Genomic DNA, 72089 nt, shown 5'->3' on the forward strand with positions numbered 1-72089 from the left:
AGTGACAGTGAACAGCAGGGTTAAGAGAAGAATGGTTCTGTGGCAACTATTGCTGCTTTCCAATACGCTGGGCTGGGAATTACTGAGTAACCCTGCATGAATCCCCCAGGTGGGAAGGATTGTCCCTGGCAAATGCACCACTCGTGTTCAACTCCTCGTGCAACAACACCAGAGCTCCTTTCCCTTCACCTCTACAGAAAATTCTTCAGTGGCATCAGCCTCGCTGTGCAGCTGACAGGCTGGTGGCACCCCTCTATACGAAGCCAGTAGCAGCCTGGGGCTCCGGCAGACTGCCTTTGTTTTTTTCTCCTTGTGCTTTAGCACTGACTGTGATGGGTGAGAGAGTGCCCCCAAACTGTCAATGGAGTAAATACTTCCCACTCCTGCTCCAAAAATCTGTTTTCTCTTACTTTTATGTGCAGTCTTTGATCTCTGTGTCTTGTTAGGAACCAGCTAATTCCAGTGATGGTATTAGGTCAGCTAAGTATTTATTCCTCCTTACGGATTCATGGTTTACAGAGTATCAACAACACCACCAGTACTGAGATTGGGAAAAAAAAAGGATCTAAATTAATTTCTTAGTTTTGTTTCAGAGAGCCAGTATCTGGGAGGAACCTGGTTCCCAGATCCTGTTCACTAACCTCCTTGCAGCTGCTGGAAAGCCTTTACAGCTTTGTTTACCTGCCACCTTGCTGAAGAAACCAATAGATTTCTTATGCTTGCCCAGGATAGGACTCTATTGCTGACTGCTCCCCTTCTCATATACCCATCCCTTGATGACACCCTTCAGAGGATCTTCTGTTAACTCATCCCAGCACTCTGTACCCCTGACATGACCTGCAAGCAGAGGGGACTTACCCTAGAGTAAACAATGCAGACACAGTGTTGGTACAGCTTGGAATTATTTACTTGCAGTATTTTAGATGTGCTGTAATATTAGACACAATAGCTGAGCATCATGCTCTGGTTTTGTGCTTTGGATTGTGAGAACAATATATGGTCTTGACAAACAATATCTGGCTCTGTACAATAAACACACTGGGACACTAAAGGACCAAGTAAGTAAAAAAGCCTCTTCATGCTGAAAGGCCACACATCACTATTTCACTTTGTTACTATTCTTGTGCATTTTGAAAACAGAAGAAAAAATATTGTGTCGAGTGTTACTATTTACTCATCACATTTATCTTTCAGCAAATGAACCAAATACATTTTAATACCTAGTTAAATTCTGAAACACATGAAAAATGCTATCAAAGCTCTGTCCTTTAATTCAACCAAACTTCAAACTGACCTTCAAAAGAGTACAAGAAGCATGGTCCAAGCCACTTAGCTTCCAGCTCGTATTAAGTTATTGTACTCAACTCATCTTAGACTTCAGGAAAATTTGGTCAAACCTTGGGCTATATTTCTAGAGCCCAAATTACAACCTACTTCATTCTGAAAAAAAAATTAGTGGTTTTGAACACTACTTCCAGATAATACTGATGAGAGATGCTAGCAAAATGCAAGGTACTGTTCAACAAGATGTTGAAAGCACAGTAGTATCTAGGAGAATAGTAGAGCCTGAAAATTTTCCCAGCCCTGTTGAAGGGAATTTTCCATTACTTTCTGATGTATTACCTCTCTGCAAAGCAAACATGGTTCCTATCACCATGCAAGGATATTTGGGACAACAACTGAGGGGAAAACTCTGCACTGGAAAAGTGTTACCCTTACAGGGGAGCAGCTCTAACCACTCCCCTTACAACTGGAGAAGGGTGCTGAGAGTAGTAATGAGTCTAAAACATCCCAGAGATATTTTGGTGACTATTGATGACTTGTGCTTATTAATCCTTCTACTCAAGCAGAAATTGCCTAAAATCAAACTAGATAATTTCCCTGGGAAGATCCAGCTTTGAGGGCAGGTCAAGGCAAAGCAAAATACAGCTACAATCTATATTTTAACCAAGGAACTCCTTAATGTAGTCACAGGTTATTTCCTCTGGCCTCTCAGTCCCCTCCTCTGAACAGAGGCCACATCAGGAGACCACCTCTCCCAGGGGAAGCTGGATACAATAGGGGAGCTGCATTTCTCATTCTGTTTTACAAATAGGCATGATGTTTGGGTTTTGTCACTGGATGAGGGACCTCTGTCCTTAAACTCACAAATCTGGCCCTTAGTGAAAAGTATCATTCATTCTGACCAAGTAGACTGCCCCGTGTCTTCCTTTGTTTTTTTTTTTTTCCTTCCTCCCTACAGTCTCTTGGCTTCCAGCTTCTTCATGTTAATGGTTATAGCAGGCATAATAACCAGTCCAACCACAGACTAGCCACTGGGGACTCTAATGGCTGCTTTTGGTCACACATATATCTTAGGAACATTAATTGCCATAACTGGTTTTTTTCCCCTCTTCTCTTATGATGCAATTTATAAGCAGCAGCCTTTAATTTAATACGTAGTGGTGTTTAATGATCCTCCTGTATTTTCAGCTCCAGGAACTGAAAACTGTAGGGCTGCCTGGCTCCATCCTCTGGCCTTATTGCACTTCAGTGATACTTGGACAGCTTGTGTTGCTGAAGCTGCTTGATACAATGGCATTTCCAAATACTTCGCATTTATATTCATGATGTGGTCATATACCAAAACCACTCCCCACTGTTTGTCTGCTAGGGCAGTTTAGCACCTCTGGCCTTTGGGGTGCTGAGACTCAGGGGCACACAAGTATTGCTACACAGGCAGTTCAGAGGGATGAGGGCAGAGCCCTGGACAGACGCTTGAATGTGATGACAAACAGCTCCAATTAGTAGAGTTCAGAAGAGCCGGGCTGGGCATCCCTGCCCCTCCGGTAACACACGTACGCAGCATTCCTCAGCTCCTCACACCCATTATGTGTCCATGTCTGCTGTCAGCCCCGGCGAGTGGTTGCCTCCTTCCAGGGACGCCTGGCAGCCTTTGTTCAGGCTGCACTGACGGCGAAGAATATTCTTTCCAGGCTAAAATGCCAGGCAACAAGAATGATCCAGCTGGGAAAGATGCATGCATTTTCACTCTTTCTCTCTTTCCCATTAAATCCCACTGCAGCAAAGGAGGAAACAATGCCATTCGTTAACACTGATGACACCACTTTGCTCCTAAGACAGATTTGTGGTTAAGATTTTGTTGTAAAAGAGGACATTGTTTTGTCACAGCTAAGTCAGATTCTGAGGAGCTATGCTTTTAAGTGCTATAGGACTGCTATCTATTACAGGGTGTGCCAAAATCACCAGGATACAGGCAGATAATGTTGTTTACAATCAGCAATCAAGATGTTATAAAAGTCTCAGTAAAATAAGCAGGATGCAGAGCTAGAGGAATCTCTTGGCAGCAAGGCAAATATTTGGGCCTTCAGGCTTTCCAGCACCAGCCAAATAGCATCCTACCATGAAGTTATCCTTCTTGTCATTATCTCCAAAAGAATCACAGTGCTGCCAGGAATCTATATGTAGAGTAGGCCAACATTCCAATGAATTTTACACTTAAATGGAAATAATTATTCCAAATTTATAGGTATATCTACAAGCAAATCATGATCACAGCAACTATTAAGAATTCACTATCCACTAGACCCCTGTGTCTAGTTTACACACAGTATCCTACAGCTTTTTGTTAATAAATAAAATCCCATAGAACAAAAAAAGAAGCCATTTTTCTTTTTTGTTTACGTCTCCTCTAGCCAGTAGATCAATATCAGAGATTAAAACATTGGACATAATATTTATTGGCATACTTAGCTTTTCTGTTTGTCTGCTTGGTCAAAGCTGGTTTTATCATCTCCAAAATGATCCTGTAACTCCTGGCTACACCACCCATAAAGGGAATAGTAGTATAAAGATAATAGTTTTCAGTGTGCATCAACATTGTCAATCTCTTCACAGTCACAGCATTACTGAGGATACAAAGGGCCTCTGAAGATCATATTGTCCAAACCCAGCCCTGCTCAAAGTGAGATAAATTAGAGCAGGTTTGTCATCAGATTTTGAGTGTTTCTGAGGATGAGAACTCCCAACAACCTCTCTTGGAAACTTGTTCCAGTATCTGACTATCCTCACAGTGAAATGGGGTTTTCTTCTTTAATTTTTTTCATGTGTTCAAATGGAATTTATTATATTGCAATTTGTGCCTGTGCCTCTTGTCCTGTCACTGGACACCACTGAAAAGAGTTTGGCTCTGTCTTCTTTTGTCCTCTCCTAGATTAGGTATCTATACAGACTGATCTAAACAGTTCCAGCTCTCTCAGCCTCTCCTCTTATAGAAGATGCTCCAATCCCTTAAACATCTTCATAGCCATTTGCTACACTCTTTCCAGAAACTCCATATCTGTTTTGCAATGGGGAGTCCAAAACTAGACACAGCACTCCAGATGTGCCCTCACCAGAGCTGAATAGAGAGGGAGGGTCACCCCCCTTGACCTGCTGGCAATTTTTGTCCTAAGGCAGCACAAGACACTGTTGGCCTTCTTTGCTACAAGACCACACTGCTGGCTCACGTTCAACTTGGTGTCCACCAGGACACCCAGATCCTTTTCTGGAAAGCTGCTTTCCAGGTGGTCAGCCCTCACTTCTTCACTGGTGCATGGAGTTTTTCTTCCCCAGGTACAGGACTTTGCCTTCTCCTTGTTGAATTTCAGGAGGTTCCTGTTAGCCCATTTCTCCAGCCTCTCAGCATCCCTCTGAATGTCAGCAAAACTGCCTCACCTTTCAACCAATATTCCCAGTTTTGTGCCATCTACAAACTTACTGAGGGCATGCTCTGCCCCATTGTTTAGCTCATTTATGAAGACGGTAAACAGTGTCAGTCTCACTACCAGCCTGCGTCACCACTAGTTACTGACTTCCAGCTGAACGTCATTCCCCTGTTCATAACCCTTTGTGCCTGGTGCATCAGCCAGTTTTCAGACACTGGTTCTGGTGTTTTCCCTTTGCCAACAGGATGGCAATCTTCACTTGACAATCTGCTAGACTTATTTGACTGCACCATCAAAATGGGCTGGATGCTAAATAAAGCTTAGCTTAGTATTTTGATTTAAATGGAGGGTCAATCTGACCCAGCAAGTATGAAGTTCTCTGAGATTTTTAGTACTGTGGACTATATGGTTCTGTTTTCAGATTTTTGGGTGCCTTGTCCCCATGGAAGTCCCTTGAAGTAGTAGGACAGACAGTGTGCTTATGGGGTCATGACGTCATCACTGCTGATGCCAGACTTTCAGTCCATCTACATACACAAAAAAAGACAGTAAAAAGTAACATTTAAGCCACATCAAATCTTGAAAGTGCACACAGAAAAAACAAGCCTTGGAGAGTCTGTCTGTTCAGTGAATTCCTTCTGTCTGGAAGTGATGAAATACATGGCAGTTCTTAAGGGTTGTCTTCGAGTAATGCTGGTATGAATATTTGAGTGCAATAGTAACTGTCAAACCAAAACCATCCATCAGCAGCTAAGGTATGAAATGATCCCACTTCTTTTGCCTAGTTTTAGATGTTGCATGAAATATATTTAGAGTATTTGAAACTTTCTAGCTCAGAAAAAAAAACAAACAGGAAAGATGGCAGTAAACAGAAAGATTTGGTCCAAGTTTTTGGAGGTAACGTTGACAATAACTTTTTGTCTGTGTTTAGGGTCTTCCTGGGTGACACCATAGAAAGATAAAAGGATATAGGCATTCTGCTAAAGGGTCCTGAAACACTCATATTTTCAGCAGTTTTCATGAATCCTAAATACAAGGTATTGAACTCTCCAGGAAACAAAAGTAAAGTAAGGTGTTTGACTTCTTGTTTGGCAGTGTTTGCTTCAAAGGCTGCACAGGATGATGGTGTTGACTGTCTCACCCTTTCCTCTTCCTCTGTTCTCTCCCTTAGTTCTGTATCTTTTTCTAGGTATCCCTTTACTGCACCTTGGCTTCACTCTCATACTGATACTTTGTGTCTGCCATGACAGTTAGTTCTGTGATCTTCATTTCTCTCAGTCTTGTAAGGTATTACGAGAAGCAGTGACTGGTACAACAGTTGTGTGTGATTATGGAGCCAGCACTCATCAAGGGACCTGGGGACAGTGCCAGATACCAATGAGTGGCTTACAGTTCCATGGTAACTTTGCTCCCCTCTGCTCTGCTACAGAAACAGGGACCTCACTGAAATGACAGTGGGCAGGCTAATAAAATTCATTCAAATCATCCAGGCAGCCAAACCTCTTGTTTGAGACAACCACTTAATTAGGTGAGAGATTATCCTTTAAATACCTTTTTCAGACAGTTTCTCTGGCCAGGATGGGCAGGAAAATCAGAGAAGGGTGATGTAATGAGAGTCCTGTGCTGAGAAACTTTGAGGAGGGGAAGATGGAAGGTGGAATGCAACTTATTCCCCCAGGCTTGGAGGCCTGGTGTAAATCTTGTCAGTAATCGTGATGAGCCTACATGTGGAGCTGGTGCCACATGGCTATCTGTCTCCTGGGGTTCCTCAGCATCTCTTCCCAGTGGTTCCTCTCTGTACCTGTGACATGTAAGCCCAGACTGCACTTGCCAAGCACATGGCTCTGGCCAGCGCCATCCTGGCTCAGCATTTCCAGCTCTACACTGGAGGCACGCAGGAGCTCATGAGGCACCTCAAACATGATCATCTCATTCCACACTGGGTTGATCTTGTGTTTTGCACGTTTGGTCTGCTTCTTCTTCAGCTTCAAGGACTGATGCCTCAGTGTCACCTTGACAGAAACATCTGTATAGGAAGTTGAAAGAGACACCAAATTAATGAGCATGCAACAAATAGATTACACTAGACTAGAATATGCTGAGTTGGAAGGGATCCATCAAGTCCAACTCCTGCCCCTACGCAGGACACCCCACGAATCACACCATGTGCCTGAAAGCATTGTCCAAAAGCTTCTTGAACTCAGACAGGCTTGGTGCTGTGACCGCTTCCCTGGGGAGCCTGTTCCAGTGCTCAACCTCCCTCTGAGTAAAAAACTTTTTCCTGATATCCAACCTAAACTTCCCCTGACTCAGCTTTGTGCTGTTTCCTCAAGTCCTGTCACTAGTCACCGCAGCAGAGATCAGTACCTGCCCCTCCTCTTCCCCTCACAAGGAAATTGTAGACTGCAATGAAGTCTCTCCTCAGTCTCATCTCCTCTAGGCTGAACAAACCAAATGACCTCAGCTGCTCCTCGTAAGGCCTCCCCTCCATATCCTTCACCATCCTTGTGGCCCTCCTTTGAATGGTCTCCAGGAGCTTAATGATCTTTTTATTTTGTGGTGCCCAAAACTACACCCAAAAATGCAAGAGAATTGACACTGGTGACATCAGTCTGAGAGAAAGCACATAAGAAATATTGATCTTGGGAATAGTTGGTTTTCATTTTTTAGAAATTATTCAAATCTCTTTGGCTTTCTAAGCCAAACTTTTTTTTTTTCTGCTGAACATCACCCTTCCCACTTTCTTTCTAGATTTACGTAATAGCAGAAGCAACAGTCTATTTCCTTGCTATTACACTCACCACTGCCAAGTAGATCTTTCAGCTGCTTGGAATGGAGATTTTTAGCCTTAATGATCACCACCAGAAGGCGGTTAGCTGCTGGCAGGTAGCTAATAGAGAGCAGAACCTCCCCGTGGCCCATGGATGGCTCCTGGAAATGGAGACATAGAAAGGGTTAATTTTTTATACAGTCTTGGCCATAACATTAGGAAAACTAAGTAGTACAAGACTGATGGGTGGAAGGCCATGAACCAACCAAGTTGTCTCTCTGTCTTTGTACAGGAGATCTTTCCAGTTACACTGGATGAGAATAAACCATCCAAACATGCCTGAAAGGCTCCTCCACTCATAAGGCCCCAGTCATGTGAGTTACTGAATTCTTATGTTGCTGGAAAGTAACTGCTTCCTAACATTGACTTTTAGTGGAATATTTAGTCAGAAGAAGATTTGGGTCTGGAATACAATGCAAGTAGTCAGCTACTTCTATTTTGAGAAACCACCTAGCTGCCCTGTATTTATGTCCACTACTTCCATTACTGCTTTTTATAATTCACCTTTTGCTTGAGCTGCTTCATTTCTCAGGAGGCTCTGATGGACACAGCCCCCAGCCCATGCTGCCCAGCAGAAGTGTAGGGCTCCCTGGGAAAGCACAGGTGATGCCCAGGACTGAGTCAGACCAGGAGCTGGAGCTACACCTTCTCTGACACCCTAGTTGGTATGGGAAAAAACCCAGCCAAGACAAAATCCTCCGTGAGCTTGGCACAGTAGTGTACTCTTGCTTCCCACCTGCCTTCTCTCAGGACTCTGAGCAGCTCTCCCTCCTGCCCCTGCAGGAGACTTTCTTTTCCTTTTCCTTTTTTCTTTTCCTTTTCCTTTTTTTCTTTTTCTTTTTCTTTTTTTTTTTTTTTTTTTTCTTTTTTCTTTTTCTTTTTTCTTTTTTCTTTTTCTTTTTTTCTTTTTTCTTTTTTTTTTTCTTTTTCTCTTTCTCTTTTCCCTTTCTTTATTGTCCTCTTAACCTCTGATCTTTTTGCCCTTCCCTCCCACTTGACCTGTACAAGCAGCCCCGGAGGCAGAAGCCTAGAGGCAGCCACACCACCACCACTCTCCTCTGGGAGAGCAGTGCAGCTTCTTCCTCAGGAGCCAGCAGGGAAGGAGAAAAATCCCATGCGGTTGTGTGCAGACCTGACAGCCCATGGCAAAGGATGAAAGTGGAGTAGTTATTTTCTCAGTGAGTAGGAGCTTGTGACAGAAATCTTGGTTTAATGTGAGGTTAATGACCCAGAACAGTCACAGAAAGCCAATGTCAATTCAATGGACTCCCTTTGGACTCCTTAGCATGCTCTATATCCTCTAGGACAGACAGTCCTTCTCTAGGCCATTTCTGTGCTCTACACTCTTGCTACTAAGTGAGCCATAAATATTTCAAATTAAGTTTTCAGACCGATACTCGAAACAGGCAAGGACAGGCCCCTGTATGCTCCCTGTGAGCTGATTGACTCTCCAGAAAACGTGGCTGTCATCGCTGTCTGGTTTGAATGACTAATTTGTCCTGCAAAATCAGGTGGGAGGCCATTAGCAAGGAAACTTGAAATTCAACCCTAAGTCAGCCCAAATAAATCTTTTTTTCATGCACTCAGGTAGCAATGAAGGGCTCATATGCATTTCTCTTACATAAATCCTGTCTTAAATTGATGCAGCCCTTAAATAAAACCATGCATAAAACCAGGGAGAGATTCAGATGCCTGTATGTTCACTACAAAATAATAGGTGTTCATACACAGAGGGACAAACCCAAACGCCACCTCAATAAAAACCCAGAGTTTAAGCAAGTCATAAGCTGCTTTTGTGTATTTGTCCTCACTACATCTCACCCAGGTCCCATTCTATAGCTCTTGGCTAGAGTTTGGTTCCTATAGCTCCAGGCACAGATAGATACAGTGGAGACTGGGAGGGGGTAGGGCTCTGTAGATGTGCACGTATGCATGCGTGTATGCACACCCACAAAATGCACACATTGTACACAGATCACATCTTGTGCTTATGACTTTCTAACTCCTAGTATCCTGATCAAGTTTTTGACCAGCCTGTATCCACATGAAACCAAAACCTGCAATGATTGGTCTCTGCCGGAACTTTGCTTGAAGGTAATTTTCTTTCCCCTTTCTGGGTTTTGTTTTCTTTTGTTTCCGTTTTTCTATTAAATCCATAACCTGCATTTTGTGCTGCAATCTTTCCAATTCATACAACCATCAGAGTTTCAGTCTTCCTTTCTATGCAGTAAAGATAAAAAGCATCAAGGGGTCATCAGTGAATTACGTGCAGGGCACCATGGAATCGAAGGAAGTTGCTATGCAAGGACCCACTATCATCACAATCATTAGCAAAGCAGTGGGAGGGAAGGAAGACAAGATAAGGTTATCAGTCTACAGCATCTATGCTTTGCATTGCTCACAGGACTCCATGAATTCCTGAATGATAATTGCATTACCTGGTTGGCTGTAAGCTCCACTCTGAGCTCCTTCCCTTGGGTGTGGAGGAATTACTGGGAAAGGTACAAATGAAATTTCTGCCCTTCCTGGCATTTCAAGGTAATGAAGCTCAGTAACTTTGTTCCTGGATGAATGCTGTCAAAAATAGCTCCTCTTTTTTTGAACAGCTCTTCCTCACTCCCTCCCTCTGGTTCTCAATGAATGATTCAGGATCTGTATACAGAAGCTATCTGTGCAATGGTTGGCTCTCTCAGGTCCCAGATGACGCAAATTCAGCTTTCACTTCACATCCTCAGCTCAAACTGGGGCACTGTTCAGCAGTACTGTTGGTGCTAACCTTGTGCTGTCAGCCTGGAGAAGAAATGAATGCTGCCCTGTTCCTATGTGTAGTTGTGAAGCTGGACCAAGGCAGAATTCCCAGTATGTCAGGACTCCTTCACGCGCACTGGAGTGGCAACTGACCATTGCTGTGAACAGGGTCTTGGGTATTGCTGAAAAAGCAGATGCTTCAGTATGGAGATCAAGGGGAGGGTTACAGATATTGGACAAATATTCAGCCTTGTGCTTGAAGTTTATTAAACTAATTTAGACCACACATTTGTTTCTGCTGCCTCTGTCTCTGCCAGATGTTTTTTTAGGGTGGACAGTCCTGTTAGTATTCAACTGGTGATCAGATAAATCAGCATTATTGGAAATCAGAAATGCTAACTCTGTACTCTGTGGCCAACTCAGTGGAGAGCCCTCACCCCTGATGGTGACAGATAATAATTTATTTCATGATGCTTAGCGACAGTGTTGGTGTTGTTTTGCATTGCTCACCTCATACCACACCAGAGTACAACAGGTACCTATTTGTTGTGATGTACCAGTAGCAGCAATAGCAGCACCCTGCTGCCATGTTAAGGGTCTTGCTGCTGCTAGAAGAATAGCCCAGTCCATGGCAGGGGAAAGACTTCTGAGGAAATGTGCAAAAAGTTGGTGCTCATGAAGCATCCCCTTTACCTACTTCAAGTACTGTTGGAATACTTCCTTCCATTTTCCCTGTTTATGCTGCTGGGAAGATGTGGATAAGGAAGGAAAGGAAGGTTTTGATGTTTAAGAAACCCAACACAATGCAATGAATGATTGTTGTGGATTGATCCTAGTAAGAATAAATGGTCTTCAGTCCAACATTTTGGTCCCAACAATCTATTTGACTCCTAGCTTAAGGCTCCCTGGAATGCCACCGTACGCCCTACCAATACACTGCTTTGCAGAGTCCCTCCATCGGGCTCTGTAGGCACTCTCTGGTATTTCAGCTCTTGCCACTGTGGTCCTGTATCACAAATTCTCAGAAACTCACACACCTTTTTCTAGACATATCTTCGGAATTACAGATGTCAGTGTCAGATTGTCACGGTGTTGAGGAGGAACTGAGGGAGCTGTGACACATGTTAACTGCTGGGAGCGGTAGATGGAAGGACTGGGTTGATGGGCCTCTGCTTCCGAAATGGTTATCTACAGATGATCACAGAGCACTGTTGAGTGACCTCTGCAGTCCCACATCACCCCTCTAAATCTGCTCCAAACAAATAAAGCCACCCACCCATATGGAGCCATCTAGCAAAAGGGCTTCTCTTGTCCAAACTATTAATCATTAGGGTTTCTGGACTACCAACACAGACTGAGTCCATACCTTCTCTGGACTCTTTAGCCTTTCCCACTGGGCCTTCCCAAAGGATTCCTCCATCTCAGCAAGGTTCAGTTTGAGTTCCCCCACAATGCTGTGTCTGGAGAACTTGTCGCAGTTTCTCAGCGTGAGAGTCAGTGTCCCTTCTGGCATCTCCTCCTCAGTTAATGGAAATCTCAGGACCTCCTCCCAAAGAGTGTGAAGTACCTTCTTCTTCAGCTCTGTCTGAGCCTCAGCAATACCAGACTTGCTCACCAATGTGCCCAGTATGTAGCAATGGCAGCCAGCATCTTGGTCCACAGTCATTCTGCCATGCATAGCTAGAAAAGATTGATAATAAGGACCTCTCACAAAAGACAGCCCTGAAATATCTGTGGCTAAATTGCTTATTTTATGAGAGCCATAAAATAAAACAGCTACATAGACATTGATCCCTGTTCCTGCTTGCATGGGGCAGACTAAGCTGTGGGGTCATGCTGTGGTGTTTTCCTCATGCTACAAAATGTCCCTGTCCTTCTGCCACTGCAGAAGGATGCTGCTAGTGTTTGGGAGAGTAACAGCTGAGTTCAAGGGAACATGGTCTGTTGAAAGATGCAGAACAGCAATGAGATAAGACAGCATGGCACAGAGATTGGCAGCTCTCATTTACTTTTACCTTGGCACACAAAAAGAGCTTCTTACAAAGACTTTAAAAGCAGGAAGATCAGTCACAGACATCAGAAATGGGATAGACCTCCCCCTTGGCACACATCCATCCCTGCAGGCCAGTGGGGGGATAAGTCAGCTCGTTCAACCACTGGTAAATGAATCCGTCTGAAGCCATCCCACAGCCCAAAAGATCTGTGTCAAGAGACGCTCATCCCTAATTTTATATTGCTTTTATGTTGAAAAGCCTAGAGTGAGAATGGCATTTCACACTCTTCAGTTGCATTAGCAGAATTGCACTATCTTCTCCACAGCTAGAGGACCACACCTTTCTCCAAGGGGTTGTGGAGCATCATGACTTTATGGACAAAACTGCTGTCCTTGCTGCAGCCAATCCAAGGACAGCTGCTCCTGAGTTGGCAGGACCACAGGGCATAGGTCAAAGGGCTCTCCTGGCTTCTCAGGGGAACAGAACTAGGGAGCAGACCCTGCCCCTTCCCTGGTGGCAGTAGGGTATCCAGGGAGGAGCATGCACACAGGAGTGCCAGGGTGGCAGCCAGCAGGCGTGGGTGTCCATGCTGGAGGGGAACTGTGTGCTTGCTGTTGGCATCAGGCCCACAGCAGTGGCTGCCATTCAGCACCTTTTCAGTTCTCACTTCAGAAGGTGTGATTTGATTAGGTTTCCACAGAGATCTGCACTGTGCATGAATTATTCAGTCAGCTTATTTTACTTTCCCAGAGGAACTGATGATGCTCCAGCCCTGAGTGGAGAAGCTGTTACAGTTGTCAGTTCCCACTTCAGAGTGTGACACAGAACCTGGCTGCCTGGCCAAGCACAGCCAGAGGGTTCTTTCTCAAAATAAGTCTGGTATCTCCAGCTCAGCCTTTGATTTGACTTGAGGAAGAGGCAGTAGGAAGTGGGTCAGGTTGAAGAATGAAAGGCAGAGAGGAAGGAGATAGTAACCCCCTTCCCCTCCACCCCCAAAGGAAAATATAAAAAGAAGAGGTTGCTTTGTACCATGTCTGGGATTTGAGGAACCCATCATGGTTCCTGAATTCTGCTTTTGAGCTGTGCAAACAATTGTTCCCAAGCCATGCCCTGTACTCTTGCTTCGAGCAGTGACATTGCCAGATACTTCTGTTCCACAAGCCCAGAACCAGTGAAACATCCAGTGGTCCTGAGAACACATGTTGGTTTTAAGGTAGGAGGGGAACTTTCTATAAATGTAATCAATAGGTGTCTTGTACCTTCGGATCAGAAGGTCTCTGCCCCTTACCTTCCAGAAGTGCTACACGCAGCTCGGCTCTTTGTTGATCATACGCAAGGGAGTAGTGCAGCTCAGGGGCCTGGTTACAGCTGGCTGCCCTCTCAGGGTTCAAGTGCTCTGTGACACACACATCCTTTACCACACCTGGAACTGAAATAACCCCTTTAGCAAGCAGGTCTTCACCTTCCCAAGAGAACTAATCCACCTTGTCTTGACTCAGCTTTTCTAAAAGTCTTACTATCCTGCACCTTTTATGCAGGAATATAATTTATTTTCCTTCTTCCTCCATCATCATATCTCATTTTTGCTCTGTTTACTCACACTTTCAGCTCTTTCTACAGCACCTGGACAAGACTTTTGCAGTCTACCACATTGTGCTTTATCATGGTTCTTTTACCTTTTTCTTAGGCCAAGGTGTCTAAATGACACCCATTACTTGTTATATTGTTTAATGTTGTTTTAACTTGCATTGTTTAATTGAATCTTATATTCTCTGTAATGAGAATGTGAGTCTGCTTTTGAGCTGCTATGTAATTCTGCATTAGGTCAGGCCTCTCTAAAAGTTTTTTTAGATTTTAACAAAGTCTTTGTCACGCAAAAGACATCTAATTCCATAGCACCTGATCAAGTTGAAGACAATGAACTTGGGAATCCAGGAGACAGTTTTTCATGTGTGATTTTGGAGCTGAGCATGTATTTCATATTGAAATAAAGCAAGTTGCAAGACTAAAAGAAAAGCCAGAGATTTTTGTCATCAAAAGCTGTAGTCTGACAGGTCAGTTCTGATTCACATGGAAAACAATACTGAGACCAGCACATTTCCTTCTGAAAATCTGAGACACAGTTTAGACCAGTTCATTGTGGCATCAAAAGGAGAATGCAACAATTCTTGCTTAATTTTAGCATCACTTGAGCTACGAAATCAGGCACAGCAGGAAGGAAACTTGCTTGTACCATTAGCAGTGCAGAGAGGCTCTTACACCAACACACTTACATAAAGCCTTAGCCTAAAAGCAGCCATCATTCTTCATTCTCTCACCCTATAATCTTCTTCCTGACACCTAAGGATGTGCCTCAGACAGTCTCTTCCTCCAATGCAGCTGCTTCCCATGGCACTTTCTTTTCCATACTCGTAAGTCTCAGGATGGGGGGTTGAATGTAGCAATCATCCTTCCAGAATGGCAAAAATATAATCTCAAGCAATTAAAAAAACCCCAAAAAGAGTATTCAATAAAAATCATGACAGATGGCATTGGCTCTCTGGCAAATCTTCAGGAAGGTTTTATTAGCATGATAGCCAGAAGAGTCAATTGTCCTGTTAAAAGATAGCTGTGAAGTTAAAAATCAGTATGGAAGCAACCTGGCTATGCTGCCAGATGTATATAATTAACATTGCATTTTCTTTCAGGCTCCAGGAATCTTATGTTTCAGGTTTTGGAGTATAACCCTTTGGGCTGGATGGGAAACAGGAATTCTGTGTGGCAAAAATATTTGAGGTGTCAGCCTTCAGTTTCACTGCACATTACAAAAAGCCAAGACCATCTCACCAAACCAGCGGAAAAAAAGGAGCAGAGAAAATTAGAAGCTTCAACCCCCACTGTCCCTGACAAGGACAGTTGCTGGACAGCTAGCATTTGTCCTGGAGGAGATACTCTGCCCAATTTTTGCCAGATATTTCACACATACTCTGACAACTGCTCTCAGTAAAACTACACTAAATGCACTTTTCTACAGACTGTTTGCTACCAGTGAGCCAGATTCTTCAACACAAAAGATGTTCAGTTAAAAAAAACACATTACAATAAGACACAATACAGCTTTGTTATCTGAATGTTCTGATGAACTCCATGACTACCTTCTATTAAACAAATGTATTGAAGACAGAACTCACAGTACTCGTAAAAGGAGAATGAAAACCATCTAATATTTTCATTTTCACATTTATTTCTCTAAGAAAAATCACATTATGTTCAGAACTATCAAAGATCTACACCCAGAAAAGCAATTGTTAGTCTGAAGACCAAAAGCTCCTACCGTTTTGAGGGAGAACAAACAGCTCTTCATTGACTTGTATCTTCATCCTACTCTCATCCAAACCAGTATGTTTTCCAGTAGCTGGTTCTTCTGTTGTCTTCAGAGAGTACTGTGTGTAGTTAACAATTTCAGGTGAAGTTACTACTGGTTTGGGGCCATAAATGTTGGGAAACTTCAGGAGTGCTCGAGGCTGTACTGGCTCTGCGGTTTTCTTGATGTTGAACTGAAAATTAAAACCTTGTTTATTACTTTGAACTAATTAGACTAATTCTTCCAATTCTCACAGCATTAAATGAACTTGAGACAAAGACAGAAAAAGTGGTGCCTCTGGTCAGTCCTACCATCATTTTTTCTTGGGTTGTAGAAACCACTAACTGTACGTCCAGAGACTTTCTTGCCAAAGCTGATACCCTTCTACTTGGTAAATGTCTTGTCTACATGATGTATGTCTTTTCAGATTTATTTCTCTACTGGTTGCAAAAAAAAAAAAAAAAAAAAAAGTTCTTATAATTTGATTTTTCCTCTGTTTCTGTACCAGTTAATCTTTTCATAAGTCTGTGTTTCCTCTTAGCACAGAAATTAACCGCTGTGATTAATGCATGGTAATTTTTACCTTGATGTTTGAAGTCAAATCCAAGAGCAAGAGGCTACAGCCATCCACAACTTTTAGAATATTTTGAATATGTAGTAAGCATTAGAATGGGAGACAGGTCATATAGTCACTTGGATCAAGTACGACCATGGTATAATAAGAAAAAGGAGAACTGGTTGAACAAATGAGCTCTGCAATGAAATACCAAGAATAGTTGATTAAATGGTCATCTCAGCCTTTTGGACTATCCCCTGGCTTTCTAGACCAGAGCTCCAACTGACCCTCAGACACACATTTCCTCTTTATTACACCAGGATTGAAATTTGGATTTATGCCTGAGTTTGTTCTTAACACTTCAATTCCCTGCTGAATCATGAACATGGGATGAGCAGAAGAACCTGAAAGACAGTGCAATGCTCAGGGAGTCCAAGCAAAGGTTGGCACAAAGGCATTATTGTTCTCCCTAAACAAAGAAAAATATTTTAGTGGAATAGAACAGTCCTCTTTTCCTTGTGTCCCAAGAAAGAATCCAGTCTGCTTACAACTGAAATAATTCCTAATTCATTTATGTTTGGATTCGTCAATGGGGAAGAACAAAAGCTGACTAGCAAATGACCCCAATCCTCACAACAGATTTTATTAATGTTTCCAAAACATGAGAGACAAAAAGCAGAAGTAAAAGAGCCATTTTGATTGATTATTGTGCAGTGGGATTATCTCCAACCTTGCTGCCTGCCAACCTATTTTGTGTCAAGATTGAGAATGAGACAGAAAAGGTTCATAATTGTAATTAAAGTTTTTAATTAGTCTTATTGTTTCCTATTAATAATGAATGTAGATGATGCCCGAAGCACTTGTCTGTGTTGGGACTTCAAGGTCCCAGCTTGTATGCCCAGAGGAAGCATACCTATTTCTCAAGAAACAGAGTCTGAAGAAAGAGAGCAGTCTTGGATGTTGACTAGTCATATTCTGCTTATAGAGATCATAGTACCATGGTTACATACACTTGGCAGTGGTAGAGAATTAATTAGATCAGTGATTCCATCTTCTCAAGGCAGCCAGTACATCAGTGTTTAGGAAGTTTACCGTGTAATATAGCATTTTATCTTGTCTAATTTTAAGGGGTCTGAATGAGAAGCAGGTTAAAAAAAAAAGATGTCACTGTGTGCCATCCTCACCTAGTGTTCAGCTGAGTTTAGATATTACGTAAGTCATATGGTGTGGGCCTGTAAGTGAGATCTCTCTTTCAGAGATGTGAGCCTCATCAATCCTCTAGGATATGTGAAGTTACTCATCCAAACCTTAAATGCAGTTTTCCATTCTTCTAAAATTAAAGCAAACCAACCAAGCAAAATATGTGAGGAATCACTGGATAACAGCTTGAAAAACAGGATGCTTTTGTTGTGCAGAGGCATTATATCTAGCACACATACAGGGCCTGACATGGTGGTCAGTCTCTGCTGTTCTCTATCCTGAAGCTGCTGCATAAGGCTGCTGTCCTGCTAGGCACTGGCCATCACACCAGAGCCCCATGCCTGCATTGCTCTGTGCTGCTAGCACATGAAGCACTTTGAGATCCTTTGGGATGAAAACACCATACAAGTTTGAGGTATTGCTAGTACAATCTTCTCTTGCTGAAAGTCAGGCAGGCTTTAGTCAGGAAATCCATCAGCACACAGCAACTAAGAGCTCCACTGGGTCTAAATATTCCTCTTGTCTGTCTGCTCTGCAGAACTAGAGATGAGAGACATATGCAAGCACAGTGGGACTAGCCCACCCTCTCTTCCAACTGCATCTGCCTCTGTTTATTATTTTGCTGCCAGCTCTTTTCCCAAGTGCTCTCTGCTAATCCAGTTACACAGCAGTGCCCTATGGAAGTTTTCTTTGCAAATCAGCAGCAGTGTCTTAAATAAAAAGATGAACAGGACAGTTCAGACAGTTTTGTAACAATGCATGAAAGCAAATACACCAAAAGTAGCAAGGAGGCTGCAACTGACCCTTCAGCGTCCCTGGCCAGTGTCACTCAAACAAAGCACCAGATATTGTTGCCATTGCTGCATGTGTTTAGGAATCTTCATTCTGCAGGCTTTGCTGAGACTTTGCATATTTACAGCAGTTTTTCATTGTTCTGTAGATGTATCTTTGTGTTTGAACTCTTCCTCCTCACATATGCAGGGCATGTCCACAGGGAGCCTCTGTCTATAGCAAATACAAGCATCGCTGTCATGGGAGACATGCCAAGTGAATAAAATGCAGACTTGCTTCATCTTTCTTTTGTCATCTCTGTTTATCTGAATCAGTTGCCCTGACAGGCTTCAATAATTAAGTATGTCAAACACTGACTAGGACATACTGTGTACTAATGTAGTCAGAAAAAAGTCTCAACAGAACAATTTATCAACATAGACAGAGATGATAAAATTTCATATGCTCCAAACTCAAATTGAGATTCATTCCTTGGAGGTATATAGACTGATTCTGAATCAGTGACAGCATAGGGAAATACATGTTCCTGGCAAGAAAACTGTTTTAATTGGAAAGAATTGCTAAACATACAGAATATGCAAACTAAGAACATTTTGCGCTTTCTGTGACAGAATGTTCACTTGGATGCTATAATTTGTCCAGATTTCTTTAAAAAACTCCAAAGCCAGTAACATTAGAAATAATACTTCAAATTAAAAAGTCTACAATGCTAAAAGAATGCAATCACTCAGGTAGTAGTGATACATTGAGGGCAGGTTGAATAATTTGAACCCTTGTTGGTCAAATACTGGAGTAAGTCATGGCAAAACTTGATGAATGTAAAAATATTGTAAGGACCATGACTGAATAGCTGTTGGGTACTTGAGGCTTAATTGGACAATATGGAGACAATGCTTATTTCAGTCATGTAAACAGGATAACTTGCCAGTGGACAAGGTCCAGGGTGGATTAACACTTTCACAAGATGTTTCCCGAAAGGCGTATAAAAGAAAAGAAGTGCAGTCCAAGGATGGAATTAAAATAAAGATCTGAGATGTTTCTGAGCTAGATTACAACAACAAAAAGTCTCTTGTAGAAAGAGCCTCATGGTAAAGTTATCTGTGGATAGCGTTGCTCCAGAGAACAGCTATAAAAACTGCTGTACAAAGTGATGTGACTGTCAAAGTTACACATTTCTCATTCATGTTAACAGTAAACTTGGAAAATCTCAGCATCATTGTACATTCTTATATACAGACATTGGCAAATCCCCTGTATAGGGTAGAAAAGACAAGAAAGGAGCCTGAAAAGGACATGACTAAGCTATCAAACAGAAGAAATTCATCCTAAGAAAATGCAAACTGGTACTAGGAGTTATTCACCATGATCATGGATGAAGGCTCAGAATTAGCAGCAATCTCTTGAGAAGTCCTAAACTCCACACGGATGTTAATCCATGGTCAACAGAGCCTTCTTTCCTCACTTCCCTTTCCCTCTCCAGCAATCACAAGTTCTGGTAATGCCATTCTTTATATCTGCACCAGTTCTTACAATACAGTTTGTAGATTTGGTCATCTTTCCTCAGAATAAACTGTAACAGGAGCACAAAGATGCCCGGTTTCTTTTCTACTAAAAGCCTAAGATTGGAAGCCAAATAGAGACTGAATATTTAATTACAAACATTACAGAGAAGTTCAATTAGGACTCCTGCTACACACTTTAAGAATACAAAAATAGTAGGCAGCTCAAATAATTGAAGGACAAACAAAGACTTATACAATGGATCACTGGCCTTTGGAATTGGCTATGTGGCATAACACTTGGTTAAATGGCTAAGTGAAAGTGAAAAGATGCAGGCAAATACAGATATCAGGAGCAACAGCCAATAGGTAATACTTTCAGGGACTGACCGTAGCTCATGCTAAAGACCATAGTCAACCAAGGAAATCATCTAACATTTCCATTTGAAGAAGAGATTCCCATCAATAAGTATATTAGAAGTGTCCTATAATTTCCCTTGTTCTCTCTTGCACTGAGCTCAGGAGTAAATCAGAGCATTTGGATTCTAACAAGAATAAAAGAGCACACAGGGATGCCTGACATGTTTCATACTCCACATTGCTCTTACAGTAAGTGAAAAAGAAATTCACAATGTGATGAGATTGTCCAGTCATCACAGTCTAGATTCTCACTTGCTTTTTATTGTAATTTCAATGCCTTGTTTTAACTTCTCACATAATTAATTCCCTCAGTTAGAGGGGCAGAGGGAGGAGGAAGAGGTAAGGTTTTCACAAGAAATCAGCTGTTGACAGGGAACTATCCTGTAAGAACTGTAAGATATTTTGAATAGAGATAAATAGCTGCTATATGAGATCTCAGCAGGAGTCATCTCTTTTTCACAATGCTGCATACCACCTGGTACAGTCCAGTCTTCTCCTCTCAGTAAATTATTTCTCTTGTGATCTATCTTGACAGCTAAACACCATTTCCAGTCCTTCTCCCCCATTTTTGCCATTAGCAGCTTTCTCTTTGGCAATGAGGCAGCTGTCTCCTGCTCCGGTAATTCTGTGTGTTACCCAGCTCATCTCTGTTTTTCCCTCACTCCTCCTCCCACTAGCATGTTGTTACATCCTGAACACAGTAAGCAGATAAACAGGCAGCATAAATCACATGCTGAGTAGCCTAACAGAGAAGAGTTGCATTCCCAACCTCTGCATTTAAGAAAAATAACAGAGTAAATTAGAGACTGTGTCTTACTTGCTGGACTGGTTGAAGCACGCTGGGCTTAGGATTTTCCGTCTCCTCCTCTTGGTCCTTTTCTGAGAGTCCTTTCCCAGGTTGCTTGCATTTGCAGAAGCAGGTGAGACCACAGAGGGCAAGGATGCTAGTTGCAGTCCCTAAGGTAGCCCCCAGGGCTATAACTGGAGCAGACAAAACCATTGTCCTGCGTTGCACAGAACAGAAAGAGCAGAAACCCTGTGACTATCCTACTCCCTGCAAGAGCAGCTCTCCCGCATCCACTCCGATTTTTAGCCTGGCTTCATTCTGCTTGGAAGTCTGAAAGCAATTCTGTTGTGCAGAAAAGAAAAGGGACCAATCTAGAGACACAGATAAATCATCCTACCTTTGCTAGGCAACAAGGCTACCTTTCTATCCTGATGATGGAGGTTCTGCTCCAAGTCACGTTAAGGAAATAGTGATTGTAGTGCCTGCAATCTCCATGTAACTGCAAACAGGCAGTTTTCATTGAAGCCTGTTCTCCAGCTCCACTGGGAAAAGTCTGATGTGTGATAGAGAGGAAAGACGTCAGCAGAAGGGGCTGGCCTTGCTAGCTAACTCACAGAAAGTGCATCCAAATGTTTGATCAGCTCACTAGCAATATTTCTCAGGCCTGGCTTGCTGATATGCTCAAGAGATTGAATTTTTCTGTTTTAAGGCAAAGATAATGACTGCCAAAAGCTGCTGGCCTGAGAAGCTGTGTTATGATAACATTGCATGATACTCTATAGTCAGAGTAAAGCCTGTGTGAAAGTCAGGCAAAACTTTCTCATTCTTCAGAGGCTGGGAGAACAAACACAGCAAGAATTAAGCACTGTCTCATGCCTCACCACCTTCCCATTAAAGCACAGGCTCTGATCCTTTTGGGGCTGCTTTCTGTAGGATCAATGCAGACCAGTACCTCTATTTAAAAAGACAGCAGAAAATCCTACCAAACAAGACACACTAGTGCATATGCTGCTTCCTCTGGAGGGAATGAGAAAGCAAACAACATATGCTAGATATTAGTCATACTGCTTACCACACTGATGTCAGGCAGTGGGCTGGTGAGCACAGGAGAAGAACGTACATGAATAGACCTGAAGGGCTAGATGTCTGTCCCAGTTTTCTCTTAAAATGATGGAGTGGTTATCTTTCGCTGACTAATTTATTTTTGCCTTATTTCTCAGAATGCCCAGTTTGGGGAAGAGGATAGTAAGTGCCATCATTTGATATGTTTTTTGTGACGTGTACAACCCTTTTCTGGGTACTTCACAAGAAGAATCTAGTGGTCAGAAAGGGTTTATAATTCTGGTCGCTATATATCTGGGCCAAGTGGAACTAGTAAGCAAGACCCAAAATATTCCTTATAAGGCTCTGAAAAAAAAATACTCAGTTCTACTGGGAGTTTCTTTGTCTATCTAGTTTGGAATACAGTCGATGCCCATGGATCAGGAAAAAAATGAACTATGTACAGAGAAATGTTTAGAAATTCATTTTTTTGATCTTTCTGGAGCTCAGGTTATCCATAATTTTTCTTGACTTTTTTATTTTTTTGATGTTTCATATCTTAACCATGACAACTCACTCAGCCTTTGTTCCATTATACATAGCATGTTCACCTCCCTGACAGAAAACTTCCCTCAGACATCTGACTCTTACTTTAATTGTTAAAGATTTCTCTGTAACACCGCAGCATCCTAATTGATGCAATGCACATTCCATCATTTTGTCTTCTCCTCACTCTACCACACTTATTAGACACATCTCACCCCACACTTCCAACCCTCCTGACCCCCCCACCATCAAGAACCAAATCACAACAGATTCCTTAAGCAGAGATGATTCCCCAATAAATTGCTGAGCCCATGGACACTGGTCTTTCAGCTCAACCCATGGAAGGAAAACCTTGAGCTTTACCTTCTATCTTTACAAGAACAAAAGATGGGCACACCAGCCTGGACCTCTGGCACATCTCTCGCTGTGCTCAATAGTGGGAAGAACATCATATAGAGGGGATTGAGAAATCTGACCAAAGGATCCTTTTGCTTCTTGCTTTTTGTGGCTCAGGAGATTCCAAAGCCTTGAGCAGCATCCTTGTGATTACCTCTTCTGATCTGAATTTTCCCTGCCATGAGTAGACTGTTCCAACAATTTGCTGACTTAGTTAACAATTACTTCGTTCAGCCCCTAGCTGAACAGGTAACATTGTAATCATGGTTCCATGAGGTCTTATCTTGAATTTGAAGAATGAATCATGTTGTTATGGACTTCTACCACCACTTAAGAGAAGCAGAAGTGAGAAGAGTCTGAAACATGACAAAAAGAATAGGCACACTCTTTAGATGCCTTTGATCTCCTCCACAGGATGGGTTCTTCCTAAAAGTGCTAATGAAATCAACATAGCTAGATCAGAGATCCCTGAGATTTGGAAGCCATATGGAAAACAAGAAGGTTCTGTTAAGGGTAGAATACAGTGAGAGACGTTTGGAGTGGAGAAGGCATTCAGTCCATTCATGAGATGCAATCTTGATGTGTCTTCTACAGGCTGTTCTGAGAATTATATAAAGGCTTCTTACAATATGCTGTAGAAGGAAGGTCACAACAAAATTTCTCTGTAAGACAGTAATTTAATAATATACTCTCCAAGATGTTTTCTATCTGCTTATATATGATGATTAAGTTTTCCTTGCCAGAAATTGTATTTGCTGTGAAATGTTAGATGTATAGAATCATTGTCTGATATTATATTTTAATAATAATAGCCAGGCATCAGCCTTTTGCTGCTATTGCTAAGAAGACAAAACAGCTCTTGCTAGACATTGAATAGTAGTAGTATGTGAGCTTCTACAAATGACAGGCCAAAAAATTCAGAATTTTATGTGTGCACTGATGCCTGTAACTGGTCCATATACATAATTTAACTGTAGCTTTGGCATGTACCACCACGGCATCTATCTGGCATAGTTTCCTACTTAACATATCTTGTTCTAAAAAATTTGGACCATAAATGTGTTTCAAAGTCATCTTTTCTCTTGCTTGTTTTAACACCAAATAATTAAATTTCTTATTATTCTTTAAAGCGGTAGTAGGATAAAATGGGGTCAGGCTAATGACCTTTCTCACTGACCATTCACACTGATACTGTGCAGAATCACATAGCTTTCTTATCTGTCACATCTACCATTAGAAAGAGACTTGCCAAGGTAGAAAGATGAAAGCCTGTTTTTGCAAGCTAGACTTTAGGGGCAGGTTCAGGCCTGAAAACATATTTTGCAGTCACCCTATCCACATATTTTCTCCAGATTCTGATAGAAGACATATAAAAGAATGACAAAAGCATATACATGGTTTTCGACTCCTGATATTTCAGACAGAAATATTCTGTGATGACAAAATATAAGGTACCAGTCAACCTTTGGTGCTTATAGATTTTTTGTTCCTGCTGTGAGCTCTTCTGCTGATATTTTGGGCCTTTCTGACCATTGGCTCTAAGAAAGAGGCTTTCTCTGAATGAAGAGTTGATAGTACAGATCACATGGAGAATTACAAGAGCTTTTGTATCGCCTGGCTGTAGTTCATACTTTACCAGGAAAAAAAGGCCCTTAATGTAATTGCCAATCACTTGAATAAGAAGGTGAGGTATTTGCAATTTTTATTCTGGCAATTGAAGACACAAATTAAAGTTCCAAAATCCATCACTACCAGAAGGAAAAGCTGACATACATCTGAATGAAAGATGGTTGCAGACTACTTTCCCTGACTCAGCCCACTCCATCCAGGGCTGGGATGGAGTGTCATAGGCACTGTTTCTCACTGAGGCTTTTCACCAGGCAGAAGTGTGAGTTAACAGATGGAAATGGGAAAGGAAGTTGTTTTGGCATTTTTTTTGTTTTCCCAGGGAAATCCTTGTGACAGTCAGATTTAGCCTGAAGGTGTAAGCTCATGTTTTCACTTGTATTGACTTGTTATGTGATTCTGTGCTACAGAAATGGGACAGTTTGAACAGGATGGTGGTCTAAAATAACTTTCTGGATCATAGCAAGGTATTTATACCACCCAATTTTGGGCACTGAAATAGCCGGTTATTAAAAGAAGACCACATATGGCTGTCATGCATTTTGTTTAATAAGTAAATGAAGCGTCGTGAAAACAAAAGTGAAGGTAAAAGGCTTGTGCTTGCAATAACTCTATCTAACTCCTTATGCTTTTGCATGCTTGTTGCCTCAGATTGAAAAAGCTTTAAGAAAGGAATTGTCTTCCTCCAAGTGGTGAAGTATTCCTCCACCAGATGGTGAAGTATTACAAACCACTGAAACAGTCCTCTGCAGTGCTATTAAGACAAAGCAGTTGTCTCTACATATTCATAGGCAAAAAGAAAATAAAGAAGGAAGATTTGTGAGAGGAGTGTGGACTTGGTCCCTCCATTACTGTCACTGAAACATACCTATAGATATAAATCAAATAAATGAACTAATTAAGGGAAGAACAAAGAATAATTTTCTAAAAGGAAGATACACAATGATCAGCCTCAAGAAAATGAGCTTCAAGCCATGCTACTTCAGCTGGTGTTAATGGATATAGAACTCCTGAAATCTCCAGACTTCCAGGAGTACCTGCCAGCTGTGTGTAGTCTTTTGCCACACTGCTACCCTTAGGATGATGGTAAAGATTTAGCACACAAAAGGACACAGCTAGTTACATGCATGCACTGTAGGGTTCGTAGTTAACGATTCTGCTCTAGCACACTACACTGTCCTGAGACCAATATCTGAGGAATTCAAGAGATCCATGGAAAAAATATGACTGGCTACTTGTTTCAGGAGGCTGCCGTGCACCCCCTATCACCAGTAAGTACTGTAAACCTGACTGTGGTATGTCTCTTGCTTTCCTAGTGGCAACATTGGATGAATATTTCCAGAGGGTAGGATACTCAGTACTAGGAAATAGGGAGAAGGGACCAAAGAGCAAAAGTGGTCAGGAAGGATAGTGTGATCTACAGGAGGGTAACAGAAAAAACCATTGGGCAAGAATAGGAAGGGTCTGTAACATCAGAACTGGGCATTGGTGTGACTGTTGTAGAAGGATGCTGCACCCTGCTCTGTTCAGCAGAGTGCCAAGGCATTGGGAAAATTGGAGGGAGTTCAGGAAAGCTCCACATGAATGAATAAAAGAGTGGAAGCCAGTGGATCAAAGTGTGATTCGGAAGGTCAGTTTATTATTGAGGAAAAGGCTAAGGGGTGTCTTGGTCAAAAATCCTTAAGTACCCAGTTGTGAAATAAACCTTTGATGATAGAGGTCTTCTTCTGTTGAGCAAACAATGTGTTACCAGGAGCTAATGGCGAGAAGCTGATGCCAGATAAACTCAGAGTAGAAACATGTTGCAGATTTTCAACAATGGGCATAGTTTCAGTGGGAGCAATATCTGAGGGACTGTAGAGGGTTATCCATCATGGGTAGTTTTGAAATCAAGACTAGTGTTGTACATCTTGGTTTTATGGGACTATTTTCATTCAGTTATGAGCTACACTGATGTTGAACCACCAATGACACCTCCAGTATGGTGTCCTCTGTTGTTCCATGTTTACATAGGTCCACTTGAGACGTGAAGAAAGTATTAATGTGTGAGGCAAGTTTTTAAAAAAATCACAGTTTAAGATTAAGAGTATCAAAGGGCCAGCTGCAAAGAGAAAAGCAGCTGTGCCTTAAAACATCACATCACGCCACAAATCCCAGAAGAAAAACTACGTCTGTGCTTTACCAGGTGAACTGCCTTAGTGTGAAGTCTCAACACCTCAGTAATGGAGATTCAGAAAGACCTGGATGAAAGAAAGAAAAAGAAATCACTGCAAATGTAACAGAGTGTTGTTCAGTGATGTGGCAAACAAAAGGTGAAGTGCGAGCCCAATTGGCAGGTGAAGTTAAGCAAAAGATTAAATGCTTTCCTAAATGGTGGAGGGTATCTTACTGAGAGCAGATAACAACTCAGATAGGTATTCTGCTTCTCCATCAAACTCTGCTAATTTACTATGGAAAATCCAGGAAAATAATACTCGTTTTGTGCCTATGTTGATTTCATCTGATAATTGCCTCTTGTGACTGAAGAAGTAGAGCTGATTTCTGTGCAGGTAGTTCCGCTGCAAGTATACGTTTATTTCTAATAGATTTATTTTTTTTTTAATAATCACAGGAGGTGTGAGAAACTTCAAAACCTTCTGAAGTGCCTGACACCAGATTGCACATTGTGTATTTGCGATAAACTGCTGCCTCCTAGAGGTGACAATGTTTTTCTTAAGTTTCTGTTGAGAGATCACTAACATGCTAGAGTTTCAATTTTTTGCAACTCCAAAGGCGTAAAGGATATTTTGCAGAGAAAAGCATTGGGATTTCGTACTTTTAGTTAAAAATATATCTCTAGCTATGTTAAGGCTGCAAGGACAGGAAATTCAAGAATTATTGTTGCCTTAGTTCTATCCACTTCCATGTCAGCCTTGTCTTTAAACCTTTAAGTATAAGATAACAACATTTTATTTCCAAATGAACTGTGAATAGTTTGATAAGATGCTTAACAAAAGGTGAAGTGGGAGCCCAATTGGGCTGATAATGAATCAGGGTTATATACTGAAAGAAGCTGGGTTTTATGTGTGTCCGTCTCCCTCCAGTGAAGGAGTAGATAAAGAAAAATATGATTCCAGATTACTGACTGATATTACAGTTTAAGCAGCTGGAAATAAACATAATAATTACACGAGGTTTTTTTTCTAATTTAGTGTACATTCATCTGGGCATCCTGTGGACTGACTCACACAAGAGCTGAATATTCATTTCAGCGGCAAAATTCCGTGGGAATCATGCTGGAACATATGCAGCACTGTGCAACATTCTGAAAAAAAATAACCTGCAGCAGGTCTTTAGGAGGTACCATTGTGTGAGAAAGCCCAAGAAGGCAAGCAGTCCTTATGAACTTGCAGGAGAGCTTGGAGGCTGTGTCTTCCACCTTGCTGTGTTCCTCATCCCACTGTCTCTCAGACTGCAGATACCACTGTCACTGCAGAAGAAACATTCACAGAAAGATAGGGAAAACTTATAAAAAAGGCTGTTGTGTTTTTCACTGAAGTTCAAGAATCAAACTAGCAACATAGTGGCAAAAGCAGCGTCTGCTTTTGTGTGAGTTAATTGCATTTTTGGAGCAGATGGGCTTTCCCTTAAATGTTATATGCAGCTCTTGCCTCTCCAATCTAAAATAGAATGTCACCAAACAAAGAAAAATCATAGATGAATTAGAAAGGATGACTGAAGGTGTGGAACAGGTTCTGTGAACTACAGCTCCTCAGCCATAAAAAGAGATACTGCAAAGGAAGAAGAAAGAGGTCTTTAAAATCCTGCAAGTACAGGGACCACTGGCTAGGGATCAACTTGCCAAACCCAGTATAAGGACTACAGGGAGGATTCAAGCAGGACTCAAGATCAAAACAAACAAGGGGGAAGTATCCTATATGTTTGCCCTGTTCTGAGGTGCTTTTCTAGGCAGCCACTTTTGGCCCATGCCTGACAGAGGACACAGAGGACACAGAGGACACAGGCCTGTGGTCTAATCCTGGGTGGCTATTCTAGTAAACATCACATGCCATACAAATTGTATTTCCTACATTTTAGGTAAAATCCTGAGAATCAGCGTAGTTTTTTGGAAATGTTATTTTGAGTCACTCATGTAAAGTAACAGTTTGGCAGCAGCTGCTGGTCTCTTATTGTTTACTTCCATGTTTCCTTTGAGTCTCAGTCAAAGTTTTCATGTATTCCCTCCCTCTGTCAAAGCAGCACAGATAGGAAGCCACAGTAAACAGACTGGGAACTGACCTGCTCTGTTTAGTTGCTCACTGTGTTTATTGGGGTCTTTGCTGGGTACCCCAATCAGTAGAAGCTGCAAGTACCTGAGCAGTGGTAGTTCTTAGTGCCTAATGATGAATGACTTTTACTCCTTTTAATATCAAGAACACTTCAGGAACATTTTTTCCTTAAGATGACATTTCTTGATCTTGTATCTTGTTCCTTGACATAGAGACAGAGAACAAAGAGAAGGAAATAACTGGAGATAAGAAAGATTCACAGTTGCTTGTTCTGAACTCGAGAAATTATATTCTGTTCATATTCACCTCTAGCTATTCCTTGTGACCCACAAGATTCTGTCTGGCTTTGGAATATTTTCTATTACACTGATGTACGAATTTTAGCCAGCATTCTGATTAAATGAGTTGGCACATATGACCATGTAGCCAGACATTCCAGTCAAGAGAAAAACACCCTCTACAAAAACAGCCTTTTCAGAAAATAGCCTCCAGCTATCAGGATAGATACCTTCCACTGAGTTTACTGACACTGAGTTAACTGCAAAAAGTGGTATGGGTCCATGCTTTCGGTGTCCCTACTCCTCTACTGTTGTGATCTGCCTGACCTCCATGCCTTCATTTGAAATAACTGAGACTGGGAATTGGTTTTGTTGTCTGCAGAAATATTTGCTATGTTTAGCTTTTCAGATTGAGATCACAGTGAGAACTGACCTCACGCTGGTCAAATTTGACAGGTAATTACTACTCAGAATCAATGTTGTCCAGTGCAAAATAGAGCAATATATCTTTCACACTTTACACTACTGCTAGCGCCTTTATTGACAGCTTTGCAGTCAGGCCTAATCCAAATGATCTTGAGATAGCCACCACCTCCAGGATTTAGGCACTTCTGTAGTGGAAAGCACAGGGGCATTGACTGTATTTGCCCCAGAGGGCTGCACTTGCTTTGTACACAACTTTCAATCTCCAAAGTAGTTGAGGCAGAACCTTCCCCTAACATAAGACTTAAGTTACCCTCCCATGTGTGCTCCTTTCAATAGCTCTAGGGAATTGTTTTCTTCGTTTTCATAACTGCCCAAATTACACTTCAAAGGACTGTCCTCTCACCAGTGGGCTCCATGACTCAAAGTCCTGTGTCCTCACCTGTTTCTGAGACACTCTCAAAGCTCCAGAGTAAATTGTCTTCTAGCTGCAAAACTGCAAAGGGGGTCAGAGACTCATCCCTGGTAAAGTAGGAGGAAACCTAACAGTTAAAGTGAAGAGTAAAACCCTTAGTGCAAATTCCCTTATTTGACTCAGTTGTTTCTACTCTGGTTTCCACAGTCTCTGCATCACTGCTGTGCTTACACTGACCAGCTCACTCTGTCCTCTTCTTCCTGGATACATTTGTGACTTTTGAAACTCCATTATATCCTTCCTCTGCTTTCATAAACCTTTCTCTCCTCTTTCTGTTCTTACTGTTCATTTTGTAGGTCTTCTTCTCTTTCCCTCACTATATGAGAATCCATTATCTATTGAGAGGATAGATGATTCTTCTTCCTCTATACCTTATCTTCACCTAATCTTTTCCTGATCTATTTCCACTGTCATATTTCATAAACAGATTACAGATCCCATACCAACACCTGACTGATCTGTTTTCTTACAATGTGAAATCTCGGGTTGACAACTGATGACTTCTCCCAAGAGACTTCTAATATGGCAATACTAAAACTCATGATGTTCCCATGCAAGTTGCCTTCACCATCTTCTGCCACATCACTAATTACATATAAAAAGCACTTATCACTCAAGCCCATACTTCTTGTATGTCCCTAGCATGACATACAGTTTGCACTTTCTTGGTCACTGTCAGGCTCTTCTTGCTGTCTGTGCAGCCTACCTCCTCTGAAGTACAAATTCCGCTGAAGGTGTTTCATGGCATTATCAGACAAAAATATGTAATAAAGTTTAAATCACACCAAAGCTATATTTTAGGAGAGAAAGAGTTTTTGTTCCAACAACGTTTAAATTTTGCATTTCACCTAAGTTGTGGCAAAAGACATTAATCTTTGTGTCAAAAATTCTGTTCAAAGTTGAGACACACTTGGTACCAGACAGTAGGAGGGAAAGGTCAGCCCCTGTCTCTAGAACAGGAACAGTTGTGTAATCTTCAGTGGTTTCATGACAAGGTGTGTAGGAGAGATGGCTACCTACAACTTTCCCAGTTTGGCTTGCTCTGCACAGATCAGGTCACAGAAATGATCAGGACACAGAAATGATCAGGACACAAAAACCACACTATGATTCAGACTTCACTGGTTTTGGTTTTTTTTATACAATCATGTAGATGGTCTAAGCATCCTGAAAATCTTGGTAAGGTTGTTCCAGACACAGTGGAATGCACAGTGCCTACCAGATCATACTAATGACCCTAAGAGGAAGATCCCAAACCCCCTTCATCTCATGTCACAGCCGGAGAAAAGACAAGGCACAAGATATCAGTCTCTGCAAAATGTGGTACCACATACACACACATTGTAATGCTGTACTCTGCAGCAATGCCCAAGTAGTCTAGGTGAGAAGGAGCTCAGAAGAAATTATAGCTTGATCTTCTAAACCAGGTTTCTGGCATGTCATGAGAAAGGAGAAAAACCTTTTGCCTCTGTTGCCACAAGAAGAGGAACGCTTCCGATCATGACAACGATCTCGATCTCTGGCAAAATCAGAAATTCGGCAGCTAGAGCGATCAGAAGACTAAATGAGGCTGCAGTTACCAGGTGGCAAATATTGCCAGTCCTTTCTCATAATGCATAATTAGCACATGGCAGCCCCTCACCACTGCCTCTGCCCAGTGATGCTGCTGATGGACAGGAGAGGGTGCAGGGCCTGGACCTCAGTTAGGAGTAGGTCTCCCTTCCCTTAGGAAAGGTGAGGGGCACAGAATGCAGATGAGAAGCTACTCACAAGCAGACATTAAAAGGATGGCAGTATCCCATTTTCTCCCCGTTTTTTCTGTCACTCCCTTCAAATCTGTCCAGGTGAGCACATTCAGACATTAGTGGAGGACTGTAAACCCAGACAGTATTCAGCATATGGAGCAGCCTGGTGTTTCCCTTACTTCCCTAGTTTTACTTAACAGAGGGACACACAACCATCGTATATGCTTCAAATGTACTCAGCCCTTCATTCTCAGCTTCTCTTCGTGCTACCAGGAAGAAGAGCTGCAAGTCCTTGACAGCTTCAATGGCACAAGGCAGGAGAAGCGCTGGGAGAGCAGAGGAGAAGTGAGAGAGCCCCTTGAGCACCAGCAGGGACCTGGGCTGGGATAGGCTTGGGGGGGAATGACCCATTCTGATGTGATCTGTGGAGAAATGCACTCAAAGTGTGATAGTGTCTGTCTATCACTCTGGAGAAGTGTTGAAAGAAGTGGAGAAATGAAGAAGTGCTTCTCTTTTCCTAGACTTGGTTTGTTAATCCTAGCAAGTGATTGATAGCAAAGATGTATGTATAAGCAGCAGAAAGTGAAGAATTTAGGTGGAAATACTGCTTAATGTATGACTACTCTAAATTACCCTAGGATAGCAGTCAAACCATGTGCTATAATAACCATATACTGGAGTGTGAAAAAGATGTCGTTGTCTTATAACAGCTTATAATATGGGACAAGTGTCTTCAATGACAGCAAAGAGCATCCCCATTAATTTCAGTTTGTGAGTGCTTTAATCAACTATACCCATATTTGAGCAGGATATGCACGTGGTCCTGCTCCTGTGAGGACCAGTAGGTCAGCAAGTGTGCTGCCCAGTTAGTTACATGACTTTGAAAAAAATGACAGTTTTTCTGGTTAAAGAGGTTCACTTGGTCATTTGATACACAGAGTTTTTTTCTATTTGCATTTTACTTTTCTTTTTAGTTATGTCATCACATAAACCAGCACTTAGTCCTTGTTTCTTTGACAGATCTTAAGATATCAGAATTACAATGGTCCAAGGCTACTGCCATAACTTCTATAATGGCAGGCCACAGAGACTGCCTCTATGGCCCTCATAAATTCTTGGAGAGACGAAATCCACATTCTTTTCTTCTTTTTATGATGGTCCAAAATGAGTATCACGTGGTCCTCTCTCTATTCTAGATCAGAAGAGATTATCAGAATAAAGAAAGTAATAAATACTCCACCCTTCTCTCATTTGCAAAGACTAACCACTTTGAATATACCATATTACACGCTTCTTCAGTTTCCTAAAAAAGATTTACTTATGTAAAGGAGAAATACAAATATCCTCACAAATACTTTTTATGACATTTCTTATCAGAGATACAAGGCAGATACTTGTGTAAAGGATGGAAACAGACATCTAAGTAGAAGCTTTCTCAGAGTGATTGACCTTGATTTGTTGCTGAACTCACGTTATATCATTTACAGATACACAACAGAACCATCCTGTAAAAAAAACCAGAGCTGCGGTTCAAATCTTCCAGTACAAAAAAATGATTTTCCTGCATACAAACCTGTGAACTGAGAGCCAAAGCTGAGTTCACTAAGGAGAATTGAAACTATTAGCAAAGATGAATCTAAAGCCAAAAGGCTAGACTTGAAAGCCCTCACATTAAAGTTTGGCCATGCATGCTTCTATCAGCTAATTAGATAAATCTAAAATAAGTTAAATATGAAAACATTGATAGGCTTTTCACTTCAGTAGAAGATCTCAAGGCAGCCTCTCTAATATATTTCAACTGCACATTTTCTAAGGAGAGGGACGTGTTCACTGAGCAACAGAGGGAACACTGGTACGGGCTTGAGAACTGGTAATTGTAGGTAATATGTCAATGTGCCTTTAATGTGTTCAGTAACTAATGGCATAGTCACTGCAGATGAGCAGAAAAGAAAGGCCCCTATGGAAACCTTTTCCTTAATGTAATCACAGCTGTAAGCTAAGGTTAATGTAGCCACAGCTCCCCTGGGAAACATCACAGATAGACAGGTCATGGTTTGGGTAGCAGCTATCCTCTGTTCCTTGTTAGGTCCACTCTTCAAAGGAGTGGTGAAGGCACCAGACTGGCACCCACCTCCTCCAGCATCCTTCAGGCCCGAGGAAAGCTCTGAAATTCCTGGTGACTTGAAGAAAATCAGTAGTGGCTGGGGCGGGGTGGGGGGGGGAGGGAAGAGGGAAGAGAGGCACAAGGACATGTACGCATTCATCTCCTGTGCAGAAAAGGGAAAAAGTTTTCTTTCCTTTCCATATGGAAGAGCTGGAAGGGTAAATGCATAATGGTGCATTTTTTTGCATGTGCTGCTAGCAGGAGCCGTAGCACAGCACAAAGAAAGAGGAAATCTTGTGCTCCTTGAGGAACAGGCAGCCCTCAAAAACTGAGAGAATATGAAGGGTGGTTTTCCTGTGTGACAGATGACATGGTTAAATCTTGAGTTGCAGTTGTAGATTTTAAAACATTAATTATTTCTTTGTATAAGCTAAACCACAGCAATGAGAGGTGGTTAGCTCAGGCCAAGGCTGCACTGTGCAAACTGCCTCGGGGACTGTTTGATAACATGGAGCAGGGAAGCCTTCGGCCTCCCACCCTTCCTCCCCTACTCACTGGCATCTCTGCTAGCACTCCTCTAGCCTTCCTAGCATCAAACCTGCTCATCCAGTCACCCTCCCTGCCATCCCCAGCTCTGCTGCAGCACCTCTGTCCAACCTGGGGGGTGGCAGACCCTGCTGGTCCAACCTGGATCCTAGGCCCACAGGCCAGACCATGCCCCTCAGTCTGTCTATCTGAAACCCACCAGGTTTTGCTTAGATGCTCACAACAGACCCCTAGCAAAACACACTGCTGGCTGGAACCTACACCGTGTGGGTTATAGTGGTCAAAGCTGTCAGAGATCAAGGGCTGCTTCTTTGGAGGCAAATGCTCTCTTTTACAAAAGGTTTCAGAAATATCAAGCAGATTCTTTTTTTTAATAACTTGAAGTTTATTGTCAGATAATCTTTCCAATGTTAATATTCAGTCACTATTATCTGCCCAGATATCATGTCTCTCAAAACAAGACAGGGACTGTAACAGCTATGCTTTAACTTTTCCTAAAATACCTTTCTGTGGATCCAGATAAAGTCAGAAGTAGCAGGGGAAGGTGTCTAAACTCACCTGCCCAGTAGGCATGAGAGGAGCTACAAATTATCCTCCCAGAAGAGGAAGCAAAGCCACACACTGACCTGGTGAATGGGTGTAATTCACAGCGAGGCTCGCTTTGCACAGGGAACTGGCATTCAGAAAAGCACAGTAAGACTAAAACTGTCTTCTCAAGACTTCAAATTGAAATATTAAAAAATCCTGCCGAGAGGACAGTTGGGAAGCCAGTAAGTGAATAACAACCAAAGATATTGAGACAGGTGGCAGAGACAGCCCCTCTGATGAGGTACAAAGGAAAAAAAAGTCGGTGAAGTTCGGCCAGCTGATGGTATTCAAGAGAGAGAGAGATTGACCAATCACCACTGAAGTCTTTATCAGGCAGATCTGTGTGTAGTAGAGTCAGAGATGTGCTTCTCACTTACAGCACACACAGTCAGTTCCCATGCACTCAGCTGAGAGGCAGACATGAGATGACATTTTGTTTCCCTTAGTTAAACTGCCAAGGAAGCACTTGCAAGGGAAACTTTCATGCCACGGTTTATGTAACCAAAAGCTACCTTTCGATAATGGGACACGCTTGCTCACTGGAGATGAAACCAAGCAGGGGAGCTGGCTGGCATTGCACAACCTGTCACAAGGAGACCTCCACAGTGCTATACCTGCAGCTGGGGCAGCACTGGGTGATGGCATGTCTCCCTTCAGAGGACAGAGAGACCAGAGATAACCCCAGGCACCGCTCAAACAGCTTGCACCTTACCCCATCACATGGATTCCTTTGCAATCAGCATAACATTGTTCTGCGGGCTGGGAACATCATGTAAAACCTTTGATCCATCCTTGCTTCACCTAAGGGCAGCAGACAAATCAGATGGCTTCTCCTGATAAAAGAAAGGAATATGTTGGGGGGTTTTTTCAAGACAATCAGAAGTTCATTACTAGAGTTGTTCAAATTAAAGTTCCAGTTTCATTACTTCCGTTCCCCTTCCTCAGCCCAAATAGTCGTTGGATCATACATCATTATAAATGCTAGTTTAATTGCTAAATTATTCTTTGCTAAAATTGGCCTTGAAATCTGATTTTGAAATTCAAATCAACTTATTTTCAACTTTTATTTTAGAAGTTACAATGGTGTGGCTATTCCAACTTGTTTCTTTACTAGTTTGGGGTTTTTTTCTAACTGCATATTTTTCTTTTTTGAAGAAGAATCCCTTGCAAAAACAGAAATATTTTTCTTCATTGTCCTTCTTCTTCTGATGACAGACTGTTCAAAGTTTCTAGGTTTGGCTCTTTGAATAGAAACGTGACTAATAAATAGTAAGCCAGTGTTCATCATTTAGGTTTGAGTTCTTTTGACAAACACTGTCAGGGCTTGGACAGCTGCTGGAGCTAGTCATTAATATCATGGAGGATGTATCAGTGTTCTGCTAAAGAATCTGCAGACCATGCAGACTCATTGTTACAGGTGGTGTTAACAATGACATGAGAATCCCACAGGAGCCCCTCAAAAATTGAAAGCATAACAGGAAGTGGAATAGGAATCATGTTGATCAACTCTAGGTGTTTTCTGGGAGGTAGGATCCAAAGAAGAAGTGTAAGGAGGGAAATGAAGAACAAGTGAATCTATGGATTCAACAAGTATGGTCTTGGACATTGGAAAATAGCTTCTAACTGCACTCTACCTTGTCTAGAGTTGTCTCTTATAACAAGTCTTAGTCTTCTATATAGGGACTCGAAGTCTAAGCTGGTTACTTGTGAAACCCTCAGAAGCTGTCAGTGCATCAATAATAGTCTCAACCAGCAAAGTGCAGTACTGAATGACATGATTCCACTAAATTATCCACTCCTAATCACTGCACCACCAAAAAAGTACAGACAATTTGATATGAATTGTAATTGTAAAACCAAGAAGGGTTGAATAATTAGACTAAAGGGCAGAAGGTCCTTTAAGCCAGGACAGAGAAAGCTTGTGTGAGGACTGATTTATATCTGAAAAGCATCTGATCATAAGGACACCACAGGAAAGGAAGTGATTTCTATGTGATAAGGACACTTGGAATTAGTGAGAGTGAGACAAAAAGCACTGAGCTGAAAGCATTGCACAGGAGCAGACTTCCTGGCCAGAAGACTGGGTTTCAAAATGAATGAACCCAGAGTGGAAACCAGAATTCCTTTTCCAGATGAAAGTGAGCCAAAATACTCAAATGCTGCACAAAGCAGACATTCCTGAGAAATGATACTGAGCAATTCTATCTAAAATAATATATTCTTGATTCAGATTTGTCATTAACCTCAGACTGTATATATAATTGCATAGTGTTTGTTTGTGTGATGCCAATCCGCAGCAATTTCAGTTGTGTGTTTTGGCCCATATTATTGCTTCAATGGTTGGTTTTGGTAAAGCCAGATGATTTTAAACCTTTAAGATTAGTTAGTATCTTACCATGAATCAATTATGATAGCTATCACATAACTTCCATAAGCTGTTCAACGTAAATATTTCTATTTTCTTAGTTCCTGGAATTATTTTTTCCCCTGTATTTTACAACACAGCAATTAGTAGCAATTAGTGCAATTTCTTTTTGTAATCAGATCTTGAAAGTTTATATTATATTTTGGAAGCTACTTACAATGAAAGACTTCAAAGAGAATAACTGTATTACACATGACTAAATGACACATGACAACAAAATCTGAAAGATTTCTACAGAAGTGTACCTTTTATATATCTGCTCTTTTGATTTTAACTATGTCTACTTTGCAGTGAATTCCCATATGCAACATAAGAGAAAATACATTTTTTTCATTGGTATGTCTGTGTATTATTTTCTTGGTTATGCCTACAGATCTCTGCAAACCACCCTATGCCCTCAGACATGACTCCAAGTTTCTTAGTGGTTATTCACAAGCAGTAGTCTTTTTGCTGAGAGACTCCTTGCAGACTATGACACTGTCCAAGTACTTCTTGACATTTCATTTTTGGTTTTGGACATCTGCTAATCATTGTTCACATCTTCAAAATCTGTGTCGTCCCTACTGTCCACCAGAAAATGGGTTATACTGACAAAAAACTAGGGTTTGACAAAATTTCCCACATGCTTTTCTTCTACACATGCAAAGACAGCTTTTTTTTACTAAGCCCCAGTTTGGTTCCTAAAGGTTCAAAACAATTTCTGTGGCACTTTTTCTAATAGAGGTACCAGCTTTACTCTATGCAGTCTCAATAAATTAGGTGGTGAAAACAGGTCTACTGATAACACCTCCCCCGTGAATTCCACATGTGGGAAAATAATGAAATATTTAATCTAAATATCAGTCACAAACCAAAGCTGGTAAAGTCTTCAGGACTGGCAGCAGCCATGAGTGCCAGAACTCCCCCTCGCTCTGTTTGTACTTTGCCAGCTGCAGCATTTACAGCCGCATTCTTGATCGGAACAGCAACCTCCCCCATCAGCACTAGTTGTTAGTTTACTGAAAACATGGCATGCAGCAATTTATTTGATGAACCTTTTAGTATGTCAACATATTAACATGTCAGGGTAAAATGTGCAGCATCATTTTTGCCAGCCCAGTTCCCTCACTCTTTCCTGAGCACAAGCAGCTAATCAGTCATTCAGGGGGCTGTAGTATTTTCCCAAGAGTGTGCCGCGAAGGTTACCAACCTTCTCAACTTGCTTTTTAAGTTTGTTTTATGCTGTCACTACCTCTGATCCTTGCTTTTGTTCCTGGACTGGTTTTCCCTGAGAATGGTCTGATCTTTCCTTTTCCCCTCCCTAAGCTCTAATGGAAGCAGATTATGTGCAAACCCCATTTTATGGTGTGGTTTTGGTATGGTTTTGACATACCACAGTATCTGGCATCGCGGACTTTTGTTTTGCCCTTGTGTTGAGTGAGAAACTCAGAGAACCATTCTAGCACTGCAGACCAGAGCCACACAACTTTGCTTCAGCTCAAGGAAGATTTTCATCCCTCTGAAACACAAATACAAAACCAAAAAAAGGCACATAACATTGCTTAGTGAGAGCATTTATATGCACAAAGGACACACAAACTGCCTATGTCAGCAGGATTAACATGCTGACAATAGCTGCTTGATCTTTGCTCTTTCATGGTCACAAGGACCATGTGCTACCCTGCTGTTTACTATCCGGTGCCTAGGGCATACCTAAATTCAGCCAGGATGCAGGAACAGAAAGGGAGAAGTAGTATCCCTCTATGCTGCCTCCCTGTGGGGGTGACAAAAATCTATCCCCGGACTTTGTTTGTCCAGACTTTGTTAAAATAGTCAGGAGTGTGTACTGTGAGCTTTCCTCCACTAAAACAAAGAGTAATTCCCTCCAACACAATTCAGATTGCATTTCCACGTAACTCCTACCCTTGACTGGGCATGATTTGGAGATAAATAGATGGAAAGCTGCTTCTGGATTCATTTGCCAACATGGATAACTGCTAGAACATCTTATTCAATACAGAAATAGGGATTAACAGTGTGAGTGGGTTTAAAACTTTCTCTAAGGGTATCTGAGGTACTAGCATGGTCTAGAGAGAGAATCAGTGCATCTTATAATTCAGTTTCCTTCTCCATGCACGAAAAATGTACTCAACACTAAACAAATGTGTATCAGAGACTAGACCACAGCACCATTCCCCAGCTACAGCACCTTCAGCAAATGGTTCACTAAGCAGATCTTTGCTCTGAGAAGAGGTTTCTGTGACAAGAGGCTCAGTGGTTGCTGGTTTGCCTCCTCAAGCATTTCTTGCTCACTGCAGTTCTGCTCGCTGCTTCCTACATCTACTTCTGGACAAGTGCACTCCAGCAAGCAGCAAACCTGTTAATCATTCTCAAAATGAGTAGGTGCTGCTTACACTGCTGCTGTTTTTTCCCCCTCTCTCACTGCTGGTCACAAAGCCCATCAGGGCACCTATAACTGTCAGACTGACAAAAATAATGGAACACAGGAAATGTTCGCGTGTTTCGTCAAGAAACACAGAGGAGGAAACAAAAAAGGGAAGACACAGTCATGAACTCATCAAGTAGCCATGTGTTGTATGTTCCAAAGCAACACTATACTGTCATGGCCTTCTGTCTTTTCAGTGACATAAAGTAAAAAGTCACCTACCCTCTGAAATCCTAACAATACAGTACTCTGGAAAGTTATCCAGGAACAACAGCTTCCTATGTGGTAAGAGTCAAACTGAACACTTCAGGTAGGATCTTCCAAGAGGCAGAGGAAGAACATGGCATCACAAGCATGAGGCTGATCCAGCTCTAGAGAGCAGCATGAATGACAGTGTTAAGACTAGGGATGCTACAGATCACGGTGACAGCAATAGCACAGCACTGGGGGATGCCCAGAGGCTAAACTGGTTTTTGAGGCTGCAAAAGAAGTTTACTTCCTGCCGAGATTCCCATTGGCTGGGGTAGGATTTTTCAGCCCCGGTAGAGCAGGCTCTGCTGGTATATCTAGCAGCAGCACTCCTGAGCAGGCAGAGAGAAGGACGTGCACTGGTGGTCTGTCAGGATTGCAGAATGGATCTGAAGATGTTCCTGGTCTTCACTGCATTTTTGCTTCACACTTCCCTGGGCTTTCCTATTCAGGTGAGAGCAGTTCCATGCAATTGTGCTCTGTCTTCTAGCTGGAAGCAAAGCTGTGAAGACTTGTTTTGATAAATTTCCTGCAAGAAAATATTAGTAATATAATAATATATAAAGGCAATCTAATAATTTGGTTCCTCCCTTTGGCCTGATTTTGATGCTACTGTTGTTGCATTAGTGAGCTATAGAAGAATAATGCCTTTTATCTATTGGTTTTGCAGGAGAAGTATGAAAACAGCACAACAAGTAAGTAGGATTTAGACTGCTATTTTTGTTTGTGTATCACACACTTTGTTTTGAGAGCATGTGAAAGCACTGAGACAGACCTTTTGAATTAGGCCATGTTTCATAATTTGTTATTGAGCTAGGTGCAGATGTGTTTTCCCAAAGATGTGCTTTACACAGTCTTTTGGGTTATGGTTTGTTAGGTTAATTTGTATGCGCTTTCACAGGCTTGAAAATAAAATTTCAATAGGCCTTTTTGTTACCTTTTCATTGAATTGAGTGTTATAATAAGACTGCTATTCATTTGCCTTCTTGCCTACCTTGGTGCAGCAGTAAGAGAAAAGGATGTCAGGCATCAAAGAAAGCTTTGCTTTGCTCTGGGATGGAAAACAAATAATACAGGCTTAGCTTCTGGCAACTTGCAAAATACAAGGAGATAATTGCAGATCTCCAGAGGTCAATGGGAAGGAGCCTGTAGGTAGACTTTAACTACATCAAGAAACTGAGGGTAATGTGTGTGAGAGGAAGACACCTTGGAAAAATTTGCCTGACATAGTCAAAGCAAGTAAGTGACTAAAGAAAACTGACAAATTCTTCTTTTGAACTGTTATTTATGGCATGGAAACAAAGGGATGTTGTAAAATTACTGCTTATTGTATTTAGAAGAGACCAAGGGACATGTTTACTTGAGTTCAAAGTAGTCTGTTGCTGGGACTCAAAGTTGCAGGGTTACTGGGACAAATGTATGCAATGAGTTTTAATTTACCATTGTTACTGGGTTTTGTGCCTTTTGAAACATCTTTCAGTATTTACAGTACAGGGAAAACGTGAGCTGTGTAATTTTGAAAGCGGTATCACACCAGATGTTCATTTCATCAACAAGTTGGCAGATGCCTTCTCTGGTGTTTCATTTGGGTTTTAAAAAGAAGTTGCAGTCTGTATGTGCCTAAGAATCTGGAGCCTAATTTCCACTAACTTTGACTACTCAATTAATCTAATGCCTCTTGGGTGCATAAATTCTGAATCTGGTCAACCCATCTCAGAAATGTTCTTCCCTGCAGAATGTTTATAGATGTCATGGATCTCTCTGAGGCAGTTGGTGGGAATTGACTGAACTTTTCTATAATAAACCACAATCATTACAGTGGGCTTGCTTTACCATGTAACTGAAGTAACAATTTGGAAAAAGAGATTGAAGTCTTTTTGAACACAGATAGGCTTGGAAATAAGAACTATTTACTTGATTGTTCTCTCCATCAGTGTTGAATAGGAGAAAAAAAGCAATTGCTTTACATTTTGACAAGGAAGAGTGCAATATTGACAAACTGGAAGAGATTCGCAGACAGGCTTGCAGCATATCCATCATACTTAAGAACAGGTCAAACAAACTGTGGTCAGTAATAATATAGATAAAACTGTTTCTGCCTTAGGGAAAGCAGACAAATCGATGACCTCTGGAGGTCCTTGCAATTTCTAAACTTTTATGATATTATAACAGTGAAGTTAGAAATTTGCACATCAGGTCAGATTTTCACTTCTACTTTGTATCTAGAAACTGATATTTGGTAAAAATCAAAAAAGACACCTTACGACTCAGAATGGTACATGCTGCTGTCAGGTACATACAGAAGCTGAGATTATTTTCCCATGTTAAATTATAGCCTTCATCTCACGTTGTAACATTACTCTTGGACACTGTGAAACCAGAGGGTATTGTTGAGCTAGTTAGCCTGCATTTGTTGCAAAAAAACCTGGGGATATAGAGGGTTTTTTGTCCCTGGTTTCTTTGGTAATTTTCCACACTGAAGCTTAAAAAATATTTTGTTGATTTTTAGATGGCAAGTGACTAGAATTCTGTCCCTCAGCATGATCTAGTAGGAATTTTCATAGCTTTTTTTCTGAATATCAATTTAATTTCTGTGCCCACGCATCAGTTAGTGCACTCCATTCCCCTCCAAGCAAAGGCCTTCCCATGGCTGAGGAATTCCATAATATTGAACACTGTGAAGTTGTATTCAGAATCTAATTTATCCCTCTTGTTTGTCTTTTTTTTCCTTGCTTTTTGCAGCAACAGAACCTACTGAGGTAAGGGCAGCTAAATCAGCTCTTCTGATCACTTTGGGGTTCTACATCGTGAAAATAAGGTCAAGACTCTTGTATTCCACCTGTATCTCCACCAGTGGAGTAATGTCTTCTCAGATCAACAGTGTGTCAGAATGTATCTGAAACTTATTCCACACTTCAGATTACATTTCCCTTTATGATATCTATATTTGCCAAGATATCAAAGAAGACTATTTACCATGCTGTGGTACTTCTTTACACATGGCACAGTATATAAAAGCTCAAGACTGCACTGATGGAAGACACATTTAATGGGCCTGGACACTGTTGATACTTTATATGTTATATTATTTAATTTAATGTTATATTATAAAGTATGAGATAATACTAATATTTCATTCTTTCAGGTTACTACACAAGAGGATATATATGGTATGTATTACTCCATCTACAAGTACGTATATGAGAGGATATCCTGATTGCTAGCCACTCAGTTACTCCAGAAAATAATACATGCTTAACACAAATTAACCTTAGGGAAGGAATTTTAAATGAATGCACTCACCACAATATTTAATGCAAAGCAAAGTCTCTTGGCTTTGACCAATTGTTTGGCCTTGCTAAAAACATCACCTCTTACTTTTGCTAAAAATAATTCTGTTTAAATAATGTCCTGGTTTAATTCCCTTCCAAAGGTTGTAGAAAGCATAGAGGTCACGTGTTTCTGCTTTTTACTGATGACAAGGCTTGTTGCATAATGCTCAGAGTTGGCTGATCTTGCTTGCAAGGCCTAGGAGTCCTTGATGTTGGGCTTAGCTGGGGACATCAGTATGACTCATGGAATAGGAATGCAGTTCCAATTTCATTGGTTTCAAGAGTTTTTCAAGAGGTCAGCATGTCCAGCAGGAAACACCAGGACTGCTCTCCGTCTGTTTTTGCTTCTGGTGTCTTATGTTGTAGGGTTGAGTGTAAGTCGTGTATGCAGAAGTCAAACTGCAGTCTGAGGCCTTAAAATGTGACGGTTATGGGGAAAAAAAGGGAGAGAGGAAAATAAAAAGAAGGGCTATTGGGACTTGATTAATGCCAAAATAACTACAGCTGGGGTGGTATCAAGATTGTGTCACTGAACAAATATCTACATGAGTGAACACCCTACCAGTCCCTAAATAGGCTATGTAAGTATGTCATGCATCACTGGAAAATCATCAGGTTAAAAGTCAAGATTCATATTTTCCCCAGGAATGAGAAAGTGATACTCTTGTATTTCTGCACAGAATCTCCATTGCCTACAGAGACTGATGTTGAGGAAGAAGTTATTTTTAACAAAATTCTGAAAGTTAACCAAGGTAATGCCACCAAACCCTGTTGATAATGGGTCTGTCTTTGTTGCTTTTTGGGGGTGATATGGGAGGTACAATATCTTACCACAGTCTGTGAGAATATTTTCCCTTCTTACACACCATCACATAAGAGACACCCAGAGACAGGACACTGAGACTACTGCTGAAGCCCTATAGTAACTCAAACCTATAGAGTCAATACTGAAGAGGCTACCAGGTGTACAGGCAACTGATCTATCCAGACAGTTTCTTCAACTGTAGCTTTCAACATCTTTGTCATTCTTTGGACTTCAAGAGTGAACACAGATATTTAGATGCTTTGTTATTTAACTGCCTTTTACTTGAATTCAAGCATCACTTGCATTCAGTCATCATATGGCTTTGTAGTACAGACTCCTGGATGACCTACAGTCAGTTCCATGTTCCCTGCTCCAGACTTGCTGTTCCTTGACCCTTCCAAACTTTTCCTGATCTATCAGCTTGTCTTTCTCACATTTTCCCTTCAGCAGTCATTCAAGTAGCTTTACTACTGTCTGTAAAAATAGACACCAAACATGCCTACACTTTTCTCCTGACTCATTTCTCTTTTTGGTTTGCTCGTCTTCTTGGGTTTCCTTGTAGACACCTCCTGCTTTTGTCCAGTACCCTTCCTGGAGAAGTATTTGATGCCATTCATTCAGTGTCACGTGATGGATGATTAAACAGTACTAAAGTACAACATCCCTCTCACTATTACAACTGCTTTCAGTCATTCCATATCCTGTCTCAACACCATCCAACAGAACTGGATCTTTCCAGTTCTATGTCCTCTTAGCTAAGGACACAACAGCAAAATTAGGGAGGCAGATAACGTCCATCTAACTGAATAACCTGTTTCTCATGCTAGCCAGGAACAGATGCATAGGGAAAAATAGGAAAAGAGGATTAGTAGAGAGTGACAGCTTTCCAAGTGTGCTTAGCAAGCATCCAACAACCTATGGCTCAGATGTTTCCATCCTCTCTCTCTCACCACAGACAGCTCTCAATACTTGCAAGAAGGTGACATAGTTCCACGAAGGAGTCGCAGTGCCATCAACTGTCGCCATTGCAACTGGCCCCAGTCCCGTGATGGGATTGTTCGTGTTCCCTATGTCTTGGATCCTTCTTATGGTGGGTTTAAATTTCAAAAATAAAAAGTGGATTTTATCCAATAAAATTCAGGTAGAAAGCTACTTATAGTGGTGACACAAACAGTTGAATAAATCAGTTCTAAAGATTTACTTGTGCTGTGCAAGCACAGATGAATTTTAAGTTACAAAGACCTGAACCAGAAAAAGATCAAATGTCTTTGAAAAGTTTGCATCTATAATGTTTTGGATCTACTCTATTGGAGACAAGAATGGTCATTCCATCCAATGGTACTTTCCAGAATACTTGCCTTTATAAGGTTCATTCCTATTACAGTGCCGCTTCAATGGCCAGCTCTTCGTTAGTAGAACAGCTTGCCATAGTGGTCTCCAAGTGTCCAATAAGAAGATACATCAACAATCATCACTATAACTAAGAACAAGTGGTTGAAAAAAAAAGGCACCAGAATACATCTGGACAAATATTTGGATAAACAGGATCTTGTACCAGGCTGTTAATATCTTAAATGAAATTAAGTACTAAGCAATACAAAATAAGGAAGAGCCTAGGCTAATATTTCTGTCCCTCATTTACCCTGTTTTTGAGAACATGTGAGATTTTAATGGCACTTGCCATTGTCCCCCTGTGACACCTAAAATTAACCCTTTCTTCTCCAGAGGAGAACCACGTAAAAGGGATTCATGATGCCATGGCAGAATTTGAAGCACTGACTTGTATTAATTTTGTGAAGCGCACGACAGAACGTGATTACCTCAGCATTAAATCTGTCGATGGGTGAGTTGAATGATAAATTAACAAGTTATTTCTACAATGTTTTTCAATTCTTCACTACAGTTATTCTGTGTGACCTTAGAGAGGCCTTTGTTTTATCACAGTGCCAATGTATCCTCCTTGGATACCTCACTAGTGCAAGGGCTCAACAGGTATATCACAAACTCACTGCAGACACTGAAGTAATGCAAATTATGGAAAAGCACCATTAAAGTGGAAAGAATAAGCTCACGTTTTCTATGTGATATAATGCACACTTGAGAACAACATATATAGATTACTTTTTGCACAAGTAAACCCAATTTCAACCTATGAAATAAACAGTTTTCTGAACCTCAGATTTGGCTCTCAAGCTCAGAATTGGAGCCTATGAGAAAATTGTTCAACATCTGTTAGCTTGAAGTGCTATTCACCTTAGCTTCAGCTCTGATATGGTGTTCAGTATTTTGGAAAAAATTGTAATTTCAAGGGAGTTAAAGTCACTGTAAAGTCAGAAGTCAGGAGCCTCTGTGCTAATGAAAATCTTCCAGGAAGATTTAGCAATGATCATACTGTGTTCTTTTCTACACCATGATTGGTTTTGCCTCTGTAGACTGACTATCACAGTGGAGAGGAAGGAATCCTTCCACTCCCACAAGAGGTATGGGAAGCAAGGTTCTCTGTTCTTCCCCTTTGTCTGCCTGACAATAAAAATCCTATAATCTGATGCCTCTCTCAGCTGCTGGTCCAACTATGGGAGAGTAGGAGGTGGACAGACTGTCTCTGTGATGAAAGGAGGATGCTTGTGGAAAGGAGTAATTCAGCATGAACTGGAGCACGCTCTGGGCTTTTTGCATGAACACTCTCGAAGTGACAGAGATAAGCATGTAAAGATCATGTGGGAGTACATCAGTCCACGTAAGTACTTTGAACTCTTCAATGTAGAAAATGGTGTAGATACATCCTATTGCTCCCAGCCTTCCCTTCTTCCCTGATGGGAGAAGGTTGGAAGCATACTCTAAGTACAATATCATATATTGCAGCTGACAGATCAGACTTCAAGAAATTTGAAAACTCCAATAACCTGGGTCTTCCGTATGACTATTCCTCAATAATGCACTATGGCCCGTAAGTAGCAGCATGGCATTCCTGTTGTTGGAGCTCAGATCTTACATGAGAATTAGTTTCTATCATAACTGTCTCCTAACTACCAGTTTCCCCAATTCCGCTTCCGAGAAAAGCAGTAGGAGTCAGTTCATACAAGCCTCTCTGTAGGATTAATTCGATATCTTTTATATCCCTTAGCTTTCCGTTAGGGAGCCCTTAACTGCTGAGCCTGGGAGCAAAGGAGAGCATCTGGACAATAACCCTGCTTACTGCTGGACATCTCAATAAAATCTATTTAAACAGCACTACTGGCCACAGCAACAGCTTATGTACAGTTCTTGTTCTCCCTCCAAAGCATGCCATTGAATCCTGAAAGAATATATGGTACTTAGAGAACATAATTTCTCATGTGTTTTTTTTTCAGATACACATTCACTAATACCACTGGAAAAGCGACGATTGTACCAATTCCTGATGGATCAGTACATATTGGACAGAGGCAGGGGCTGAGCAACTTGGACGTGGCCAAAATCAACAAACTTTACAACTGCAGTAAGTTTCTCAAAGCCACCCTTTGATCTTCAACTCAGATCCGGGCATGTTGCAGAGGCAGCAGTTACTCATCAAAGACTGTGAGACTATTGTCATAAATTCATGGTACCCATTTGGGTTACTCTGGGAGAGAATGCAAAAGTGAAGCTGGAGGCAGATTGTGATTAGTGAGAAAATGGTTTCTACTTCTAAATTAAATAAAACACATTCACTATTGGTGTAAGTGGCTGCTGTGCAACTGACTGCTGGACTAACTGCATACCACATTGCATACTTCAATGGGGTAATTTGGTTTCTTACAGTTCAGCAGACAACTATTGATCCCAAGAGAGCCAGAGATCATTGTTCCTCATGGCAGTTGGTATTTAAGACCTGAGCTAAACCAAAACAGTCGTAGGCTCCTCTGAACTGGAACCATTTCATGTCCGGTTTTCAAATGTTTAAGCTGTCATTCTAAATTTGTATGTTTAAACTCTTTAAATTCAACCTCTGCTAAACTACAGAGCTAATCAATAAAAAAATAGTACTTTTTTCCAAGCACTACTTTACTTTTCTCTTTGATGCATTATGTGAAAATTAGGACAAGATGATTTTTCATTTTAATCAAGATATACTAGTACTCTGAAATGAATGCTGGCAGATTAGACAACCAAGAGCCATCCATTCTGAAAGACTGTACTTGTAAATTAGTGGAAGCTTCTGCAACCCTGGTGCTGAAGCAAACATTTTTTCTCAGGTCGTTGCAGCACTATTCTTGACGGAACTTCTGGGTCACTGAAATCTGCCAACTACCCAAGAAATTATTCAGATAACACCAACTGTGTCTGGCTCATCCGAACCCGATCCAGAAAGGTAATCACAGGTTTATAGTGGTCTTGAAATATGGCTGAATTTCTTTCTCTGTTAAGCACCTCAAGCTTTGTCTGCACAGCAGTTCCCAGATAAGATCTTCTCCATGAGAGAGTCTCTACTTCTTCTTATGTCCTTAAACCAGATATAGGCCAAGACAACTGCAGAGCTGTGATTTTGAAAAACCTCAATACTTTGGGCTTAGGTTTGCAAAATCAAGACAAAATTGTCTGAGCATGGGAGCATTCAGTCATTAGATCTGAAGCCCACAACCTCAGGGAATGAGAGGCAAAGCTGGGTAAGCAGTGCCAGTTCGTGCTTGGCTGCAGCTTACAGTCAGTCTGTTTTAAAGGAGGCTCCATGAAAGAAGTATATATGTATATTAAAGGTCGATTTGCTCTTTCCTTCCAGGTTTCCCTGTACTTTCAAGCCTTTGAGCTGCAGAAAACCAGAGGCTGTCAGGGTGATTATGTTAAAGTTTATGATGGATCCAGCAAGTCTTCTGCAGTTCTAATGGACAAGACCTGTGGATCAAAGATACCAAATTACATAGTTGCTTCTAGTAATCTTATGCTTGTAGAATTCATCACAGATGGTGCTTATACAGCTTCTGGTTTCCAAGCCACCTTTGCTGCTGGTAAGTCTGAGGACAGGAAGAATGGCAAAGAAAAACAGTCTATGTCAAATCAACCTTTCTTTTCACTCAGGAAAAATACTGAGGAACTGCTCTCCACGAGAGCCATCACTTCCTTCCTTGCTTTTGATTTAATGGATCAGTTATATACTGATACTATTTGCTCATTCATGCAGATGGGGCCACACTCAGGATTAAGTGGTGTTAGCCAGGTGATTGACTGTTCCCCTTGCCTCTCAAATATATTCCATTACAAAACGTGTGCCAATATGGGCAATCAGTTTAATGTTACTGCATCACTAGCACAATGGAAATAGAATAAATCATAATGCAGCATTTAAATATAATGTTCCTCTGGAAAAGATGCAGGTTTTAATCACAGAGTTCAGAGACCTACAGTGAAGTCACCCATTCCCCTGGCAAGGAGAGAGGCAGCATTTCTATGATCAGGATCCCTGGAATGTATCCAGCTAAAACATGTTTTCTTCAGTCCCATTTAATTAAGAACTAAGGCCAGAACTATACACTGAAGTTGCCACAGGCTTGTGAGCTAGCATGGAATAAAGAAATGCCTGTTTGTAATTGTAGCCTACTGCAACTGTAGAATGGTGCAGCTTGCAGTAGTACGAAAGAAAGCTCAGCTATATCACACGACCTTGTATTTGCCATGGAATAAAAACAAGCACATAGAATTTGCATAAATCCACTGGAATGCAGTAACTTGACTGTATATCCAAACCAAACTAGCAGTTTTGCATTGTCTTTATGTGGTATCTATTTCTGTCCACTGTAGCTATGGAAGGAAAGAAGAATAAAAAAACTCATTCCACTTTGATGTGTCCACAAACATGAAACAATCTTAGTTGCCAGATAAAATGTGATTTAGCATGCATGTATTTTAGAGATGCTACAGTTTGTTCAGAAAAGCTAAATATTCTCTCATTTTCCTTACAGTGAGTAATCAAAGAAGGTCTAGCATCCACAACTGACTTAATGAAGAACCTATTCTGTGAATATTGAAATTATGTTTCCTACTTTGCTTCTATCCAGGCTTGGATCAGTATGAAATTTAATTCCATTAAGAATCAAAGTTTTCATCTTCTGGAGAAAGTTTATTCCCCAAGCCATATAAATGTACAAATTCTATACATCTTTTATACTCCTCCTTTTGTCTGCACAGTTAAGTTATTACCTCTTTCTATTTAACAATTGAATAAAAAGCTTAATTTAAAAAAAAGTTTCTATTTCTGTTTTCCAGAAGTCACATCCAGTCAAAAGCACTATCCAACACACTACCAGCCCCCCTCATTCAGCCCTAGGGATATCTCTTAAGTATACCACTGACATCATCATGAGTTCAGTTAGTTGGATGAAGAGACCAGCTTCAAACTTTAAAAATTCATTTTGTGGTCTTCACGGTCTTCAGCATGAAAAGGTCTTCCACACAGACTCTTATCCCAGCCTAACATTTAAGCTTCCAAAAATGACATTTCTCTTCACAATTCCATTACATCCTTAAAACGCCAGAAAGATGGACAAGACAAATCTATTCCCAGTAAAGGACTGGTGCTTCCCATTGCAGTTTTCCTTGTATAGTTTTGGTAGACAGAGAACATCTAAGGGTGCTTCTTTAGCCACAAGCCATTTTTGGTCCACAGAGATGATTAAGCTTATCAGAGGATGAGAGGTGGACCAGATAAGGCTCCCAGAGTTCACACATACGTTCAGGGAAGAAATTTTTTGTCAGGGAAGAAGCTAAGCTCTCTCTTCTGATCTCATAAGGAGGACAGAGGGCTGCAAGTGTCAGAAATCCTGGAGAGTCCTTTGCCTGCAATTACACTTTTAAAATTACATTCTCTTGACCAAGACAAGCCTGTAACAGATCTGAGCAAAATAGGCTGCTATTTTAATCCACAGCATAGACAGATAGTTAAACATATGACTAACATGGGCATTTAATACTTGTATTTTTAAGGTTGAAAAAAGGAAATACCCTTAAAGTTTTTCCCCGGAAACAGTAGAAACCTGGGAATTTTTCCTATAGAAATACATTTTCAGAAAAGAATTGTGGGAAATGAATTTGAATCTCAGAGTAAAATGTACATGGCAAATGAAAAATTATTGATTTTTTTTATTTTGTTAAAGGAGGCACCAAATATATTTAATCTGAAAGAATTTCCTCAAAGTCCTGTCTATATCTATACTGCATGATGAAGAATCAGTCAGTTCTTGATGGTAGAGAAATTTTAATTCCATTGAAAATTGGTTCCTTATCCACAATTGCTGTGCAAATGCCTCTGAACAATTTGAGTCTGCTTTAGAAGAGGCATTTCTTCTGTTCTTCAGACATTGCAGGATGGGTTCAGCTTCTGATATGTTGTTCTAGTTACTCTGAGCAATCAAGTGTTGCTATCAGCACATCATAAAAGGAGTAGCCCTTCTGAAATGTTGTTAAAAATGCAGTTCTAGAGAAAAAAATTGGCCAGTTGTGATTCTTGAGCTCCTACAAAACAAAATGGAGGAAATAATACCACAAAGCCAGTTGGTGAGGACCAATATCCTAGCACTTTTTTTTGAAGAGGGATTTCAGATGTGATTAAAATGTTCGACAGGGTGAAGAAAAGGAAGTTTCAGGTGAATTAGATACTTACCCTTGAAGGAGGAATAATGATTTCAGTAAGAATTCTGAAATATTGTTGGCAATGGCTGAGAAATTAATAAAGCTGTGGTCATCTCTGTATTGCTAAAATTGCTAAAATAATTAAGAGGTTTTCTTTCTAAGGGAAATTAAGCAATCTGCGTCAAGAAAAAATTAAACCCAGTGGATGTTAAGAGCCTGAAGTTTCCCCTTCTAATTCTACTGAAAGAAAAAACACTTCCCTGCCAAGAGGCATTCAACAAAGTCCAGGCCTCTGTGGAGTTAGTTTGATTCTTACTGCGCAGGACAGGGCTAAAGCTGGTCACAGAGACAGAGCCAAGGTTCAGCCTGAGGATGTGACTACTCAATTGCCCCAGGACAACACTCCACAGATACCAGCAGCTCAGGATATTGTGGGCAGCCCAGGACAGTCACTGATTCCACGTCACCTGGGTTCTTGGCCATCAGCTAGAGGGTACAGGAACAGCAGTACTAGGCAGCCTGTCTGTCTGTGTCTGAAAACCGTTTCTAGCCTGAGGACTCCAACATCCTTCTGCTGTGACCACATAAGCCCCTCAGTTTAATTTCAACCTGAAGGTAGAAGCCACCCTGTTCAGCAGGATCATATCTCTACCTATTGCCCCATAGCACAAGTGTAACCTTTCTCTCATGCAGATGGGGGTTTCCCTCCAGCTCTAGAGACATGCACTACGCTACAGATAGGGTTGCAGGACTACCACTGAGTGTCAGCCTAGGGATGGCTTCAAGAGGCTACCCTTGAGTGGGTCCAGTTGTAGCTCCACTCATTGTCACACTTACACACACAAACATATGGTCATATCTGCATCTTCTTCCTCATCCTAGAAGAAACATCAGATAATGTAGAAACATCATCTTCAGAGACACCATCTTGCTGAAGAAAACACCTGCTGAGCAAGGTAGTACTTCAGCAGGGAGAGCAGCATCAAAAATCACAGCTGGGATTGTCCCAGACCCATATGCATGTGCACAGTCTCCTCTGGGACAGTAATGGGCAATCCTAGCCTGAAGCTACAGTGGCAGGACAGAGCACCAGGCATATTGTGAGGCTCCTGTGCAGGTTTATATTTCTGGGGTGCTATCCAAGGGGTATGAAGCTGGGACTTCTGGATCAAATACACTTTAGGAATGTGGAAACCTTCACATATGCAAAAGCTCCCAGAGATGTAGCAGAACATCTTTTAGGACACCAGCTCTTCCCCCAGACTACATCCATAGCAATCCAGCCAAGCCAGTCCTTGTGGAATGAAATACAAAGATTGCCAGGAATGCTGTGGAGATGGAAATGTGCACGTGCAAGAAAGCACAGAAAGAAGCAGCCAAACAAGGGTTACAAGAACAGCCTGTATTGATAACAAGAGACATAATTCCCATGACACTGCACCCAGGAGGATTATGGTGGAATGCAGTGTTTATGGCATGACCACAGGGTTCTATACTCCATTCAGGCAACAGCACAGGTGATTTGTCAGTGGAAGATCCTGCACTCGTGTCAGCAAGTGTGCCATTCCTTTTTCCTGTTACCCCAGCAGGAATAAAGATGTATCCTTTCAGCAATGACAAACAGGTTTTTTGAACATGAAGGGGTTTTCCTGTAGGGAGGCAGAAGGCTGTAATTCCCATGCTTATTTCAGCGTGTTTCCCCCTCATGGTTTGAACTCTTCTTCATTAAGCTCTATGCAGTCTTGGGGCAATTCTACTCTCACCTTGAACCCCAGATGCCCCACTGGGGTCTGTGTGTTCAGAGTCCTGAGGCAGATGTGGGCTGCCTGGGCTGTGCACCATCCTACCACACTGTCCATGCTGGCAGCAACAATGCAGAGAGAGTGAGACCCCTCACATATACCCTCTGCTCCTTTCTGTCCCGGAGTTCTTTGCCCACCCCACTGCCTGTCCTTGTTCACATCCCATCCTCCCCGCTCCTCGAGCTCATCATGGGGTCTCCACAGAGAGAGGAGATGCATGCAGAGAGGTTCTGGCTCCCCTGTGCTACACACAGAAGGCACAGACACCTACATGGACTCAGGCAGGGGAGCTAAGGTGCCAAGGCAGCAGACAGTCACAGGTGGGGCTGGACAAGATGCAGGCTGGCCTGGGGACAAGGCCTGACAGGACCAGCACAGGTTCCCTTGAGCTCCCATGGCCGCTGGCTGCAGAGCTACATTCAGGTCCTGGACAGCAGGATACCCAAACTGAAGCATCAGCCTCAGCCAGATTCTCCCTACCTCTCCCCAGCAACAAGCAGGACAAGCCCAGCAGTGGAGGAATATCAGCAGCACTATTTGCAATTTTACTATATATAGATTATATTTTCACTTGATGTTATACCCCACTTTCTTCACAATCTTCCTATTGACTTTTTATCTCTTGTAGAAACTGATGCATACATTGGTGATACATCTGAAAGAATTTTAGCTTGGTTGAGCAGAAGTTCTTCTATTGACTTGCAGGCTTTCTGTGTTGAGAAGGAAAATTTCTTTACAAATATCTTTCACATTATTATTTTATAAGAGGCGTAACTTTTTTTTTGCTTTGTAGAAAGGTAGTAACTTTTAGTCTGTCTTTTTTGACTACTTTGAACACTCGAAAGAAAAAAAGGCACCAACAACCACAACCTTCCCTTTCTCCTTTCAACTGCAGCTGATACAGTCATTCATAACAACTATTCTGTATCTCATTCTAGCTTCAAAGCAATTGGTATCATCCTTGAGTGGGAGAATCTAAGAAAATGGTTACAGCTAAAAGCACATGCAGAAGTTCATTGAACAGTAACGTCTCTCTATGTCTTTAGTGAGTACCTGTCCTTTTAAATAAAGGGATGGACATAAGGGGGACAGACCTCACAATGGAAATGAAAATAAAGTATTTTTATTTGTCATTAGTAGGCAAAATGAATGTTGCCAAAACTTGACTGTCTTACATCTCTTTCAGGAAAATGGTAAAGTTGGTATCAGAAGGAATGCTCAGACACAGGCCCATGATCACCAGGAAAGTTCACAGTGACAAGTCCAAGGTCAAGCTGGGAAATTGGTCTGCAGGCCAGGATAAATAAGGTCCATGGCCAAGTAGAGGCACAGTTGTGACAGCACTGGAGAAGGATACACCTACCACGTAGCTGAACCAGAGACTAAATGAGTCTCTGGTCATGAGGCTCCTGTGCTCATGCGTGGAAGGTTTGGAGGGAGTTCCCAGGTGAGGCTGATCAGGTTAATTAAGGTCTCAGTGCTCCCAGGGATTTGAGAGCAGGAAATAAATAGTATTGAGAAGGTTGCTGTTTCTTAAGTAGCAGGTGATTTAGGACAGACTTAGGATGGTTCTGCAGTGGGTCCCAAGGTAACTAGGCAGCAAGTACTGCAGAGACTCATGAACATAGAACTGCTAAACCATCTACAAAATAAAAGCTCTTAAATCTCATGAGAATGCTTAGGTAGCTCTTTGATTAATTATAATGCTTTCTATCTTTCTCAAACTTCAGTCTGAATTACAGGCCAGAGCTATGAGTCTTTGTTTTAGGCAGTAACTATATGATAGGAGTTATTTTTTATGGCAGCTGAGTGCTCTACCTGCATTTAGAGTTAATACGTGAACACCAACAGGCTATGCCTGTTTCCACAGTGATCTTGCTGCTGCCTTGTGTTGCTGGCATTTTGTGCCCCTGTAAATTTTATTTGTTTTGATTCTTCTATGCTAAGCCACTTGTTGGTAGAATCTTTAGCTTTTCTTTCCAGTCCCCTGTCTTGGTACTTCCATTATATAACTATCTTCTAAAACATCTTTCCTGATGCTTTTAATCTATAGCTATTACCTTTTGCATCATTGTGTTATAGGGTTGTAATGATTTAATCTAGTCACACTGCCTGTGCATAATCTATTTAAACTGAAAGAAATATAATCAGAGAGAACATTCACACAGGGAGATTACATGTTTATAATTATTTTCAGTTGACTTTCAAGCTTCCATTTGTTATATGTTTAATTGTTCTTGCATATGGCAATCTTGGAGAAGTTTTCTATTGAGTTTAGCCAAAAAGAGTTAAAAATCTTACGCGTTTTAGGAAGATGCATGAGCATCTCCTTATGGAAATTCAGAAATAATTTTTTATCAGTAAGCAATCCAAAACTGGCTGAAAGCCCTCAGCTTCTAAGTCTCAATGGTTCTTCATTGTCTTTGCCTTCGCTAGCTTATATAGATCCACTTGTCAACTGCACGTGAGTGTTGCTAATTCGATTTCCTAATATATTTAGATGTAATTTATCACATTTGCAAATTACCACTTAGAGTAAAAGGGGATAAGGGCGTAGGCCTGTGGAGCAGAAGTATTAAGTTAGGGGTAGTTGATGGGCCTGGCTTATGTAAACGCACATTCAACATTACATTTTGACTGCAAACTCAAGGTTATATTATTTGAGAGGAGTGTAAGGAGATAAAAGGAGAAGCTCTTACAGGAACATGCAAAGCTGTATGGGACCCCAAAACCTCATTCATGTAAGGTATTACAAGTTAGATTTGAGATATATTATCAGAATCTGAAACATGACTCTTTCACAGGAAGTGCAATATTGAATGCCCCAAAGGGAGAAAGAATGGATCCTGTGGTTACTCCCAAGTGTAATTCTTTTAATCTCTTGGAAGTAAAACAGCTGTTCACAGCGATGCAGCTGTGCAAGAGAGCATAAAATATACCTTTCTAAACGAAAGCTAGTCTTAATTTTTACAGGCAGTAAAACCATTGATATATTTTAGAAACAAAATAAGTAGCCCATTAAATCTGATCTGGTTTTGATCCTACCTCTTTCCACAGTACTTGGCAAGATATTTTGGCAGATATAGCACTAGGCATGTTTGATACACTGGGATTCATATTCCTCTTTGGCTTGGTTTCAGGAGGCATCTTCATTATTTTTAGCCAAAATACATGCAATTTTAAACAGAAATTTGGAATTGGTTTTTGTATCTAAGCAATGCTAAGATCTCAGGTGATGGACAATACTCCAGTTCAGTGTTTCAGTCTAACTGCTAGTAATGTTTCTTTCTAGCATCTGCACATGTTGGATATTTACATGATACACTAGACCTGAGAAATGAATACACAGCATTGTTTGGTTTGAGAATAAATATTTATAAAACATAGTGTAAACAAAAGAGGGGCAATGATCTATTTAAACTCACCCCCAAATCCTTCGGTATTGCCCCAAAATCTTTTATGTTATATTCTGCAAATTAAAATGGAGTTACCAATAAATATCTTTGCAAAACTACATGTATTCTTAATTTGCTTTGGTCTGAAGTCTCTTATCTGATTCTGTTTCTACCATTTTCTGTTAGGATGGCCTACATTTAGATTTCGCAAAATATCTTACCCCAACTTACCTGTGAGAAAATCTATTCTAATACTTATAATAGCATTCAAGTGGTTTTCAAAACAGAAAAAAACATCCCCTTCCTGCAGGATATACAGTTCTTCTCCCCACAGAACAATATTTAGGACAAGTGTGGTAGTAATTTGTCTGAAACAGCTGTGTAAAATGAGATAGACATGCAAGTTACAGCAATTTTGAAATCCTTAAATGCTCCCATTCAAATAAATTGTACAATGAAATGTAAATACTCAGTTCCATTAAAGTTTTTGTTACTCTTGTCAAACTAGTCAGTAATAACAAAATAAGAGGTTATTTCTGGTGGATAATTTTAACAGTACATTATTTTCTTTCTTCTGTTCACAAAATGTTCAGAAAATTCTCACATTATTTTATTGCCTGAATTTGTAAATTTATTTTAAAAATGTTTTCCCTGTGTGAATATTTCATGAACAATTTGTTGTGGATATTCATGATTCAAACTCTAGCATTAATTCAGTGCCTAAGTAGTACAATGCCTAAATAGTATGGTTTCTGCAATGTATTTTCCACATATTTCCCATTTAGAATATAAAGTGTGAATAATCACATTCAAACATATATTTTGGGGCTATTTATCCTTTCACATTTAAATTTATTTTTACACTTTAAAGTAAGCCTTTTTTTTTCCTCTCTAATGACTATTAGTATATTTTTTTCCACTTCTTACCCAGCTCTAGTAATTACATTCTGCTGACCTAGAGTTTCCCTTCAGTTTCAGCAGTTTCAGTAGAGTACAGCCTTCTCCCTTCACTTCATCTTCCAGACTTTTGGAAAGTTCCTTTAGGCTAGGAGAGATTTGGCACTGTACACTGCAGAGATCTTCATTCCAGTAAAATCTGTTTATCCCATGAAGTCTTTTGGGACAGTTTGATGAAAGGTACCCTAAGAGGTAAGATTTTTCTCCATATACTTCCTAAAGACGACAGTCAACCTCTCTTTAACCTAGAAACGTGTTGTTTAAAATTAGGCACTTATGAATTTATATGGTGAAATAGAAATACTTTTTTGAAAGGCTATAAATTGTCTTCTGGTTCCTTTGAAGTCAGTATCAGTTACACACATATTTAACACTTTTTAAATTAAATGTAAATTCAAGTTGTGATATTTAGGCATTTAGTTCTAGGATGACTGTGTCATTTTTTTCCCCCTACTTGTAAATTCTACATTTCCTTCATTACAAGGTGCTGCGAGGCTAAAGGAGCTTTCTTTTAAAGTGCTTTGAGATAATCAAGGCAAAGGTAGCTGTACAAGTGTAAAGCAGATTCTGTAAATATTGGCCATGGGCAGATGTCGTTCTACGTACAATAATAAATTTTCACAGGTTTTAACAAGCTTCAGTGAAATCTATAGATTGCTGGTGTCTGGAAACACTTTTGTTCTTGATGGTTATGTGGGAAATACAGAATATCAGGGAAGGTTTCCACTGAAGACGTGGCTTCCTAGGTGATTGAATTCCTCATTTCTGTCCAGTACTGCTAATTTAATCTGTTTCTGTGCAATTCAGAAATCCACTTCCCTAGCGTGGAATCCGACATTAGCAACGTCTTGAAGTTCTCATGGCCATGGTGAAAGAATTACTGCAGAAGGCAGAAGAAAGAATTTGAAGTTACTGAGTAACTCAGGGCTTACTCAATAAGTCATTTTCCATGAGAACGACTGTGCACAGATTGCCCAAAGAGGTTGTGGAGTCACTATCCTTGGAGATATTTAAAAACAGTCTGGACACAGTCCTGTGCAACCAGGTGTAGGTGATCCTGCTTGAGCAGAGGGATCGGCCCTGGTGGTCCCCAGAGATCCCTTTCAACCTCAACCATTCCGAGAAGAAGCAATGTGATGAAATAGGGACAGAATCTGGTAGTTGTGCTTCAAACAAAAGGTGTAGTGAAAGCACGATTGGGTGAAAGATTCTTAGAGTTAAGAATGCCTGAAGTAGTCTCAGGATACAGAATAGTGTCCAGGAACTGAAAATTTATTTTCTTCGTGTATAATATGATTTGGAGTTCATTATTTCACATTGGAAATTTTGGCAACAAAAGCATCAGAGAGTAATATCAGCACTGTTATAGAGTAGATAAATTTTTTTTTTTTTATCCTTGATCAAAATCCCTTCTTCTTCTAATATTTCAGTTGAGATACTAACTGTCTCCTCTAGTCATTTGGGGGGATTATGTCGGTTTAATGAAAGCACTGTTTATGAATCTCACATATATACAGCAGAACTGGGCATGTTGCCAAGATTTTTTTGTTCTCTATACAAATGCATAATTTCACTTCTTTTAATTGGTTTATTAATTATTCCATGCTGCAGGAGCAATTTCTCTCTGTAATATATTCTGTAAGTTCAGAACTTGTGTATTCTTATCCTAGACATGTAGGAACACACCAGTTTTTGCTGATGAGATCCACCTTGTCTTTTTCCAGAGAGAGAACCCATCTTACTGCAAGATTCTCCAATATCTGAAAAGGATAAGTTCTGTGAGGAAGAGCAGCTGTCTCAAACTCCACTTGAGCAAAACTGCAGTGGCACTATCCAACATATCCATTTTCTCCAGGAAATATTTTCTTTTCCACATAGTCTAAAAGTCTAGCCTCTGAGAATTTTCTCACACAACAGCCAATTTTAAAGGGCAGAATATTGGCATAATGATTGAATCACAAAATTCACCATAGGTCTGCCATCTGTACTCAGAAGAGGAACTATGGAAGCCACAACAGTAAATTATGCTCTCATAAACAGAGGGTTTTTTTGTGAGGATATCCATAACCTTTTTACGAAACTATTTAGTTATGTTTACAGAATGATATGGCAGAATGTTTTACTGCCATTTTTGATGGTTAGAATTTTCATTATGAGCCATTCTTTGACCACACACAGCTTCTCCTCAGATGTTTGTCAAAATCCCTGATTAAATCTCGTGCTCTTTATGAGTACTATAAGGAAGTTAAAACAATAGTCTACAAAGAACTGACATCCAAGAATTGATTCTCTTGGTTCTAGAGATAAATTCATAAGGTTCACTATATCCGTGACTCGGTTATTCAGCACTGGATACCTCTTTTTATCATAGTTTATGCAACATTGATCCCAAGTTAATGTTCTCCAGCACTGGCTCAAATCCGATTTTGTGCTCCACAGTTCAATACACTTCACTACTTTTAAGGATTAATTCCACAAGGTAGTAGCTTTCAATATTTGAGGGGTTTTTGGTTGTTGTCGCACTATTGTGATTTCCTTTTTTGCAATTTCATTTTTATACATAATAGACTTCTCCTGCCTTTTTGTTTTTCTATGTGTAAACCCAAAAAAGTCAGAAATGAGACCTCCAGCCATTTCCCAGGTCTCTTCAAACAGAGCAATCTCATCCAAATACTGATGTCACTGGGCAGTTTAGTTTGCTGTTTGGGAGAGCAATTCTTACATTTCTTCAGGCAATGAGAAAATATTCCAGACATTTTCATCATGCTCTATGTGAAAGACAAACTGAGGTCAGAGAGACTGAAGCTGGCAGCTGTATTAGCATGTGTCACATTAATGGTTGTACTATGGGAATTGGTCAACATCATCTGGTGAATAAAGACAAGATACCAAATAAGTCAAATTTACAAAAGAACGCAACTGAAAGATAAAGAGGTATTTAATTAGTTATGTTTAACCTCTTAACTCTGCCATTTCTTTTTTCAGTCCAGTATATTCTGAATAAAGCTTCGTAGTTTTTTAGTCAATCAATTTTTTATATTGTTTTTGTTTTGAGAGTGTTTCTGTTGACTGAACAGATTATTAAGAAAATAATTATTGAGACTACAAGAAACAATGCAAAAACTGCAAGTATCAGAAACAATACAAACAGTGAAAAGTGGAAGAAGAAACCTAAAAGAAAAGCGAAAATTAAAATAAGATACACGTTACTTACCTCTTTGGATCTATATTGTATAACTGATTGTTCTTGTGGTTTTTTGTGTAAAATACCAGCCCATCTGAGAGAATTATATCTTCTCTTTTAGTGACTGATGTAATATAAACAAGTCAGTCCACAAAAATCAGTATTTTAAAAACTTAGAGACAGCTCTTGTTTCCACAATTTACATCTAAAAATCTCTACATTTTAACTAAAATCCATGTAGGTTATTTTGCAGTGTTTTACTGACAGTAACTCTTTTTCAAATATCAGCTTATATGGTTATTGATACTTGGCATGATGTTTAGAGAATTCATGTGAATTTTGCTTTTTCATAGAAGAAAATTATAGAACATCAGCTGTTGGAAATCGAAAACACCCAAAAAGTTATTCTCAGGTTATTAAGTTGATTGTTCTCATACATTCACTTGCTGTACCTTAATTCTATCTGCTGCACCTATAGCAGCAGGTGTCCAGCAAAGGGCAAATCCACCCTTATTTCATCCTCTGGAAGTTGCATAGTTCAGTGCTCCAAGGAAGGAGAACTGAAGGCTATATATAGGTATGTGCAGGTGCTGAACGGCCAAATAAAGCTGCTGTATAAATGAATTGGTGAGTCAGCAAAGCAACTGCAGAAGGAAAAACAGGCATAACGGTTGCCAAGACACCATGTCTGCAACACAGAAAGTAGTACAAATTGACTTTGTTAACTTACTGCAGCAAATGTAAGGTAACTGTGGTATGTAGGAAAAATAATGGATGTCCTACATGTATAGCAAGTTAAGGCACATGGTGACGTGACGCAGAGCCACCGGTGGGAGCTCTGAGGACGGTGCTGATGGAAAAAATAGGCATCAGGGACAGATTACTAAAGTGCTGCTGTGTGTTCAGGTTGGTTTTGCTGTGAATATGGCTGGTGGAATTCTCTTGAAATTTGCAGAAAAATTATGGCTTGTATCACGTACGAGTATCTGAATGTTAGTATCTGTGTGTGGGAAACTATCCTAAACTCGTTAATCCAGACCTAGCACTGAATGAATAATTGGATTTCCTGGAAAGGACACTTGGTTTAGTTGACTGGAAAGTGGTAAATGATTTCAGATCTGGAACAACTTTTTAGCTGGAGACATTGTCATTTGCATTTGAAAATAATGTAAATAACACTGTACTTTATGAACCAATATGTGATATTATTTCAGTAATTGAAAATCTGGGAAATCTACCTAAAATCCTCAAGTAAACTACTCCTGCTTAAAATAGACAGATCTTGTTCCAGTTGCAGAGATTGGAGAGTGATCTATTTTTCCTTGGATGGTTACTGTAGACTATATGGATAGTAAAAATATGACTTGCTTTTTAGAAAGAAATGATTACTTAATAGTCTGAAGTCTTGAAAAACAGAACTAAGATTCTCTGATTTGATTTACATTGTGTTCATACTGATTTCGATATAAATCATTAAACTCAAGCATAGAACAAACGTTTTTATTTAAACAAACAATTTAACATTTTGAAGATGTCCTGACTGATGATTTGTAAAATGGGCAATGGTTTAATTACATTGTAACTTTTAAAGAACATAATGGAAACCTTAAGCAAACTCTCCAGAGCGTGAGAGAGATACCTAATCCTGAACTTTAAATTTTCAGTCTTGCCCAAGAGAAGGTTGTACAAGGTTGAACAAGTAGCTTTTATTTGCCAATTTATATATGGAAGGAGAAAAACTGGGGTCAAGGCGGGCATGGGGGGGGAGGTGGTGTGCAACAGAGGGAGAGCATAGTAAAAAGAAGGTTCTGGAAAAAGGGTCACGGATATAGGAACAAGCTGAACATCCCTGGACTAGAAGTTCAGTTATTAACTATGTGTGGATGATTTATCTGGGTTGCAGATTAATGATGCTGAGGATGCAGAGACAGTACTTCAGATTTTGTGAGGGGCTAGCTCAGTTCTATGGAGTCTGTTAGCTTTGATGCAATGTGATGCAGAGCTGTGGAGTGGCCAACTCAACAGGGCGAGCACTTTTAGTCCACACTAAAAAACCCAGGTAGACCTCAGATAGCAATTGTCTGAGCTACTCCATGTAAATCCTCTCAGGATTATGCCATGCTCCTTAATATCTCCTGTCATACCTAGAATACCTAGCTTGTTCTAAGTATCTGCCTCTGTGGCTAAAGACTGTGTACTCACTCAGTTAATTTGTTAGCTGTGAGTCACTGTCTTGGAGGAAAAATATCTCCCTATCTTAGAGAACTTGGTCATTTTTGTTTTAAATAACTGCTAAGTACTGTTTAGTAATTTTATGGCAAAGACTGGGATTAAATCTGTTTGTCCAGCATGCAGGTTTATTGCTGTGGTGGTGCAACACACCCCACCCCTCTCCTCAGGCCACACTGTGATCTCAGAAATGCCCATTAGGCCTCGGCCTTCATGTATAGCACCTAGGCTAAGGTACTCTTGAGCTTATCAGAAATGCTGTCTGTTCCCAGGAACTTGGTAGCTGTCTAATGAGATCTCATTTTTTAATGAACAGCCCTGGAAACCTAATTTTCTTGCCTGAATAATCATCCAAGTGGAGTAACATTTTTGTTGCCGAACTTTCAAAGTAAGTTACTGGCCTGAATTGCTGTCAGGATGGCAAATTACTACGACTGAAGACAGTTTTCTTGTGACCCTCCAAACAGTAGCACTAAGTGAGACTCTTTGAGCTCTCCTGGACTGCAGTGAGCTGTGATCAGCAATCTCCCTCTCAGTGGCACACCTCTCAGAGCCAGAGAACTCTTAAGTTTTCTATACTTGGAGGCCTGCCACTGAATGCCCATGATGGAGCCTGGACTGGCCACTCCTCAAGGTTCAACCCTTGGCCCCTGGAGAAGACGCGAAGGCACCCAATGCGAGCACTTCACTGAATTCAAGGGGAATTTTTCACACATATATACCTTGTACATACTCCTTTAGGTCTGTGTGTGTGCAAGTAGCAAATATACTATGAATGTTGCTCTCTTAGGTCCTTAAGTACTTTAGATTTGTAAGTAACTTGGGCCTTTGAGTTACTGTTGTGCTATAGTAAATTCTATATGAATCTAGCTAAATTGTTTAGACTGAGCTATTGATTAAGTGTTGTTAACTTTAAATGCTGTTAAAACCTTTTGGCCTAAATCATTGGTCAACTCCAAGGATAAGTTTGGTAAGGGAGTCCAGACTAAACTTTGTGACTCAATGGAAGATTCCTTTTTATCCTTAAGCTTTTCTATCCTTACCCCTTTCTACACCTAGTCTCCACATAGATAATTTTTTGTTGATTTTAGTTTTAGATTGATTTTAGACTTTAGTACAATTTTTCTCTGTGTGCTTTATCCATCTAGTAAGCAGTAGAACAAACCTTGCCAATTAACTTTGTCATGCTTTCACTTTAATATTACTTTTGCTAATAACTGCTTTTGCCAATACTGTTGTCAGTGATTCTTTGAATGACCTAAAACAATCATTTTTGACAACTGCACAAATCATGAGATTATCTTTTTTTCAGCCTCCTATTTCCAGCACTATCTGCCTGCCATTTTCTCTACCAAGTGTCACACAGTGCCCCACATGCAGTCATCCCTTCACTGCACAACCTTAGTCTGTCTCAAGAGAGAAGGGGGTGGGAGCAAAAGGTATATGAGCTGAAGCTTATTATGTCATTTATAATGCCACTTTATATTGGGTGTAGGTGGTGAGGTTTTGATAGCAGGGCAGAGGGAGGCTGCAGGGCTGGGCTCTGTGGGAAGAGGTCAGGGTCTGGCTCATGCTGGACACAGACAGCCACAGAGAACTGCACCACAGACATACTGCAGGGCACAGCTGAGCCCGGCAGCCAAGCTGGTGGCACCTCCAAGGAAATGTATTTAAGAAAGGGTATAAAACATTAAATGAAGAGAGGAAAAGGGAACAAAAAGAGTGAGAAACAAGAGAGGGGACACCAAGGTCAGAGGAGGAAGATGTGCTCCATGGCAGAGAAGAATAGTCGCTGCTGTCCATGAAGGACCCACACTATAGCAGATGGATATTCTTGAAGGAACTGCAGGCTGTGGAGATCACACGTCAGAGCACATGTTCACTTTTAACTAATAAGAAAAATATGGCACAGCTTTGTTTCAGTTCCAGGTAACAGATTATGGAGAAACTCATGCATTCTTAAGGTTGAGCGTTTCAGAGCTTAACAAGGATACTTTTAGACTTATTTCAGTCACTTAGGAACTCTACCCCATGTTACCACTACAGTGGTAGTTTTGCTACAATTCCAGGGGTTTTTTTTGACTGCAGGTTCAAGGTTGCAGTGTCTAAAGACTGTATCACAAAAATAAAAATCTGGAAATAAAATTTCCATGCTAGTTTCTAACTATTTTAACCTCAAATACTTTAAAAACTGCTGTTGCTGCTGTTCATGAAATCAGGTATTTTGAGAAGCAAACTTTTCAAAATAAAACAAATTTGAAGATGAAGGTTACTTAACCTTACCTTTAGTTCACAGGAAGAAAATTTTTTTCTGTCTATCCTAAATATTTAATTATTTCTGTTATTGAGGTGATGTTGTGTTAAATATAGTTTAGAGAACCCTGCCAAAAAAAAAATCAAGAAGAATCAGAAAATGATCTGAAACTGAACTCTCTAAATGAGAAACAAATCAATCTGTTAGATTCCAAAAGTAAGTCAGAACTTGGATGGAATCAGCAATAAATCTATTCGTCTACAGTGCTGTTGTGCAGGCTAGAGAAAAGGGTACCTCAGGAGCCACTACTTTCAGGTGAAAAGAAAGGTAGAAATTTTCTTAGTCTCTGTAAAAGCAGGAGTGTGCTCACCCTATCTCATTTACTTTGCTCTTAGAACTGAGATGTAGAATGATCACATCTGAAGCGCATCCTCTTCCTTATATTTGAACTCCTTATTTTTCTTTCCAGTAATAAATCCCTAAAGCATGTAGTTCAGAGCCACGGTTTTTATATGCAGGAAGAATACATAAAAAGCCAAAGCTCTATTAGAGCTGAAACTGACCAATGCTGTGTCAGATAAGAAGGGCTTTTTAAAGTATGCTAGTAGCAAGAGGCGGGTCTAAAGAGAACATTGGACCAATACTTGTTGAAGATGGTCATCTGGTTAATAGTGATGAAGATGAAGCAGAGGCATTCAATGATTTTTTTTGCCTCTATCTTTAATACTACTGATAGGCCTTGGACCACCCAGTCCCGACTTGAAGGACTATGGATATGGGATAATGACTTTCCATTTGTGGACACCAAAATTGTAAAGGAGCAGCTGTATCAGCTGGAAGTACACAAGTTCATGGGGCCTGATGAAATCATCCCAGAGTGCTGAAAGAGCTAGCAGATGTTAAGGTAGAATCCCTTTTGATCGTCCATCAATGGTCTTGGGACTATGCAGAAGTCCCTGCTGACTGGAAGCTGTCCTTCTGTCATCACGTGATCACATCCCTAATGTTCTACCCAACATTCATCATTTCTTTTGATGCAGACAGTCTAATTTGCAGATAATGTCATACACCATCAGTAACAGTTGAACTAATTGTCTCCTTTGGCCTCTGTCTGCACCAAATACTAAGTTGGCTATTCCAGGAAATCTTTTTCCTTTCCTAACCTGGATTCTCCTTTTGTTTATTATTATGTAATATGTTTTCTTAAAATGTAGAGGTAGGATATAAGTACATGAGCACATATAATACTAACATCAACCTAAGAGCAGGATTGTTCCAAGTTAAGGCAATCGCATCTCTCTTTACAGGGCAGAAGTTTAAATAAACTAATTTTTGATCAGATTTGCAGACTTTGCATAATAAGTTAATAGTACATTTTGCCGTACTGCAAATAAGCTCAGAGGAAAGACGGAGTCTAAAAAAAGGCTATTTTGAGCCCAAGTGAGGGTGGTATAAAAAAAGGAACAGTCGCAATGGACTTTGTCATATTTACCACAGTGTGATTCTAGATGGGGAAGTTTCCAAAGAATAGACACTAAGTTTAAAATTACATAAAGGATAAACCCCTGCAGATGGCAGTAGAGTTTTAAACTTCATCACTACAAGCACAGTGCTTGGTATAGTCAGAGGGAGAGCCCCCTAATGAAGACATTGATTTCCATAGACTATTACAGTGACATGTTTTGCTAGTAGTCAGCATGTTACTGATGCCTTTTTGGTTGGTTGGTTTTTTCAGCTTAAAGGGGAAAGTTTTAATAATTGTCAAGTAGCAGAAGGATGTTTCTGAGCCTTGTGGAATCCCTCCAAGTTCTCAATGCAGACATCTCCTAACCCTCTTTCAAATAATGCAGGTGGGTTGGGTTTTTTTCCAAATATTTTGCATCCTTTAGGTTTGCAGCAAGAATTTGACCTAGATGACTTGAGTCACATAACACACTAGTACTTCTATAATAGCCAGTTCAGTTGTAGGAAAATTTAAGTGACTGTTAAAAAAATCCTTCAGGTGGCAAATACCTAGTTCTAAAGATATCGCATCAGAAACAGAATAAACAGGTGTATTCAAACACCTGAAAGGATATACCTGCTGATATACTTGGATATGAAATACGATTTCACTTACTTTTACTAGCTCTGTTGTCCTAATGTGATTTCTTGGGCCTGTCATGCTGCACAGGCTCAGGCACTTTCTTCCTTGCTCTAATGTCTTTACCTAATTTTTTCTACATTTCTCACCAATGTTAATCCATCTTGTAGTTTATATCACCTGCCTTTACACCTTCATCTTTATACCTACATCTTTGGAATTTCTAACATTCAGATTTAATAAGATAGAAACAAGCCAGGAGGGTTATGATCAAACAGATCCTAGTGCAGGATCTTTAAAATGTCTTTATTTTGTAGTAGTCCCTTTACACTTAAGGAATAGCTTAGTACCCATTATGTTTTTGCTGCATTTAAATATTTTATCTCTTCTTCCTCTGTCTTCAAGGAAGAAGCTACTGTTTTCACTGGCATTTCTTTACCTCTATGCTTACATTGTAATTTATTTAGGACAATGACAGTGTCTTCAATATTTTATGTACAAGGTGTCTGCATATAATGCTTGATTGAATGACTGATTGTTAGCAAATGAATGTCTATTTTGACACAGTTTCTTGTCTGGATTCATCAAAAAGATGAAGTATGAAATAGTTTACTGGTAGGCTAAGTAAGCATAGTCTATGAAGCTTGAATATGTTTTTGTTGCCAAAGCATAGATGTCTCAACAGCAATTTTGAAGTGCATGGATGGGACAGCTCTGTTGGGTTGTTCAAAAGATTTATTTCTTCAAGACTGTAAACTTTTGCCCTCTGCTAAAATCTGCTCAGTGTATAGCTAAATACCTTCAAACCTAATCTGGTCCTGGGCTTTTTGTTAGTATTCCACTTCCTGTCCTCTAATTTTGTATAGTGTTACTGAATGCTAAAGATTCTTATGTTTTAACAGTAGGGAAAATTGATCTCTGTAAAGGTTTTGAAATGCTTCTAGATGAAAGATGTTATGTAAATTGTCACCAGTTTTACTATTTCATATACTGTGAACTGATGAAAGACAGAAAGGGAACGACAGTTACCTCTTAATGTAATATAAAACTTGCCTTAGGTAGGACCACTCTGTTTCCTGAACACTTCATTCAGTCCCAGTGGAAAACCAATGGTGGCATCTGCTGTTTTCATAACAACTCAAAGAAGATGCCGTGTCTCTGACTGGCTGGCTATCCCCAATGGCAAAACAGCAAAGAAATAACGTGAGAAACAGCTCTGCTGAAAATAACTTCAGTTATCATCACTGAAGCACGTGGATTCATTCCTACTATAGGTCTGTTTCCCCTACAGCAAATCCCTTCTCCCATAGCAGTGGATTTTGCTGCCATGACTCTCTTGGGCATTCCAAGTTTCTTTTTTTTTTTTTTTTTACTGCTTAAGGAACATAGGAGGACATGATAAAGGGGAAGGGAGAAGCTGTTAAAAGTAATATGGCATTATGTGACAAAAAGAATAAAAAAGTAGCTCAGCTTCTTACATTTACTGGAATCCTATAATTCAGACACTTATGAAAATTGTTTCCAGTTTGTTTCTGTTCACATCAGTGAGAGAGAATGAGGGGGAGAGAATATAACAGCACTGTATCATAGCCACTTTGTTGGAAATTCCACAGTCAGAATAGTAAGGGAGAAATGAACAAAAGCACGGGTAACAATAACTATGACTGAAAATCTGCACAGGGCTAGCAGTGTGGCCCAACAGAAGGCATCCCTAGCACCTCTGAGCAGCAGCTAACCTGTGGGTAAACCTGAATACTCACCCACTTATCAGTCGATTAATAAAAAATTAGATGAACTGTAAAATTTGAGACCCCTACAAAATAAAAACATACTGTGGCCAAGAAATCAAACAACAGCTGCCTGAAATGGATCACAGTTTATAGCAGAACTAAAAACCCTTTTCAACTGACAAGGTGAAATATTAGACAAAAAGTCTAGTTAGACCAGGTAGTTCTACACTGTGGAGTTGAGTAGACCAGTATGGAGTAACAAAAAAATTTATGAGGCATCAAGGCAACAACAGAAGCCTTTCAAGAGGAAGCAGAATTAGCTTCCACTGTCTATGAACAAAGAGTTTCAACTAATCTTGAGGAAATTAAACATCTTGCAAGCATACCCAGTAGCAATGAGGTAGCAATTTTGTGAGGTAGTCAAGGAACTAATTTCACAACAAGGGGATAGGCTGCCTAAATAATAAGAAATATAATCCATTGAAAAACTGGTTTTCAGTGTACATTTCCAAGCCAAGAGACACAGGTGACCCTGATGGTGACCACATGGAATACTACAAAAGCTCTAATGTAAATACTGTTAAAAGGAATACTGTGTCCAGTGGATGGTTACACTTTCTGAAAGGGCGTATGGTTACTCATTAAGGGCATATGGCTTCACACTAAATACAGAATTGCAAAGAAATTAACGGACCATTGGCCTGATGTGCACTTCTCAAAGCTCATGAGTTTGTGTTTCCAGAGTTTTGATGAATTCAATTCTGAAGCAGAAGCAGCCAGATCCTAAAAAGAACCTGTACCCAAATACTGTCCAAGTTCGGTAACATTCACATTCAGAGAACTGATATAGACCCAAACTTCTATTTTGAAAGCTGTTGTCTGTTGAATGGAGGAGAGCAAGATTTGTCTGAACCACATATTTGAAATGCTGCTCTGGTACCACACTGAGCACTTGCATAGCTTACATCTTCCTTGACTTGTATTGGCATCATTAGAATACTTAAATATTTAATGGAAAGGACATATTATGCCACATTTTTTGATGAAAAAAAGCATTAGCATCAAAGGAAAAGTGGACAAGCTGAAAAACAATTTAAATAAAATGAATGACTGTGAGCAGAAATAAATGTTGAAAAAAGTATTCATCATGTCAAAGTGATACCAGGTTAAATTGGAAACTATTTAAAAGATATCTGGTGGAAGGAAAACTGCTGCAGGTCTTGGAATGCCAAGCCTGACAGAGAAATGAGCTGGTACTGAGGATCCCTCAGGAAGAAGGCACTTAATAATTGGGGAACTGACGCACTTCTGCCTTGTGAATTCCGCCAGCAGGTTTGCTGCTGCAGGCATGTACAGAAGGTTTCCAAATATTAAAAGATTGAATCTTGCAGCAGCACTTTTCAAAATAAGAAAAATGGTTAATATGGCCTGGGGAAGGAAAGGCACAGGTGTGAAGTTACAGAGCCACTGGGAAAGAAGCAGGGAACAAGGTCCTGTAAGCAACCAGACGTAAAACATAGTATTTTTTAATTCCTCAGTGCCATTCTCAGTAGAGTCGAATATATTGAGCTATGCCTGCTCATTCACAAGTAGTAGGGACTCAGACTGTCTGACTCCTTCCTTCTCCATTGATCAGCCAAAAGAAATGAAAGCAGGGAAAGAGGGAAGGTCTATCTCAAACACTTCTGGAGGCTGGCGGTATGTATTGTAGCTTTCCTGACGGAGGTAATATCAATCTTCTAGTGACTGAGATTTTAGCGAAAAGTTTCACATAAAGTTTTCTTATACAAAACAAAGCTTGAGATTTAGGTTTGGTGAAAACATGAGTATTACTGTGTGCAGCTGAGAAATATTGGCATTTTGTCAGTTATCTGAAGTGATTTTGACAATCCTGAACACAGATAATAATTTTAATTAAAATGTTATATTACATTATAATAGATATTATGTTGAATCATTAAACAAACCTGTTTCCCTGCTGGCCTATCACCTTCTCTCTGATGTATTCTTACAGTTTTGACCCTGATGGAGTCAAAAAAACAGCAGGTTTTCATTATGATCCCTGTAGGAAAAACTCTCAGATTCTGCAAAGTATCTGTTAAAACACTTTTCATTTGAGCTAACACTATAAAGAAAGAGAGGATGGTATAGATAATTCTACACCTCTTCAGATGCTGGGAACCCTGAGTTGCACAGCATTGACAGGCCTCCAATCAGGACACAGCACACTGTGTAGATCCCATTCATGGAAAGATTATATGGCGTTTTGGCCTTTGAGCTCTTGCAGGATTTTCTTAAAAGAAAACAACTCTATTCATCATTTCTACTCTCAAGCAGAAAGTTCTTATGAGAACTTGTTGCTACACTTTTTAGATAAAGGTGAGAACAGGTAGGTGGTACAGCTACTGTTGCTAAGTGGGAGCTGCCCACAGGTCCCTGTTACCGTTCGCTGAATGACTTTTTCCTGTGGCACAGGGACGCACAACATGACACCACCATGAAGGCCAAGCTATAAGTGGTACATGGCAAAGCACAGCCCTGTGCCTACTCAGGTTAACTGTGAAGTGCTGCACAATTATCTTCCGGTTCTGATCATTCCGCTTAGGAAATTCAGAGAACAGCTAATTGCATACTTCCCTCCCTCTCTCATACATCTCATCCTTTTCTATTATTGTCAAGGATTGAGCTATCATTGGGAACATGTACATTTTTTCCCCTCTTTTGTTA

General features: G+C 40.5%; 2 protein-coding genes across 4 annotated transcripts; one reads left to right on the plus strand and one right to left on the minus strand.

Moving 5' to 3' along the window:
* Positions 1-471: 471 nt before the first annotated feature.
* On the minus strand, positions 472-21441 carry SYT13 (synaptotagmin 13). Of its 2 annotated transcripts, none has more exons than XM_027719598.2 (6): positions 20906-21441; positions 15592-15814; positions 13567-13701; positions 11651-11964; positions 7508-7637; positions 472-6732 (listed from the first exon to the last, which is right to left on the minus strand). In XM_027719598.2, exons 1-6 carry the CDS (start codon positions 21086-21088, stop codon positions 6428-6430), a joined length of 1290 nt encoding a protein of 429 aa, XP_027575399.2. In that variant the 5' UTR covers positions 21089-21441; the 3' UTR covers positions 472-6427. The 2 variants fall into 2 exon arrangements, with proteins under 2 accessions (XP_027575399.2, XP_027575397.2); XM_027719596.2 differs by having other exon boundaries at positions 13567-13707.
* An 18926-nt stretch (positions 21442-40367) lies between these two features.
* LOC113987148 (astacin-like metalloendopeptidase) lies at positions 40368-50335 on the plus strand. 2 transcript variants are annotated; one of them, XM_027719600.1, is made up of 13 exons: positions 40368-40462; positions 40681-40705; positions 42753-42769; positions 43156-43180; positions 44023-44094; positions 45103-45237; positions 45873-45990; positions 46706-46884; positions 47010-47094; positions 47498-47625; positions 48362-48477; positions 48886-49115; positions 50067-50335. In XM_027719600.1, the coding sequence occupies exons 1-13, from the start codon at positions 40394-40396 to the stop codon at positions 50095-50097; spliced, it is 1230 nt and encodes a 409-aa protein (XP_027575401.1). In that variant the 5' UTR covers positions 40368-40393; the 3' UTR covers positions 50098-50335. The 2 variants fall into 2 exon arrangements, with proteins under 2 accessions (XP_027575401.1, XP_027575400.1); XM_027719599.1 differs by having other exon boundaries at positions 40376-40462; positions 48886-49111; positions 50063-50335.
* Positions 50336-72089: the final 21754 nt, after the last annotated feature.

The sequence above is a fragment of the Pipra filicauda genome, unplaced genomic scaffold (assembly GCF_003945595.2).
Source record: "Pipra filicauda isolate LSUMZ 115617 unplaced genomic scaffold, ASM394559v2 scaffold133_size2016399_pilon, whole genome shotgun sequence".
NCBI lineage: Eukaryota > Metazoa > Chordata > Aves > Passeriformes > Pipridae > Pipra > Pipra filicauda.

Coding starts and splice junctions, on each gene's coding strand:
- SYT13 (XM_027719596.2), bottom strand. CDS start 21,088: ATGGTTTTGTCTGCTCCAGTTATAGCCCTGGGGGCTACCTTAGGGACT. Junction 11,965..13,566: donor GCGTGTAGCACTTCTGGAAG/GTAAGGGGCAGA, acceptor AATCTTTTCTAG/CTATGCATGGCAGAATGACT. Junction 7,638..11,650: donor GGCTAAAGAGTCCAGAGAAG/GTATGGACTCAG, acceptor CTCCATTTCCAG/GAGCCATCCATGGGCCACGG.
- LOC113987148 (XM_027719600.1), top strand. CDS start 40,394: ATGGATCTGAAGATGTTCCTGGTCTTCACTGCATTTTTGCTTCACACT. Junction 43,181..44,022: donor TACACAAGAGGATATATATG/GTATGTATTACT, acceptor ATTTCTGCACAG/AATCTCCATTGCCTACAGAG. Junction 44,095..45,102: donor AATTCTGAAAGTTAACCAAG/GTAATGCCACCA, acceptor CTCTCACCACAG/ACAGCTCTCAATACTTGCAA.